The sequence below is a fragment of the Rhinoraja longicauda genome, chromosome 3 (assembly GCF_053455715.1).
Source record: "Rhinoraja longicauda isolate Sanriku21f chromosome 3, sRhiLon1.1, whole genome shotgun sequence".
NCBI classification, from domain to species: Eukaryota; Metazoa; Chordata; class Chondrichthyes; order Rajiformes; family Arhynchobatidae; genus Rhinoraja; species Rhinoraja longicauda.
In genome coordinates, this window is record NC_135955.1 from 47,173,557 (window position 1) to 47,245,645 (window position 72,089).

The 72,089-nt window shown below is 42.2% G+C and overlaps 1 pseudogene; it reads left to right on the top strand.

Annotated features, from left to right (window-relative positions):
- Positions 1–49,636: 49,636 nt before the first annotated feature.
- On the top strand, positions 49,637–50,147 carry LOC144592387 (RNA-binding protein 8A pseudogene; annotated as a pseudogene).
- The last annotated feature ends 21,942 nt before the right edge of the window (positions 50,148–72,089 follow it).

Genomic DNA, 72,089 nt, shown 5'->3' on the forward strand with positions numbered 1-72,089 from the left:
TAGAAATAACCAGTCTGAAGAAGGGACACCACCTGAAGAGTCACCTATTCCCTTTCTCCAGAGATGCTGCCTGACCCATTCAGGTACTCCAGCATTTTGTGCCAATCTTTTGTGTAAACCAGCATCTGCATTTCCTTCCTGCACAGCAGGTGATCTAGATAGGCTCTTCCCTTTTGTATCATCAGGGTGGCATGGTGGCATAGCAGCAGAGCTACTGCCTAACATCGCTAGAGACCCGGGTTCGATCCTGACTACAGGTGCTTGTCTGTACAGAGTTTGTACGTTCTCCCTGTGACCTGCATGGGTTTTCTCTGAGATCTTCGACTTCCTCCCACACTCCAAAGATGTACAGGATTGGAGGTTAATTGGCTTGGTATAAATGTATAAATGTAAAACAAATTTGTCCCTAGTGTGTGTAGAGTAGTGTTCATGTGCGGGGATTGCTGGTCAGTGCAGATTCGGTGAACCGAAGGGCCCTCTTTCGATGCTGTATCTCTAAACTAAACTAAACTAAACTAAGGAAATAGCTGATGTGCTGGTGCTAATGGTCTCCAGAGTGACAGAACATTGTTTATGAAGAGGGTGAGAACAGGCTGCACATACAATATTGCACAAAGTCTGAACCAGAATGATGCCCAGCAACAGCTCCCATTTAACCATGGAGCATATAGGGATAGGGACAGTTATGGCTCAAAAAGTGAATGTTAATTAAGTCCATGTTGTAGTTGATATCACTCAAATATTTGCTCTTGATCTGTGTTAAGGGGAGGGTTGTCAATTCTCAGTGCCCACTGAAATTCTTAACAAGCAGTAGCATTTTGCTTATTCATGTAAATAAGTATTAACGAGGAAGTCTATTTCGCCTATCTGACCTCATTCATCAAGAAAGACTGACACTGCAAATGTACCAGATCGGCTGTATATTTTGACAGTGGTACTAGATAACACGGTATTCTGAATTCTTGTGCATAAAGAATAATTAAGTGTATGTTACAATCCTTTAGCACTTTTGAGGGGTTCAAATTACCTTGGAAATTTGAAACCTTGAATGCTTTTATAGTCATCTCACCTTTGTGTGAATGTGATAGCCTTGTAATGCATGATTTAGAGCAAATGGTGCTTGAGTTAAATAATTGATATTGCTGTTTTTATTCTGTTAAAGGTTGATCAGTGCTTTTTTGCATTCCAAGGAGATGCTGCTTCCTTCAACTATCATTGTTAAACATCTGCATTGATAAGACAGGAAATAGAGAGCCGAATGCTGTAGTAGCAAATTTGTTCTTGTTGTATGGGTGATTTACCTTCTCCATTATGCTTTGAAGATGCTCAAGTTCATTCTTCGCATTATACACAGTTCTGCAAACCTGTCCAAAGACATCAGATGTTTGTGTGCAAAATGCATTTCAGAATAGGATAATTTTATATTAATACTAGACCAAGTGGAACCATTGGGCCCAAACCACTCCTCCATTGGTGCAGCACCCCCTCCTCCCCCCTCCCCATCCCCTTCCCATCCCCCCTCCCCCATCCCCCTCCCCTCTCCAACCACTCCATCCCTCCCCATCCACCCCCTCCCTCTCTCTCCCTCCCCCACTCCCCCCTCGGCCCAACCGTGGACCCATTGCCGGGCGGGGAGTGCCCCCGTGGCCGTGGGTGGGCAAGCGGGGACAGGGAAAAAGCAGTGACCTCGGCCCCGTTTCTCCTGCGGGCTGTGCTTGGAGCCGAAGTGTCTCCTGCAGCTCGGCTGCAATCTGCGGTCAGCAGCGGCAGCAGCATGGACCCATTGCCGGGCAGGGAGCGTCTCCCGGGGCCATGGGTGGGCGAGAGTGGATAGGCAGAAGGCACTGACCTCAGCCCCATTTCTCCTGCGGACCGGGCATGGAGCCGAAGCCTCTCCTGCTGCTCGACTGCAATCGGCGGGGAGCGGCGGGGAACGGCGGGGACGGTCATCTTGTGGATTCTCTGCCTCTGCCACGTGCCGCACCATGGGAGGAAGGTCAGGCGCGGGGCACGCGGGGTGCGCCGGGTCGGGCGCCAGTCCTCCCGCTGGTCCTCTGGGGGGGGGGGGGGAGCGTATTTATTAAAGTTTATGAAGTAAATTGTTTTTAAAAAGTAACAAAAGTGGGTTTATTCAGACCACGGCGGAATGGTGAGTAAGGTGGGCCGTGGCAAGACATTAAATGATGAGGGGAGGAATATGAATCAAGGAATGCCCATTGAACAGCTCCAACAGTCTTTGACAGGTAGATAAGCTACAAATATCAAAGATTTGATATCAAATATCAAAGACTGTAGTGTTTCTGTGTGTTTCTGACATTTGAAAACTATTTCAAATGTCAAACTAATATCAAATACATAAATAATTAAAAATTAAGTCACTTAAAAATATTTTAAACTATTAATACAAACTCAATTAATTCAAAATGATAGAAATTATCTTAAGGTTGAATGTCTCCCTGTGGCAATCCTCTCTATTCAGATAAAAGGTCTCAAACCTGCAGCCTGTTCACACCTCACTGCTGGGTTCCCTGTGGTCTCATGTAGAATTACAGCTGGGAATTGCCAATTGGGTTCATCCAGCAATGTTGGTACTTCCACGTTCAAACAGGAATCTTATATCTCCTGATATGTGCTGCATGTGTATGTGGGGAAGGGGGGAAATGAGGCGTTGGGTGAGTTTGCACTGGAAAATGATACAAGGCTTCATAGCAGAAGTGACAGCATTTCTCAGCAAATTCCAGCCCATTAATTTCTGTAGCATGAAACTTTGATTCCATTTATGTTGGCTTCAAATTTGTATTGACCATGTTCACAAAGTATTCCGAATGGCCTTCTGAAGGTGAGAGGTACAATGCCAGCCCCAATTAGGACTTTGGGGCTCATCAGGATGATCTGGGCAGACCTGACCTTCTTGAAAGGGTAGCTCAGTGGTGCAGCAGGTAGAGCAGCTGTCTCACAGCGCCAGAGACTCGGTTCAATCCCGACCTCGGGTGCTGTCTGTGTGGAGTTTGCACATTCTCCCTGTGGCCAAGTAGGTTTCCTCCAGGTGTTCCGGTTTCCACCCACATCCCAAAGATGTGCAGATTTGTAGGTTAATTGGCCTCTTCAAAATTGCCCCTAGTGTGTAGGGAGAGGATGTGAAAGTGAGATAATATAGTATGATGTTTGGTGTTGACTCAGTGAGCTGAAGGGCCTGTTTCCAAGGTTATATCTCTAAAAAAAACTCAGGTCTGCATGTTCATTCATAAATAACCACTCTAAATGTGTGGAGAATAGAGCATCAAGAAATGCTGCTGATGGGCCTCAGTGGTTTTATGGAGTCAGGAGAAACTGATCAACGGGCCCAGCAAAATCTTACAAAAAATCCTACCCACAATGGGCCTGCTCATCGTGTGGCCAGATGACAGCTTCAAGAATGTCTGATAAACAGCTCACCCCAAAATCAGTTTGGATATCTTTCCGGTGCCTTTGCAGCGCAGTGCATCCGTTGATGAAAATGGTCCTTATTGGGCCATTTTACTTCTGTAACATGGCTCCAATGTGGCACCCAGTTCCTCAGTTGAGTTATTTCCTTAGCGGCTCCCTGATAAAACAACCTGCTCTTTCACATTTTAATGCTGCCTGTCAAAAGTCTTAACTGCCTAACAAAGTCTGTTTGAACATTTGCTTTCATTTAATGTTCTTTTTCAAATCCTCTGAGATTTATTTTGTTTCAACAAATATCTGTTAAAGTCACTCCTAGTCATTAATTACAATTCAGAGAAAAATTGAATAAGATCCCTTCCTGTCAAAAGTTTTTTTTTGTTGGAAAATGTACCTCCTAGGGAGAGAGGTCTCTGTTTCCATTCTATCCATTCGAATAACTCCCCATACAAAATAACATGCAGGATTTGCAATTTCAAAATCAAATAATATACAGGATATCAGATTACTGAATCAAGGAAGTTATAAATTCACCTGGTGTGTGAGGAATGGTAATAGATAACAGCCAGTGTTAAATCTTCATATCAATCACAACAGCATCAAAGATCAGACATATGGTCAATCGATACCACAAAGGGTCAGACACATATACCCCACCAGGGATCTAACACACACTCACCTCCAGTATTACCCAAGATCAAATACACATTTCAACAGAGCACAGATCAAGCTTCAACTCAATGTTTCTTCAGCATCTTGAAAGAAGTAAGTTGAAAATCTAATTTTAAAGTTAAAGTAAAAATTATAAATAAAATATCCACATACATTTAAATCATCATTTAAGTTAGCAACATAGGCATGAAAGTAGATTGTTTAACCCCTTGAGCCTGTTTCATTGTTTAATTAGATTATGATTGATCTGTACCATTAGTCCCTTTACATGTCTTTGATCCCCTGACATCATAACATAATAAAAATCTATTATTTTCTATCCTCAAAATTTTAATTGAACCAGCACAGTTATTAAAGGGCAACCTTTCAGATTCCTGACATACTTTGCATAAAAAAACGATTCTGAGTTTCACTTCTAAATGGCCTCATTCTAATTTTTAACATTTTACCTTCGCATCCTAGTTTCTCCCATTGGGAAAAAAACTTAATTATTGCGTCAAATCCTTCTCTAATTTTAAACAACTCAAATTGGATCACCACCCATCCCACCACCTCACCCCAGCTCTGAAGTGCAGCACAATGTTGCAGACAATAGAGGTGGTGCCTCGTCCAAATCCTGACCTCCAGCGCTGCATATGTGAGTTAGCACATTCCGTCGGCTGTGACATGTCTGTTCCCTAGGTGCCTTGGATTCCTCCCACATCACAAAAAGGTGTAGATGATAACTGTGTGATAGAATCTGGGGGGAGTTTAACGGGAATATGGGGAAAATAAATTGGGATTAGTTTAAATGGCCACTGGATATTCAGAGAAGACCTAGTGGGCTGAAAGGCATGTTTCGTTGCTTTGCTCTATGACCTTAATATAGGATAAGTATATCCAACATGACTCATAACTCATAACTATTTGAAACCCAGTGTAAATCTTGTGAATTAGGACTAGACTGCATTCCAAAGTAAATTTGTTTCCTGAGGCGCAAAGGTCAGAACTGTACTAAACAGGCATGGTCTTGACCAAAATTCCATACAATTGAAGGGAAATTTCCTCCCTTTGTATTTTAACTCCCTTCCTGGTCACTTTTTCATATCTACACACTAATCTTTAGTGATTTGTTCACATTCAAATCATCCCATTGCTCCTGCACAAAATTCTTGTTACTTTAAAAATATTCTGACTTTCCTTTCTTTATACTCTTATCTATATCACCCTCTATTCCTCATTCCAGAAAGCTATCTGCAGTTTTTGATATATAGTTTTCTATTATGTCAATCAACTCATGGGCAGATACAATGAATAACTCGAGTTCCAATATGTACCAAAATAAAAGAGGGCCAATGGCACACCATGGTATAGTTATGCCAGCTCTGCTAATCAGTCATGATCAATCTTCTGCTTCAACTATATGCTACCACATTATTCTCATTGCCTTTGATTCTCCTGGTATCCAAATGCCTTGCAATACCTGTCTTGTATTGAATCAGAAAATGAGCATCAATAGTTCGCTGCACGAAAATTTCAAAAATACAAGCTACTGCAGTGATTATATTTCCTCTCATTACAGTACAACATTTCTCCTTATTACAGCGGCTTTCTGCATGTTACCCTGAATGATCCCATAGAAAGCAACTGGACAGGATGAAGTCCTCAGCCGTGACCTCGGAATCTAGATGCACCAGCTAGCAGAAGTATTGTGCTCTTTAACCTCTCCCACTCCAACCTGTTGTTCCAAACCTGCTTCAAAAAGACCATAATCATCCCAGTGCTAAAGCAAAATAAGGTAGCCTCTTTTAATGACTGGCCTCCTTTAATGACTGCCCACTGGCTCTGGCATCCACCATCATGAAGTACTTTGAGATGCTGGTCGTAGTGCACACCAACTCTAGTTCTCCATTCAGCTTTGATCCACTGTAATTTGCCTAATGCTGTAACAGGTCTGCAGCATCTACATGACTCAGCCCGAGAACATCGGGATAACCAGGAGATATATGTCAGACTCCTTTTTATTGACTACAGTTCCACCTTCAATACCATAATTCCAACCAAACTCATCTCCAAACTCCTGGATCTAGGATTCAGCACTCCCCTCTGCAACTAGAACTTTGACCTGCTGAACTATAGACAGCAATCAGGAAGTTGTAGGCGACAAAACATCCACCACGATAATTCACTGACACTCCACAAGCCTGCTTTCTCAACCACTTATTATACTGCATATACAGCCAGATTTTGCTCGAACTCCATTTAGAAATTTACAGATGACACAGTGGATGAATCTGGAACAATAACAAGACAGAGTACAGGAAGGAGAAAGAGAATTTAATAACCTGATGTCAAAACAACAACCTCACAAAGTGGGGTGGAGTTTATGCCCAATGGTGCAGAAGTGGTTGAGAGCTTAAAGCTCCAATGTGTAAATATCACCAACAATTGTTCTAGTCAAACCACATTGACACTAGTCTGAGAAAGCACACCAACTCCTTTATTTCCGCTGTTTTCTCAGAATGATTCTTAACAATTTCTACAGATGCAACATAGAATGCATCAATGCAACACAATTTTGCCCTTGGTTGTCAAGTGCTGACAGAGCAAGCAGGCCACATTTCTGATTATAAAAAAATATTGAATGTTGCACCTCGTCAAAAGTTATTTTGCAAAATTGGATTAACAAATGTCTAACATTTTTTAACTTTTAAACAGTTCAAAGAAACAGAAAATAAACAGTTCAAAGCCATTGTAAGCTGTGGAGAACCCGTTTATACATTCTCATCACAGCTTACTTTCCCATCGAGCCGTGTATCTTCAGCACACTTGGATGCATTACCCCAGGTCTCATTGCCTAACTCATTGTAACGGATTAAAAATGGATAAGGAGCAAGCATTGATTCTTGCAATACTCCACTACTTACATCAGACATGTGAAAATTTATTTAATCAAAAATTCTGAGTCTCAGTTTTACATTATTCATTCCTCAATCAATTTGAATAGGTTTCTCCGAAAGCCGTAAGTCCTAATTTTGCAAAGTAACTTTTTTATGAGATACATCATTTAATATTTTTTACTGTCCAAATAGACAAAGTCTGCTGATTCGTCCCATCTGTCCTACTGTTTAAACCCTCAGACTATTCTAATAGATATATTAAACATGATTTCCCTTTTATACATCTGCCTTCTCTCTGCCCAACCATATTATACTTCTTGAAATGTCCTTGACTATATAGTCCCAATTGCACAATAATCTACATGAGGAAACACAAATTGAATAAAATATTTATCTAGAAATTTTTTGATGCCATGTACTGGTGTTGTAATCATACAAACAGTACATTTTGCACAGAGCTCGTAATCAATATTGCGATATTATGTTCCACTTGTAGCTTTCAAGTTGTGAGGAAATAATCAAGCTTTAAACCTGCAGTAAAATTACATGTCATGTAGAAAGAACATACAAATTAGGAGCATTAGAAGATCAAGATACCCCTCGAGCCGGTTCCACAATTTCATAAGTTTATCACCAATTTTTACTGTTGCTAAGATGTAATTCGTGGTATTTTCTCGTTCTTTGATGAATACCCTTTTACATGCCTGATTCTATGATTCGGAAATTATATGTTGCAAGGCAAAGTTTAATATGTAATGCAAGCATTGCCTGCACTGAATGTGTGCTGATAGATATCTCACCTATTGCGAATGAGCTGAGCACTCTGGAAGCACATATGCAGAACCAAGCCAAAATAGTAGAAGAGTGCCCACTTTGGGAATAGTACTTTGAGAACCCAGTAATATGGGGGTGTTTTTAACTTATCTTACAATGGCAAGGAGCAGCCCCTTTAAGAACAGTTGGATGCTTGATGTTCAATTGGAGCGAACCTTTCATTAATTTATTTACCAGTCAGGTTACTCAGTGCCGGTCTTCCCTCTTCCCCAGACTACACCCAGTGGATGCCAGATGAAATGAACTCTCCATTCCTTCTCTTTGCCTGAATTGTCTAGGATCCGGTTATGCAAAGAAACACTGGCTAGGACAAAGAGCTGGGACTCAGCTGAGACTCCTTCAGAGTACCTTAACAGGTGGAATGAAAATTGTCAATGGTAAAAAAATACTGAGTATTGTAGAATGTGTCTTCTTATGTGTTCTTTGTCCAGTTTAAGAAGCTCACCCCTCACTGAGCAATATTTGAAGAAAATTTTCAGTCTCTCTTGAGGCTTACCTTCTTGATTCTGATCACACTTGCAAGCTCCTCAAATGTATTGACAATGTGCAATTTTATTAATGCTGCCTTAAACATTTGTGTTAATCATTTAATTTGTAGCTTAAAATTTGCTTAACATGTAACTATTGATTTAGCTCTTCCATTCTAACATGGTTCAACATTGTGAACTGATAGCAAATTGAGATTGCTTCAGATTGAGCCCAGGTGTGGCCTTCACCCTTTGTTTGTCAATGTTAACAAAGATTGCACTGTTTGTAACCATTTTCCTGTACAGCATAATATTAATCTTCAACACATACACTATTTCCTTTTTGATTAACTGCAAGCATATGGGGTTAACTATCTCAGACTATAAAATCAAGTGAATGAATTCAATAAAAAAAGTTTACAGAAGAAACCCAGGTAACTGGCAGTGCCATAAAAATGGAATGGAGATGAGCTCATGCTTTTTTTGTTCAGCTGAAATGATCTATTGTACAAATGTCCTCTCCCTGCATGGTACCACCTGCTATTAAACTGACAGAAGAAATACCACCTGTAGACAATGAGTAATGTCTATTTCATGCCTTGCCTAAAACACTTGAAGACGGCGTATGGATTAGTTTAGTAACAGCAGTCTTCAAATTTTCAGGCAGAGCGTCTTCTTAAATTATATACCTTATACAACCTGGAAGGCCATTATGGCTCATCATTTCTTTCTCGCTGGAACGTTTTAAATGCAGATTAGTCACAGATCACAAATTCCAAGTTTTTATTGGTGAATGATACTCCTTAAAGTTACAGAGATTCTCCTGGGTATACAATTATTTTATACATCTGCTGCTGCTTTACCAATGTGTTTGATGTTTTCCATTTGCAGACCAGATATTTGTTTCATGTCTTAATAGCAAAAAGAGACTGAATAATTTGCGAGTAATACAAAACCAGTCACTTCCCTTATTTAGTAATAGAGGGCTGGCAATCTTATTAGGACAATTATCCTTGGAGTCATATGCATGAATGACAATTGGGATATAACCAATTTGTTTCTTATGGGGAATGTCTATGATATTTAAATAGGAAAGTCAGATGGAAATTGGGATGATTTAGAGATATTTTCTTTTCTAGGGATAACTGAATGCAAGATTTGGAAACATGAGAGACAACCAGCATACATAATGAGCATATAAACTTGTGGAATTGATAGCAATGACAATGACTAAATTTAAACAATGATAAATTGATCAGTCTATTTTTGATCCCTCATTTTTTTCAATATCTTATGTCTTTAAAGTTGTCCTAAATCCTTCCCTAAGAACTCCCTCCCTAATACCACCTGCAATCACATTTTATAATTCGTCTTCATACACTCAAAGCACTATTAGTTCAACTGTTCCGTGGTGACCACTATTAAATCTTTGCTGCTTAGTGTTCACATTCTGTTCACTTCATGTTCATAGTCTTAGCCCATTGGCTTTACATTGTGCCTTTAGATGTTTATTATTTTGAAAAAAGCTAAATAAATGCAATGGAACTGCAGATGCTGGTTTTGAAGATAGACACAAAATGCTGGAGTAACTCAGCAGGACAGGCAGCATTTCTGGAGAGAAGGTATCTCTGGAGAGAAAGAAAGGAACCAACATCTGCAGTTCCTTCCTACACATTTTGTCTGCTGCACTGCAAAATCTCCTCAAGGTATGTCAACTTTGAAGAAGTTTTCCTTCTCTCTCCGACGAGAGTTCAGCAGAAACATTTTACCCATTCCTTCTCTCCAGAGATGCTGCCTGTCCTGCTGAGTTACTCCAGCATTTTGTGTCTATCTTCTGTTTAAATGCAAGTTGTTTTGTAAATTACAAATATTAGCACTTGTGAATGTATCTTGATTATGTGCAGTTCAACACATAATTTGCCTTTTCATGATTCTGTACAAAAGACCTCCACATCCAACAAGCTAATTCCAGCACAATTTTTTTTTTAAATTGATGATCTAAGAAAGTAGTGCTCTGTATTTCAATTTTGCCTATTCCATTTCAAAGTTTTTAAGTTGTATGAGAATCTGCCCTGAAATCTGATTCCGCTCCCAGTTGACCAGGTTTACTTTTATTACTGGAGAATTTAGGTTCACTTCCATTTGGTACAAAATGGACAAACAGATTTCTCCATCCCAGCTGAATGCATTCTGACGTGCTCTCAAATAGGTAAATGTATCTCAACTTCAACACCCCTTCATTCAGCAATAATTACATCAGAGATTATAATTATTAATAAGCAACATATTGTGTATGTTAAATGTATCTTGAATTAAGTTGAACAATTAACTGGTATTGTACCAAGGCATGTCTGGTACTTATATTTACATCTAACTATATCTAGGCTATATCTAGATACAATCTTAATATACCATTAGGTCCCCATTTCCCATTCAAATTACTAACATCAAATTAAATTATCATAGGCCATTGAAAAAGTGATTAATTCTTCCAAATATTTCAGCCCTCCCTTTTATCTCATTAATGGAGGGCAAAATGTTTAATTCATGTTAGAGTGAAGGGCAAGGCCGGTGGAAGTAAGGAAGCTTAGATGATGAGAGAAATTGAGGCTTTAGTCAGGAAAAGTAAGGAGGCATGGAACAGCTGGGATCAACTGTATCCTTGAAAGCATTTCTGGAACTGAGGACAACATTTGAAAACAAAATAAGGAGGACAAAAAATGGGCAGGAGATAGCTCTGAGATAATATTAAGGAAAATCCAAAGAGATTTTATAAGTACATTAAAGGAAAGAGAGTAACTAGAGAGAGATTAGAACCCATCAGAAACCAAAGCAGTCACAAGAGATGTGCAAGATCCTCAATGAGTATTTCTCCTCTGGTTTTACTGTGGAGAAAGACATGAAGACATGATTAGGGAGCTTGGAACAGTGAATGAATAAGTCTTGAGGACAATCCATAGTGTGGTCAAAGAGGTTCTGGATGTCCTAAAGCATATGAAGGTAGATAAATCTCTTGGGCCATGATGGACAAACAGATTTGAACAGAATCTTTCAATTTCTAACGCAATTTGAGCTCCCTTTGCCAATTTTTACCCTGAGCGGAAACTTCTCCTTTTAAAATCTTTGTTGCAAGTTATTTTTCACAACATTAGTTGGATTCAAAAGCTTGGGCTCTCTGTTACATAGCATAAAAGCATTCTCAGAACATGTGTCATTTGCAGAATATATCAGCATGTAGGCTGCAATTTATTAAAATATTTAAGCTGGAGAATCAAGGAGGGTTGAAGAATGGGATTTGGAGTCTTAGAATCTACTGTATATGACCTTAGAATTTCTTTCCTCTTTTTCTAAAATATGTGGAAAGAAACCATGGAGCTGAATTCACACACAAGTTGTGCGAGAGCAGGTTAAGCATCAATAAACTAATGTCACCTCAGGTCTGAATTCATAGTGGCTGTAAATGGCAGGTTGTATGAACAGTGGGTCAATGGGAAGAGGAGACTGAATATTTTAAGTGCATTATTTGTCAACCATTTCTTTTTGTTATGTACATTCTTCTGAAGCTGCATTAACTTTAAAATGTATTTATATACAAACTTTTGAGCATTTAATGTAGTAATTTATATCTTGCTTATGAAATGTGCACTTACTAACTGTGGAAGTTGGTGATTTTGTTAACATTTCCCTAAAGTTTTGACTTCCATAATTCTTACATATCCTGGAAATGCTCGTCAGTAATTGACATTCACACAATTTCATGAAACATTTTATGAAGCAGGAAATTTATGATCAATAAATTTAAGGAAGGAAATTAAAGACATAATTAAATGGCAATTGTAAAAAATTGTGATAAAAGTATGCAGGGGACTGGAAAGGTTTGAGGACGTAGGAATGTAATGCTTACCAATATCCCTCTTAATCCTACCGGAACCAGAAACACTTTTCCATTCTTTGTTCTCAGATTGTGGCACAAAGTTACTACCCATCCTCATTTGCCCTGAAAAGATAGCGGTGGGTCCGTCGTTGCTTTAAGCCTTTGCAGTTGTTGTCATATCAGATCGTACAATCACTACCAAGTGCTCCCAAATCCCTGGAGTTCCCAACAATACATATTGGCAAATCATCCATATTTTGTACAAAATCGCTGAAGTACCGGAGGTAATTTTGAAGGAAATATCTGCTATTTAAGCTTAATATGTTTGAAAAACATTACATCATTGTTCATTACATATTTGTAGTTGTTTGATTTCTTTAAACATATTAACCAACTTCCACAGTTAACCAGAAAAGTAAGGAAATGCTGATCTGAAAATATGTATCTCATTGCACTAAAAGTGCAGCGAAGCATAAGTTCATCTCAACTAAGCTAAGAGTTGTCCTTTCAATCTGAAGCAGTGGTAGTGTTTATAAATTAGTGGAGAACAATGTTACTGCCAAAGAAAGTAGATCTGCTTTTCAGCTAGCCAGCGGCAACATGCCTCTCAGCTAAATCTCTCAATTTCGATAGCTTATTTCATGTTATTACTTGCATTTGTAATCTGTTGTTGCTTAATGTAAATTCAATATATTAAGCAAAGTCTAATCCATCAATCTAATTTATGGCAAGTGCTCTTCCAAAAAATGTTTAATAATGTTATTTTGCCAAGGAAATTCCAGCAGGGGTAATCAAACGTTTTGAAAAGCTTAAAAATATTTGTAAGGAGTGTAGCAACAAAATATAGACCATGTGATTCTTAGATACCATTTTAATTATTACTTCCTCTGATTTTTTGCATTCTAAATTGTCTAGTTTGCTCTGATGAATCATCTCCCAAAAGACCAGATTAGTTCCATTAGTCCTACTCTCCAACTGATCTGACTGCTTGCTATTCAAATTGACCAACTGGTTGATAGTGAGAACTTCCAAAGAAATAGATAGGCTTGTCTTGCAATAGGATACAAAGTGCTGGAGTAAGGTCAACAGGTCAGGCAGCGTCTCTGGAGAACATGGATAGGTGACGTTTTGGGTTGAGACGCTTCTCTTGCAAAAGATCCTTTTGTCTTGCAAAATCTTGCCTATCTGACAGATACGATGAAATGTTGATTACCTACGAAGAAGGTGGTCACTGTATCTTAGGATTGAGGACAACTTGCTTTTACTCCAGCTCTAAGGTTACTGAAGTTAAAATGGAAACTGCAGACTCATTCCCACTTGAGGTCTGAAGGGGCTGATGGGGTAGGTAGGTGGTTGGGTAGTTTGTGAGGTGGTGCTTATGTACAGCTGCTGTGTGCACTCAATGACATGCCCCAAAGTTCTCAATACCATCCAAAATGTTCCTTCTCCATTTTGAGCAATCAGGGACCACTACTTTGCCACAAATCAGGAACACGTCCTTGAATCTTGTTCTCTATCTGCCTGATCATTTTCTTTGATAGCTGAATTTGGAATAGAATATAATTTTCAGGAACATGATGTTGGACATGTGAGTGGCAGGGCCTGCATTATGGTGGTAACTGAAGGCTCAATGCTGGAGAGATATATCTGGGAAGGAAACTTATCTTGTTTCCCATATACTTCTGCGAATTGGAGGATTGGGGGAAATATCTTTGGTTGAATTTTCTGATGTCTTGAGATCCTTCTATAGAAAGTCCAGGTCTCAGAAGTAAATATAAGAGAACAAGGATCACTCCTGCCCAGGAGATGATAAATATTGTACATGATATGTATTCTTACTATCTAATCATCTTTTTCCACATCTGACCAAACACTTTGCTATCAAATGAAAGGCAGTGGTGAGTTTCATGATCATAGTCATGGAGATATGGCTCCTGAGATCTGGGAATGGAATGTTTCAATTTTAGGGTGGAATTTTCAGTTATGAGAAGAGGCCGGATAGTCTGGTTTTCGTTTCCATGGAGCAATGGTACTGATAGAGGTGTCCAAATTTTGAAAGGCATAGATAGTATAGATGGGAGAATTTTCTCCATAACAGGGATGTTTACAACCAGAGGGCATGGGTGTAAAGTAAAGAGTTAGAGGTTTAGAAGGGATCTGATGAAGATTTATTTTCATCCGGAGAGTGTTTGCAATTGGAATGCACTACTACACCAGGTGGTGCAAACAGGTACTCTCACAAAATCTACAAACTACATGGCCAAGCGCTTGATTGATTGAAAGATACAGCATGGAAACAGATCCTGAATTTAAAGACGGTATTCTACAAACTCTTCCAATTGTTGGAATCAAAGGGTTTGGTGAGGTTATTCAAGTCAATTTTATTTGTATAGCACATTTAAAAACAACCCACGTTGACCAAAGTGCTGTACATCTGATTAGGTTCCAATGGAAAAAAGAATGAAACATACAGTAGCACGCAAACAGTTCACAGCGCCTCCTCAATGAGCCTCAAACGCTAGGGAGTAGAAATAGGTTTTGAGCCTGGACTTAAAGGAGTCGATGGAGGGGGCAGTTCTGATGGGGAGAGGGATGCTGTTCCACAGTCTAGGAGCTGCAACCGCAAAAGCGCGGTCACCCCTGAGCTTAAGCCTAGACCGCGGGATAGTGAGTAGCCCCAAGTCGGCCGACCTGAGGGACCTGGAGTTAGAGAGGGGGGTTAGAAGATTTTTGATGTAGGGGGGGGGAGTGTCCATTTAGGGCTTTATACGTGAATAGGAGGAGCTTGAAGTTGATTCTGTACCGTACAGGGAGCCAGTGGAGAGAGGCCAGAATCGGGGTGATGTGGTCCCTTTTACGGGTACCCGTCAGGAGTCTCGCTGCGGCGTTTTGGACCAGTTGCAGGCAGGACAGGGATGATTGGCTGATCCCAGTGTATAGGGAGTTGCAGTAGTCTAGGCGGGAGGAAATGAAAGCGTGAATGATTTTTTTCTGTGTCGTCGAATTGGAGGAAAGGTTTGATTATAGCTATGGTTCGAAGTTGGAAGAAGCTGGCTTTTACCACATCGTTGACTTGCTTATCAAATTTTAATGCAGAGTCAAATATCATGCCGAGGTTTTTGACATGCGGTTTGACTAGGCAGGATAGACTTCCAAGACTGCCTGTTATCAATTTGATGGAGTCGGGGGGGCTGAATAGGATGACCTCAGACTTGCTCTCATTTAATTGGAGGAAGTTCTGTGCCATCCAACATTTTATGTCCTCAAGGCAGTGTAAGAGGCTGTTTAAATTTGACTGGTTGTTGGGTTTCAGGGGGAGGTAAAGCTGAGTGTCATCGGCATAGCAGTGGAAAGAAATGCCGTGCCTTTGAATGACTTGGCCAAGGGGGAGCATGTATAGAGAGAAGAGAATGGGGCCTAGGATGGAGCCTTGTGGAACTCCGCAGGAGAGGCTAGCTGGAGCAGAGGAATAACTGCCTATGTTGATGGCGAAACTCCTATCTTTGAGGTACGAAGCGAACCAGCTCAGGGCAGTGCCATCAATGCCAACCGCGTACCGGAGACGGTCAATAAGGATGGTGTGGTCCACTGTATCGAACGCTGCGCTGAAGGCATGCACATTGCCTGGGGCTGTCCCCAACATTTTTCTTGTGGAGTGGTTGTGAGTTGAGTTGGAGTTGTCATGAGATAAAGATCTTGTTAACTGTGCCTCTACATAAACAAATTTCACACTGCCTTTCAGCCTCAATTGTGAGGATTCTGGTGGTGATTTTCCCTCAGCATCAGAGAGACCCTTGTGCAGTTATTACCTCCTGACTTGCCACCTTTAGCAAAGATGGTCATGATCACTTTATCTCTGATGTCCGCTGAATAACCTCTTCTTCCCATAGTGGATGGTGAGATTTGTGACTGAGACACTTCACCTGAGGATTTAGGATTTCAGAAGGGATGGCAATTTGGTCTAAGGCCATGTTATTTTGAATTGGTGATGGTCCATTTCAGCTACTTGTTAGTGAGGGAAAGCAGCTAGGCTGTTGTTGATGGTTTACTTTTGGATGGAATCCAGGTGGACAGGTCAAGGACAGAGATACAGTTGATGAGGTCTTTAATGTGTTGCTCCTAGTGGATATTAGCAGTTCTTGATGGATTCACCCCCATTCTTGTCTCTGACTGGAGTGAGCCTGTTGGTGTTTGGACCATGGAGGACATTTACCGTACTTAGGAGTCCACTCAGCACGATGACCTTAAGTGGCTAACGGTGAGCATGTATCCATAACATTATATTTTCAACCAGCACATTAACGGGTTATCATATTTTATTCAATGATGATGAATGTTGGACCAACATGAAGAGAATTTTCACATTGGTCCACACATTCACTATGATTCAACACAAGGTCATTACCATTGATGTATCAATGACTATGCCAAACTTGTTGAAAGAGCAACAATATAATAGCTTTGGGTTTTGCAATGAATCAAGAGAAAAATGAGATGACAATTCAACATGAGTAACAACACAACAGAACATAATCATTAGTAGGATCCAGCTGTTTTTGGAAGTATTGATATCCCTACAATAGGAGTGGCTCTCTCAAATAAAGTAACAAATTCCAGTTCGAAATAAATGATCAGTTATTTTTTTTTCTGAATACCATTTAACATCATCCTTGAACCACCCACAACTATTTTCACCAGCACCCATCCTTTCACCAATTTTGTGGGCGGCCCAGTGACGTAGCAGTAAAGTCGCTGCCTTATAGCGCCAGAGACCTGGGTTTGATCCTGACAAAAGATGCTGTCTGTACGGAGTTTGTACATTATCTCTGTGACCACGTGGGTTTTTCTCCGGGTGCTCTAGTTTCCTCCCACACTCCAAAGGTTAATAGGTTAATTGTCCCTAGTAAATTGACCCTAGCTTCTGTAAATTGTCCCTGATGTGCAGGATAGAACTAATGTATGGGTGATCACTGGTTGGCGTGAACTCAGAGGGCTGAAGGTCTTGTTTCCATGCTGTATCTCTAAACTAAAATAAACTAAAACTGAATAATGCTTCTGAAGTTGAAAACTAGTTTCAAGCATTTCTTCACTATCATATCTTCATGCAATCATCGAAAATGAATTTGCCTGATAAAATAGAACCTTTGTTCTTTGCCTTAAAGTAACATTGACAACTTCATGTCCTTAAGTTAATAACTTAGCTGGGATCTAGTTTGAATGGGAGTTGAAGTCACTGCAATGTTAACAATGTCTGGGCCTGTCATACAAAATACTATTAGCCCTCTAATGCTACAGAGGTTAATTTTTTTCTGGATTGGTATGCTCGGCATAAAACAAAACAAAATGAAACCACACCTATCATCCAGCCCAAATGTCGGGCCATTGCAGACCAACTGTCAAGAACGTCTTCAACCTATTACTTTTGTTGAATGAGGTTTCCACTTGCTTCAGAAAAGCATCTATCGTATAGTTGCCTAAGAAGACTATGGTGAACTGCCGCAATGACAACCATTGAGTAACACTTCCAACCAGTGTAATGAAGTTCTTCAGGAGATGATTATGTCAGGAATCAACTCTTGCCTCAGAGATGTCTTGGATCTCCTTCAATATGCCTATCATCACAACAAGTCAATAGTAGATGCTATTCCTGGCTCTCCACTCTACTCTAGACCATCTGGATAACACTTACATCAAGCTGCTGTTCATCAACCACAGCTTGGTGTTCAATACTATCATCACCTCTAAACTTACTACCAAGCACCAAAACTTGACCACTCTATCTCCCTTTGAAACTGGATCCTTGACTTGCTTGCTGGCAGACTTCAATCAGTGTGGATCAGTAACAACATCTCCATCTCACTGCCAACCAAAACACAGATGCACCTCAATGCTGTGTGCCTAGCCTCCTGCGCTACTCTCTTTACTCCCATGACTGTATAGATGAGTGCAACTCTAATGCCGTATACAAAATCGCTGATGGCATCATCGCTGTTGACTGAATGAGAAGACTATGGACCAGTTTTCATTAGTAGGTCAGCTGCGGTGAACATAGCAGCTTCCAATTCCTGAGCGTTAACATTATGCATGATCAGTCCTGGAAGTCTCAGCACATAGATGTAATCACAAAGAAAGCATGCCAGTGCCTCTACTTAGAAGGTTAAGAAGATTTGACATGTTACCATATGTTTTAACAAACTACTACAGATGCACTTCAGAAAGTATCCTATCGGGTTGCATCATGGCCAGGTGTGGCAATTCCAATGCACGGAAATATAAGAAACCATAGAGTGGTGGGCACAGCATGGTCCATCACATCAGTGTACCCTTCCATTAAAAGTATCAAAATGAGGCATTGCCTCAAGAAGGAGGCATCTATTATCCCCACCATCTGGGCCCTGCCCTCTTCTCACTGCGAACATTGGGCAGAAAGTACAGAAGCCTGAAGTTCCACACCACCAGGTTCAGGAACAGCTACATTCCTACAACTATCAAGTTCTTAAGCCAACCTGTACAACCCAAATCCCACCTCAACAAGTGAATGCTTCTGACAACCACCTGCATTACCATGGCCATGTTTCTAATTATATATTTTCACTAATGTCTTGTTTGCAATCATTTTCATTTTGATGCCTTGTATAATTTGTATTTAATTTGTGTTTTTGTGCTTTGTATGAGTCTACGTGCGCCTGATGAAGCTGAAAGTTTATTTTTCATTGTACCTGTACCTCACCATACTTATGTATCGGACAAGACTCGATTTGACTTGATTTCTCCTGATCGTTCACAAATTGAATAATGTAATGAAATGAACCAAAAGTAAAATATTGTAGATGCTGAAATCTGAAATAAAAATAGAAGACGCTGGAAATGTTCAGCAAGTCAGGCAGTATCTGTGGAGAAAGAAGCCGAGTTAATGGCTGATCATCTTTCAATAGAATGCTGCATTTCTAGCATTTTCCATTTCTATCTATGAGTAAAATGAGGAAGTGTAATAAATCTAATAACCCTTGGTGCAATTTAATATTCACCAAATTTTGTTTACCTCTCTATAATTTGTAAAAATTATGATGATTAAAAGAGAATTAATCACATACATTATACTTAGGAAAGAGATAAAATCAGTTTTTGCACAATCATGGTTCAATGGCATTAAACACAGATGTATTGTGTATCTTAGTAAAGACTACTTTGTTCAATAATTTGGCAATCAATCCTCAAATAATGTGCTAACCCAAGCCTCTGGCATATTATACACCATTTTGGCATGTCATTAAACCAGACTGAAATGGATAGTATTGATCTAAATATATATTCTGAGCACACTCCTTAAAGTTTATCCTTCCTCCATTACCAATAGAATGTGTCCATTTAGTGTTTTAGCAAAATATTAACAGTTGTCTTCTGTTGCCATTGGCATTATCCCGTTTCTAGTGCAAAACAATAAGAAGCTTTTAAACAATAGCCTATGCCTATAATGGGTTGGACAGTACCTTTTACCAAATCCAAGGCATTTTGTAACCTTACCCAAAATGCACTTCCACGGGCAGCCCCTCTCCAAATAAAATTGCAAAATTTGAAGTTAAGCAATTTACGAAACTGTGACCTTGACTTAAAACAAAACGAACCATAAATAATAGCTCTTGTCCATTCAACCTCAATTGCATAAATTGTTTGGGTTTCAACAAAATCTGTTTTGATGAAACATGGACAATGACAAAAGTTTATTGACTAAATAGAAGGCAAATGGTCTGACTTTTCCATCAAGATGATGTTTCAGAAAGGCAAGGTTAATTTTCAAAAAATATTCTTGTGCTACAAGCATCACAATATGATAAGAATTCTTTTTTTTAAATCACATCCACTGGCCTTTGTAGTATAGCAAGATCCTTTGTAGTATAGATGATCAGCCCAAGTCCACAAATTAAATTATTTGATTATGAACTAGGGTGTCAATTATAGAAACATTAGCATAACATTTATTAAAACAATTGGTGTAATAATAACTCTAAGGAATGATTAATGCAGAATCTCATAAAACTTATGTGGTAAAAGCCTGACAGGAAGTTTGGAAGACTGGTTACAATGCTGAACAACATGAGATGCTTTTATAATGGTACACCAACTGGGGGAGTGGAATTCCTTCTGTTTGGGATAAGTTGAGTTTACTTTTTCACATCAGGAAACCTTGATTTTAGGGGCTTGCCCCATTTTCTGCTTTCTTCCTGGGAGAGTGAAAAATATTCAGCTGTCTCGATGTTGTGAGAATCTATCACTCAATTATGGTGGATGGCAAACTGGGATAGGTTGAAGATATTTCCACTTGGTAGAAAGAAGCCCGATACGTTGGTCCCGACTGTTACCTCAACATATTGCGGCAAAGGGGCTTATGTAAGTTTTTGGTTATAGATGTGGCTAGGGCTTGTAACAATTTCAGTGAAGACGTCCTTCATGAAATGGACACAAGAACAAATGCTTTTCAAGAACATTTACCTGATATTTTACAAAGGGTTTGAAACTGCACTGCAGTAGGACGTATTCTATAAGATAAATCTTATTGGATATTCTATTATTGACAAGATCTTCCCAGGTAAGAATTTACTTCGCTGATTTTATTATAAGAATTCATTTATATCCTCCATGGTGTAAATATCACCTTTTTCTAACAGGTCTGAGTTGGTGAATGGAACTATACAATGGTGGAAAAGACTCAAATATTTACACTCTGTTAACAATGTACCAAGCTAACATTTGGCATTGGTTTCATACAAGAAACTGTATCCTGCGGTCACAAGCTCATTCTATAGGATGTGGCCTGTGGGACAAGGTCTACTGTGATCATCCACTTTACTGGAATTCCAGGCAGCTTACTGAGTATAAAATAGCACCCCAGAGAGTGCCAAGTGTGTTCACCTGTTTTTCTCTCTGTTGACCAGATGTTCCAGTAAATAGATATCTGTCTTATGAAGGCATTACCCAGAAAAGACATGCAGCATCAGCACTGTGAACGGTTGAGGGCAAGAATGTATTAAATCAGTTACCTGCAACAAACAGAAACTGTCAATAGTTTATCAAGCAAAAATATATCGGCTTGAATATTACATGGGGTAATGGAGCGACATAAAATTCTGCTCAAAACAACTTTAATTCATGGTTCTAAAGTTTCATATTTCCTTATCACACAGATAGAGGCCATTCAGTGCATCAAATCTGTACCAGCTCTCAAAGCAATCTCAACTCCCCCACATGTTCCTGTAACCTACTCTCTCACATGTCCATTAGTTCTCCTCTGATCAGATTCTCCTACCAGAGAGGTACATCATGAAGCAATTTACAGTAGTGCATCTTCAGGATGTGGGATAAAACTCAAGCAGCCAGAGTAAATCCCCCTGGTTCCAGGGGGAGCATGGAAATTCCATGCAGGCAACATCTAAGATCATAAGTCATAAGGTCATAAGGTCATGTGATAGGAGCAGAATTAGGTCATTCGGCCCATCAAATCTACTCCGCCATTCAATCATGGCTGGTCTGTATCTCCCTCCTAACCTCATTCTCCTGCCTTCTCCCCATAACCCCTGACATACGTACTAATCAAGAATCTTTCTATCTCTGTCTTAAATCAGTATCAGGACTGAATCCAGGTCATCAAAGCAGCAGCACGACCTGCTCTCCACTGTGCCCATCTTAAGGTGTTGAAAAAAATATGATTAATGTAGCATATCATTTAATGGGCATTGATTCCTTTCAAAATGATGCAAAAGGAAGTTTTGTTCTGACTCTGAAATGGAGAATGGAAACACTTTGGATATTATAGCTGCACTGGTTTCACACCAGCAGCAAAATCTATTCTAATGTGGAGTTCATAGGAGCAGAATTAGGCCATTCGGCCCATCAAGTCTACTCCACCATTCAATAATGGTTGATCTGTCTTTCCCTCTCAATCCCATTCTCCAGCCTTCTCCCCATAACCCCTGACACCCAAAAATTAATTGTCTTTTTTGGGGTGTTATAAGTGCCATAATCACCCAAGCAGCTGACCAACAAAAAAAATCAGGAGGTTGGGGCGGAGAAGTCTAAACAATTCATTAGGAATCCATTACTAATTCAGTAGTAAAGAAAGCAAACTCAATGCTAGCATTTATTTCAAGAGGGCTTGTATACAAAAACAGGGATGTAATGTTGAGGCTCTATAAGGTGCTGGTAAGGCTGCATTTGGAATATTGTGAGCAATTTTGGGCACCATATCTGAGGAAGGAAGTGTTGGCTCTGGAGAGGGTCCAGAGGAGGTTTACAAGAATGATCCCAGGAATGAGTAGGCTAACCTATTATGAGCGTTTGTTGGCACTGGGCCTGTACGCGCTGGAGTTTGGAAGAATGAGGGGGGATCTCATTGAAACATACAGAATAGTGAAAGGCTTGGATAGAGTGGATGTGGAGAGGATGTTTCGATTAGTGGGAGAGTCTAGAACTAGAGGTCATAGCCTCAGAATTAAAGGACGTTCTTTTAGGAAGGAGATGAGGAAACATTTCTTTAGTCAGAGGATGGTGAATCTGTGGAATTCTTTGCCACATCAGGCTGTGGAGGCCGTCAGTGAATATTTTTAAGGCAGAGATAGATAGATTCTTGATTAGTACAGGTGCCAGAGGTTATGGGGAGAAGGCAGGAGAATGGAGTTAGGAGGGAGAGATAGATCAGCCATGATTGAATGGCAGAGTAGTCTTGATGGGCCAAATGGCCTAATTCTACTCCTATTCCTTGTGACCTTATGACCTTATGAGGATACTTTTCACAATGTGTCATGGAACAAAATCTGTGTGTTTCCCAGTGGCATTGCCAATGGAGATCACAGTTACTGAGTCATCGTTAGGAAGTGAGTCACCCCTTAAAGAACACTCTTCATGGCAGCTACAAAATAACAGTGTAATAGATTACCATGGAAGTGAAGGAAAATTAGGGCAGTGAAGGGGCAGATCACTATTCTCTGTGACGACGTTGGGGTTGAATCCACTCTTTTGCTATGAATGCTCCAAGCAACTGCGAAGTACGTGCTTACAAGTGATTTGCGGTATCTTGCATTGAGGTGCATATTACAGGGTTTTGCAATCATTGTCAGTGAAGCCTGTAGACAAATTGGTGCACAGAACATTTGAGCCTTGCTGAACCAGTGGATGCTCTTTAATTCACATACCTTTGCTCTTGCGAAGTTTGTTCCTTATTTCACTGTGGGTGGAAAATGTAGAATGCAGACCACAACTTTAACAACCAATTTCCATCAGTAAATTCGGAACTGGCTGTTCCACACTTGCTGACATCATTAAGTGTCAGGTAAATGCCAGGACTTGTAAAGATGAATCATATCCAAAAGTGCTTGGACCAAATTCCCAGTGGTAATTAATCAACATAGTATACACACCAACATGACCTGACATGGCTTTTTATGCACAAGTCATCCAAAGACACCTGAGCAAATGAATCCTGTATTTGGGGCAAGAATAATTAGAAAGTAATCAAAGACTCTTTGTACACTGCAGGAATCTGTAACACATTGTTTATACTCTAAAACAATAACATTTAATGGCTAGGAAAATTTGTTGTGCACATTCAAAGCTGTAGCGTCAGAATCTTTTGTTGGCTATGAGGTTTCAAAGTGGAGCCAAGCAGAGTAAATTTTGTTTTTCCTGCCTTGGATCTCTGTCTAAAAATATTAGCCGAAGGCTCTGATTTTAATTACATCACCATGGAATACTTTTAAAAATTCTGCCTCTGCTGAAAGCTACCTAAAGTTTCAAATCTTAAGGTAATTATTGTTGCTTCTCCTTTGGAACCATGAATATAACTTGCAACATGCTGCTTTTTTTAATTAGTCCATTAAAATCAAAGGTGAAATTCTTCAAACTAACCAATGTAAGCACCAAATTTGTTCAAAATAAATGTATTGCAATACCATTTCCAGAATAAAATAAAATAGTTTCCATTAATAATTAAGAAAATTAGAAGGTCAACCCTGGTCACTTTGAATTCTTCTTAGCTGCTCTCTGCAGATGATCACTTGCAGGGTTTGAGATAACGTTAATCGTAAATGTCACAACAACAGTGGTTGATATCTGGAATGCACTGCCAGAAGAGATGATGGAATTAAATGCAATCACTACTTTTAAGAGGTACTAGGCCAAGTGGACCCATTGGGCCCAAACCTGCATTGGTGCAGCACCCTCTTGATGTGTCTTGATTGAGTCCCTTTGATGCTGAAGTAAAAATGCAGCATAGAGAAGCGATGCCTTTAATCCCTGTTCAAATATATCACTCCCAGGTCAGTTCAGTGACATGTGGACTACATTTGAATCATTTGAAGAGCCAGCAACTACCACTTGGAAGGGATACTTATTTGATCATGCCTAACTGTCCTTCATCATTTTTAAAGCTTCCTGGGCCATCAATAGTAACAATATATTCATAAATTCTTCAATTACAGTAACAATCTGGAAGCACATTGAATACCACTTGACAATTTTTTACAGGCCAAATTAGAAGGTCTAAGTTGAGAAACCCAGCAAGAACTATCTCTCAACTGCCTGGACTCACTAACCCATCAACTGTACATTAATAAAATAAATAACTACAGTAAATTTTATCGATAGCAAATTCTGCAGCCACGATGTAGCAGCAGTGTGGGAATGAATGTTCAAGATGCTGGGTGGGATACCTGTCGAGTGTATCCCATCCAATTGTTTATTGGTGATTTGTATATTGTTCCAATTGTTCATCAGTAATTTGTTAACCCTGGATAGGTATTTAGACTCTTTCTCTGTAAAGATAGTCATTGCTTGGCACATGTAGCACAAATGGAATTTTCCACCTAATAGCCCCTGTTTGAATGTTTTCCAGGCCTCTCGCATGTAAGCATGAATGACTTTATTTGCTGAAGAAATGTAAATGAAATTGATCATTGTGCAATCATTAACGATCATAGCAACTTCTGACCTTATATGGCAGCAAAGGTTATTGATGAAGCAACAGGAGGTGGTTGGAACATGGACACTGAACTGAAGACCTCCTGCACTTATGTCCTGGGTCTGGACAAAACCTCAACCTTTCCATTATTGTAGCCCTGTTAGCACTGCAAATATATTCAATCTATCCTTAAATAATAGTGGGCCCTGCTATTCCAATGTAACTTTGTTGGAAGGAAAGGATAGAGTCAGTGAAAATATTCCAGTTAGTGAAGTCCCAAAGGAATTTGGAGCCTTATGTTTCTGCACTGTTTATTATCTCTAACAAATATCGAATATTGCTGCACAGCTGTTGCTATTTCTCAGCATATTGGGACACTTCAAAACTATCCCTGCTTTCTAGTATTATGGCCAATCACTTATTCGTTTAAATTATTTTCTGTACATACTAGTGTAAGACATATCAGAATTTACTATCTGGTGAAGGATGGATATCTGATTCCAACAGGCTGTATTTACATCAGTGATGGCGGCTGCCTCCTGTGTCCATGCTGAATGGGCTGAACTGAACTCTAAATGTTATGGAGTTCTTCACACTGCACTGGCTTGTGACTTCCCAATTCTTGTCATGCCATTCAATAAATCCAGTAAAATAATTTGTACTTACTATAAGTTCATATTTTTTGACCATTTAATTTCTGAGACAATTTTCATATGTACTTACAGGGAGATATTTTGCAGCCACTTATCATCTACTAATTTATCCCAAAGTGAACTGAAGCAGTTAAAATGAACAATGAGGACAAGTGAAAAATAAATTCTTCCATTATCAACTTACACATGAGCTCAGTATGCCATAAAGATTTCAGAGCAAAGTACAGATTGGTTGGCAAGTTTCGGTGCAATTAATGATATCCATTGGTTTTGATGTGTCTTATTGTGTTTCATCGTTGAAGTGATGCCAGAATGATCAGTAGGGACTGTCTGCATCTGGTGCTATAGCAGCCGCCATAACCTGCCAGCCCAGTAATCAACAGCCTCTGGCATAAAATATAACTTGGGTTTAATACAATCTGTTCCCACAGTGAAGCAACACTAATTTCCAGTGTTCTTTGTGCTTATTGGGTTCCAAGCACGTTGCAGTTAATGTACCTCTGTTATAGCATTTTGGTACATTCTCTCCTGTATTTATTGTCCTTGTCCAAACTTCCACCCCACGCCCACTAATGCTATTTTATAATCCTGAGATTTTTTAAATGCAATGTAAATTCCAAACAACATAACATGCATGATTACCAATGTTTTGTGTTCATATCCTGTTTGTCAATTTGTAATAGTTAGAGATGATAAAATATGGGTGACCTCTCCAGGACACACAAATGCAATCCATACAAAGAAAAGATATTTAACAGTAATCCCATTGCCTAGCAAGATGTAATAGCATATTTGTCTTGAACTCCGTTTCTGACATTTAATTATATTGAAGCCAATGGAACATGATTTCAGAAATAGAATATCATGGCTATGTTACCATTTTGCATATTTAGCACATGCGACCAAGAACAAAATTTCTATCTCACATTTTCTTATTATGAAAGTAGCTCAATCGGTGTATTGTCTCCAAAGTCGATATATGAGTTAGGAAAAGATATATCACAAAGATTTACTGAGGGCAAGAGAAGAGGACAGCAAATTATTCCACATTTTGTTTGTGAACTCTGAGATTTTAATTTTTGGACTTTTCGGCTTTGTCTCTTCTTGAAGTCTCCATTGGTCAAAGGATGATTATGGTTCACAGCATAATGGTCAGAAAAGGTGTGGAAATATTTAGGGTGGGGATGTCCCAGAAGGAAAGCCAGAGTTAGTGACATAATTATATCCATTGGTTTTGATGTGTCTTTTTGTGTCTTTTTTCATCTATCCTGGCTAGGGTTGCCATTAGTCCGGGTTGTACAAGGCTTCATATATCTGAAAGCAAACTTAGATAGCCAGTATAATTTTGATTTGAGAAGCCAATGTTCCTAAGTAGCTAATAAGGGGGTTTGAGAGTACGACTCCTAGCCCAATCCACAAGTCATAGGAGTATCCAGTGAACAAACCACACAGCCTACAAACAAGGTTTCTGCTAGGTAGGCAAAGTTAAAATTGTCCACTGAGAGAAGAGATAGTATAAGGTCAGTCAATGATTGATAATATTAGATAATGTTGTACACAAACATTATAAAGATTATAATGACACATACATTTCTACAATTAGTTTGCAAACTTTTGTTGTTCAAGTATGGTTTAAAGGTATTTGGCATGTGTTCTATCTGTTGGACAAGAAATTAGATACAATACACCTTATGTCTATGTTTATGATACATAAGGTATGTGATGTGTGGCTCATCTGTCCACAGAGTCAGGTAGATGAACAAAATTGCCCAATCTAGCCCAACATTAGGAATAAATGAAAAAATCTTTGTTATGTACGGTCTTTTACAAAAGGAGATTCACACATCAAGTTGTTTATTTTGTTTTCTTTTCCATTATCAATTGTGATATGTTATCTCCTCTTTGCCTTTCGCCACTACCTGATCTGTCATCGGCTGGATGTTTTCTCTCTCCACAAGGCAATAGAAGTGGTCTCCCTGGTAGTCTGGTCCCTTCAGAGCTGGAAAGAAGATCAAAAGGCACAAGTGCACCAGATGTCACAAGAGTCCTGTAGAGCTCCTTTTCACTCCTTGCTGAGACTGTGCTGGATTCCACTAAGCAGCCAATTGGCCGGGGAAGAATTATATATATTCCCTATTGCATTTCAACACAGCCCAGCGAAGGAGGTCAATTAGGCCTTAACGATATAGAGCAAAACCCAAATAAACATGTCGATGAATGTAAGAAAATACCCCATTAGTCTTGTACATTTGAGTTTGTCAGTGATATTCATTGGGCTTCCTGCTGCTTTCAGGAGCTAGTGGCACTGAGTGATGCAGTTGCACAGGCAAAATAAGCCAATCCAAGCCTCAAAGCTCCTCCACTAAAAGGGCATCACTGTACTAGTGGTATCGGTTGCCTGATTATTTCTCAACTATTTTAAAGTTGCTTGCTTATGCCTTTTTCAACATTGTACATCTGCATGTTTGACAACACTTAATGACCAGTATTTTAATTTATTGTCATGTAATTTACAGAAGTACTAAACTGGGTCCGGGCTGAGGGCTCTCTACAGATAAACACCTCTCTGGATTATTTTGATCTGCTTTGGACATGGGTAAAATCTCATTAAAACAAATCACGAAAAGACTTAGCTTGATGCAATCCACGTCTGACAAAGCCTTACCCTTGGCAACATCCAGAGAGATTGAAGCATGAACAAAGGATATAAAATTTTAAAAAACAAATATGATTAAAAAGTAGAGTTGAAATATTTTAAAGCACTTAAAACAAGTAGAAATAAAAGCATTTGGTTCAAGAATTGTAAATTACTTAAAACACCTTTTTTCCTTCGGTCTTCATCTATGTTCTCTAGAGGAGCACCCTTATGGAACTTTTACCTTAGTGGGACTAACATCAGAACTCCTCTCACACCTGTCCTGACCTTTTTTTGGGGCCATTTGGGCCCTCTAAACAACTATCTACAGATCCCAGGATATGGATGTCTGAGCCAGCAGTTGCAAGTGTCACATCAAAAGCGAAGGCCTTATTCTTCAACATTTTCGTATTCACCAATCAGCTTGTTTACACAAATGACACAAAACATAAGTGCACATTGGAACAGCTGTTTCCTTATATCATGACTGTACAGTGCAGTAATTATAAAAGTGACAAATTTAAGACAAAATACACACACATAGTACAATAAAACCCTGACTGGATTAATTTACAGAAAGAAAACAAGGACAGCATGAAATCAAAAAGTTTAATGGACCAAACTTGGAACGAGTGGTGTGTTGTTTTACAACAATTCATTGCAAATAAATACATTGCCTTGTATTCCTGTGGCTCTGAATCTGATAGGCTTTCCCAATATGATTATTGTGCTGTGCGGCACACAGTAACACTTTGTTATGATGAGAGTGCATTACCATATCATTGCATAATGCAGCCGCACAGCTTCAGCAAATCATTCAAAGTTATTTCTCAATATTGTTTTCAATCTTTCTTTTCTTTATTTGGTGGGTTTATGTCCTAAATAAGAATTTCAATTCATCAAAATAAAAACATATTTCACCACAGCACAAAGCAATGCTTCAGCTGAATGGTTTTATATGTCCTTCTATGCCTTCAGTTTAGTTCTGCTGCTGAGATGTACATGGATAGGACTGGTTTTATTGGGATATGCAGTCAGGTGAGACTAGTGTAGGCAAGTGGTCAATGCCGGCAAGTTGGGCTGAAGTGCCAGTTTCCTTGCTGTATAGCTCTACGACTCTATCTGGAGCAATAAGAATATCACCCATTTTGCCAAAATAATATTATTAATTTTTGTTTAATTGTGTGAACAGATAACTGGTGGGCTAATTAAAGACAATTATCTCACAACCAAATCAAGAGATACCTGATTTACGGACATGAAGAAAAAAACAATGATACCTCATCTGATGGATTATGAACTCCCTTACTAACACTAGCCTAGTTCAGAGGTGGCTCCAACACAGCCAAATACACACACTACAAGAATAAAAATTGATTGATGCCACACATTAACCAAGAAAGTAACAAATGGATTATGGTCTGAAGATGAGAGAGAGAAGAGCATGTATTCAAATTTATTAATACAACTTTCTAATTTAATTTTGCTTATGAAGCAACCAAGCTTTGCAATCTATTCTGGGTAGCACAGTGGCACTGCCTTACAGCACCAGAGGCCTGGGTTCGATCCTGACTGCAGGTGCTGTCTGTATGGAGTTTGTACATTCTCGCTGTGACTGTATGAGTTTTCTCTGGGTGCCCTGCTTTCCTCCCCCACTCCAAAGACTTACAGGTTTGTAGGTTAATTAGCTTTGGTAAAATTGTAAATTGCCCCTATTGTGTAGAATAGTCCTAGTTTATGGAGTGATCGCTGGTCGGCACGGACTCGGTGGGCCAAAGGACTTGTTTCAGCGCTGTATCTCTAAAGTCTAAAGCAGGGACAGATGGATATATGAAGTCCTTTGCTCTTGAAGTCCTTAGCGCACATAGTATTGGGGGTAGAGTATTAACATGGATAGAGAACTGGTTGACCTGCAGGAAGCAAAGAGTAGGAATTAGCGGTCAGTCAGAGAGTTGTAAATCTGTGGAATTCTCTGCCTCAGAAGGCAGTGGAGGCCAATTCTCTGAATGCTTTCAAGAGAGAGCTAGATAGAGCTCTTAAGGATAGCAGAGTCAGGGGGTATGGGGAGAAGGCAGGAACGGGGTACTGATTGCGAATGATCAGCCATGTTCACATTGAATAGTGGTGCTGGCTCGAAGGGCCGAATGGCCTACTCCTGTCTATTGTACATAATATACATTAATGACTTAGACGAAGGGATTAAAAGTACCATTAGCAAATTTGCAGATGATACTAAGCTGGGGGGTAGTGTGAATTGTGAGGAAGATGCAATAAGGCTGCAGGGTGACTTGGACAGGTTGTGTGAGTGGGCGGATACATGGCAGATGCAGTTTAATGTAGATAAGTGTGAGGTTATTCACTTTGGAAGTAAGAATAGAAAGGCAGATTATTATCTGAATGGTGTCAAGTTAGGAGGAGGGGGAGTTCAACGAGATCTGGGTGTCCTAGTGCATCAGTCAATGAAAGGAAGCATGCAGGTACAGCAGGCAGTGAAGAAAGCCAATGGAATGTTGGCCTTCGTAACAAGAGGAGTTGAGTATAGGAGCAAAGAGGTCCTTCTACAGTTGTACCGGGCCCTGGTGAGACCGCACCTGGAGTACTGTGTGCAGTTTTGGTCTCCAAATTTGAGGAAGGATATTCTTGCTATGGAGGGCGTGCAGCGTAGGTTCACTAGGTTAATTCCCAGAATGGCGGGACTGTCGTATGTTGAAAGGCTGGAGCGATTGGGCTTGTATACACTGGAATTTAGAAGGATGAGGGGGGATCTTATTGAAACATATAAGATAATTAGGGGATTGGACACATTAGAGGCAGGAAACATGTTCCCAATGTTGGGGGAGTCCAGAACAAGGGGCCACAGTTTAAGAATAAGGGGTAGGCCATTTAGAACGGAGATGAGGAAGAACTTTTTCAGTCAGAGAGTGGTGAAGGTGTGGAATTCTCTGCCTCAGAAGGCAGTGGAGGCCAGTTCGTTGGATGCTTTCAAGAGAGAGCTGGATAGAGCTCTTAAGGATAGCGGAGTGAGGGGGTATGGGGAGAAGGCAGGAACGGGGTACTGATTGAGAGTGATCAGCCATGATCGCATTGAATGGCGGTGCTGGCTCGAAGGGCTGAATGGCCTACTCCTGCATCTATTGTCTATTGTCTATTGTCTATTGTCTATTTTCAGAATGGTAGGCAGTGGCTAATGAGGTGCCACAAGGCTCGGGACTGGGACCCCAATTATTTACAATATATATTAATGATTTAGACGAGGGAATTAAATGTGACATCTCCAAGTTTGCGGATGACACAAAGCTGGGTGGCAGTGTGAGCTGCGATGAAGATGCTATGAGGCTGCAGGGTGACTTGGATAGGTTGGGTGAGTGGGAAGATGCATGGCAGATGAAGTATTATGTGGATAAATGTGAGGTTATCCACTTTGGTGGCAAGAACAGGAAGATAGATTATTATCTGAATGGTGTCAGATTAGGAAAAGGGGAGCTGCAACGAGACCTGAGTGTGCTTGTACATCAGTCACTGAAAGTAAGCATGCAGGTACAGCAGGCAGTGAAGAAAGCTAATGGCATGTTGGCCTTCATTGCAAGAGGATTTGAGTTTAGGAGCAAGGAGATTCTACTGCAGTTGTACAGGGCCCTGGTGAGACCACACCTGGAGTATTGTGTGCAATTTAGTGCAGCGTAGGTTCTCCAGGTTAAGTCCCGGGATGGCAGGACTGACATATGATGAAAGAATGGGTCGACTGGGCTTGCATTCACTGGAATTTAGAAGGATGAGAGGGGATCTTATAGAAACATATAAAATTCTTAATGGATTGCAGGCTAGATGCAGGAAAAATGTTCCCAATGTTGGGGGAGTCCAGAACCAGGGTTCACTGTTTAAGAATAAGGGGTAGGCCATTTAGGACTGAGATGAGGAAAAACTTCTTCACCCAGAGAGTTGTGAATATGTGGAATTCTCTGCCATAGAAAGCAGTGGAGGCCAATTCACTGGATGTTTTCAAGAGAGAGTTAGATTTAGCTCTTAGGGCTAAAGGAATCAAGGGATATGGGGAAAAAGCAGGAACGGGGTACTGATTTTAGATGATCAGCCATGATCATATTGAATGGCGGTGCTGGTTCAAAGGGTCGAATGGCCTACTCCTGCACCTATTTTTCTATGTTTCTATGTAATTTGGATAATTTATATGCATAGACCCTTAAGCCTCTTCGAATCTTACAGCATATTGCTTTTGAATATTCTGAATGAGCCTTGTTCTCTGTTTTTTTATATCCATTTTTCTGCACTGAAAGTAGACACAAAATGCTGGAGTAACTCAGCGGGTCAGGCAGCATCTCGGGAGAGAAGGAATGGGTGATGTTTCGGGTCGAGACCCTTCTTCTGACATATGTCCGGGGTTGGGGCAGGACAAAGATAGAATGTAGTCGGAGACAGTAAGACTAGTGGGAGAACTGGAAAGGGAGAGGGGATAGAGAGAGAAAGCAAGGGCTATCTGAAGTTAGAAATTAATATGAGGTGCTGTTCCTCCAATTTGCACTGCGCCTCACTCTGACAATGGAATGGGAGGGGGAGTTGAAGTGTTGAGCCACCGGGAGATCAAGTAGGTTAAGACGGACTGAGCTTTCCCTCTCTATCCTCTTCCCCTTCCCAGTTCTCCCACTAAACTGCACATGCTGGTTTAAATCGAAGGAAGACACAAAATGCTGGAGTAACTCAGCGAGTCAGGCAGCATCTCTGGAGAGAAGGAATGAGTGACGTTTCGTGTCGAGACCTCCCGTCGGAAGGGTCTCCACCCGAAACGTCACCCATTCCTTCTCTCCCAAGATGCTGCCTGACCCCCTGAGTTACTCCAGCATTTTGTGTCTACCTACAGACACTGTAGGCCCTGGTGCAACCCAACGAAGGTTGCGTAGCAACCTGCCTCCCGGCCCGGGCGGCCGCCATTGGTGGAGCGGGAGCACATGGCCGCTGGCTGGGTGAAGTCACGTGGGGCCCGGGTGGTGATGTCACCTTGTCCCGTATTTAGGGCCCCTTCATAACATATGCTACCGGCCCCGCACGAGCATAATCCGGCACTGGATAGCACACAGCAAAAGCTTTTCACTGCACCTTGGTGCACGTGACGATAAACTAAACTGTAACTGTAACTGCTAAAGGCAATTTTCTCCCCAAACATTTTAATCCCATTAGATTTTTGAAACATAAAGTTGAAACCAAACACTTAGCCACTTTAGTGCTGAGAAAGATAATTGCTAATTCCTTGATCATTTGAAATAGAGTAAAATCACAATTGCCAAAACGCAGACAAAGAGAGTGAGGCATAAAGTAATAGTGTGAATGAGAGAAAAGGGTGATATTTCTTCAATGTAATTTATTTTTTTGCTGTAAGAAGGATACATTTTGAAAGCTAAATGAATCTTTGAAGGAAACTGGGAATTCAAGAAGGGAGACAGAGCTAATGAGGGAATTGAGAATTGTTTCTATATTTATTCAAGGTCAGCATTTATTGCCCATTCCTCAGTGCCTTCGAGAAGATGGTTATGAACTGCCTTTACAAACCCCTGGTGTCCACTGGCAGCAGAGTACGTCACTTGGTTGCGAAGTTTCCCTAGGAATGGGAGCAGTAAAGCTTCCATATCTAGAGATGCTGCCTGACCCGCTGTGTGTTTCCAGCTCATTTTGCTTATATCCGATTTATAACATTTGTAGATTTGATCTTTCCAAAACACCAGTTATTGTGATGTGCCTTGGGACAACTAGGGAACACAGTTACTATCTGAATACAAGCTCTACTCCATCTGATTCTGCCACCAGGACTCAAGAAACACCTGTAACATCCAGAGGCAATACAGTGAAATCAGAAGGTTAAACTTAGTGTTAAAGGTCCAGATTAGAAGGAAAGATTAGCCGCTTTTTCATCCATTTGTAACATTGGCATGAAGACATAAATGTTAGGATGTAGCGGAAGCACATCCGAGAAACTACTATAACATAATTTATATATTGTTATAATATATAACAATATATTGTGTTCAACAGCAGAACACAAGCTCAAGCTGAAACACAGCAAAAACAGATGTTTTACTACACCTTAAAATGATCAGATGGATTGCTGGATAGAGAACTGGACATAACAATCATGGAATAATGGAAGCAACAATTAGTTACTGCAGGAGAGGAATTCATCATTTTGAATGGATGATCTAAATGGATTAATTGCCCTTACCTACTGGTCATTATCTAGGAAAGTTTTGGAATCCATGTGTAGAGGATTGTGCTGTTAGCACCAAAGATAGACACAAAATGCTGGAGTAACTCAGCGGTCAGGCAGCATCTCTGGAGAAAAGGAAAAGGTAACGTTTCATGTCGAGACACTTCATCAGACTTTTCCTGCTGAATTGTTCTCGGATTTTGTGTCTATCTTCACTGTAAGCCAGCATTTGCTGTTCCTTCCTACACATTTTGTACAGTTAGCATTTCAGTGCTTCAAAGCAAAGCCCCAAGGAACAACACCAGACACCAATTTGTAGATTTTATCTAGAGTTATAGAATCATACAGCACGGAAACAGGCCCTTCGGCCCAATTTTCCCATGCCAACCAACATGCCCCATCTATGCTAGGCCCATCTGCCTGCATTTGGCCCATATCCCTCTAAACATCCTATGATGCGCCTGTCAAAATGTCTCTTAAACATTGTAATAGCACCTGCCTCAAATACCTTCTCCGACACCTACTACCCTGTGTAAAAAGTTACCCCTCAGGCTCCTATTAAATCTTCCTTGCCTCACCTTAAAACTGTGTCCTCTGGTTCTCAATTCCCCTACTCTGGGCAAAAGACTTTGTATACCTTATTAAGATCAGCCCGCATCCTCCTCCGCTCCAAGGAATAAAGTTCTAGCCTGCTCAACCTCTCCCTCAGGGAAGCCCTGCTCAGGGCCTCGAATATTGGCAAGATCATTGTAAATCTTCTCTGCACCATTTTGCAAAGTCTTTCCTCGAAAATGGTGACCAAAACTGAACGCAATACTCTAAATGTGGCCTCAGCAACGTCTTGTACAATTGCAACATGACCTCCCAACTTCTATACTCATAGGTATTCTTGTTTAAATTCTGAAGATTTTGATGTTGGATTGTTGGGAAAATAGGCAATATAATTCTTTTCAGTTGAGTGTTTTATAAACAAAACATGCACGATGACAAAACATGAGATTATATTGTATACACAATTACACGAGGATAATTCTAGCACAATTCTGAAAATACCAGACCTGTCCGTGCCTTTAATGTTTTCTCTTCTCTCATCTATCGTACACCAGCTGTCACTGTTACATGGCGCAATTGCAACCAATGAAGATGTCAACACTGCATTAAAATCACTTTCAATCGAGAACAAAGAAGTTCATAACAATAGTGAAGATTACCAATAGATAGATATTTTGAAATAATAGATATAACATTATGCAGCCTATTACAGGAAGAATGTAGAGGCTTTGGAGTGGGCGCAGAAGAGGTTTACCAGAAAGTCTGTGTAGGAAAGAACTGCAGATGCTGGTTTAAATCAAAGGTAGACTCAAAATGCTGGACAGGCAGCATTCTCTGGAGAGAAGGAATGGGTGATGTTTTGGGTCGAGACCCTTCTTCAGACCTTCTGAAGAAGGGTCTCGACCCGAAACGTCACCCATTCCTTTTCTCCAGAGATTTTACCAGAAAGTTGCTTGGATTAGGGGATATTAGTTAGATGGAGACAAACTTGGATTGTTTTCTCTGAGACGCCGGAGGTAAGGGAAAACCTGATCAAAGTATATAAAATTACCCTAAACAAGAAGAATATTCTACTAAATTATACTCGAGAATCCCTGGATTTTATAAAAGATTGTGTATGTTACATGCATACTTATTAGTGATATTATAATCACATTCTTCATGTTTCTTTTCATTTTAAGTTTGCCAGAGAACAATTCTGTTGTATCAATCTGAAAATAAAGTGAATGCTGGAAATACAATCTTTGTAATTAGCAAAAGCTCAAAATTCCACATCAAAATTTTAAAAGAAGTAAAAAAAAACACAAATCAATTGTGCATTGTGTAATCACCAGTCAGAATTTAATGCTGTGTTTAGACACTAGGAAGTAATCATTAAGTTCAAATTACACTTCTTATAAGTCAGCTCGTAAAATTTAGTTAGGTCTTTATCTGAATTCTTAATCAAAGTGGCAGCAAAGATCTGCATTGGATTTGAAAATACACCATTGATAATAACATGCAGAAGAGATGGAAGCATTTCTAGAGAGCTTATGACTTAGTCCCTTAATCAATCTTTACATATCAGTTCTGGTCAATAGATTCCATTGTCTTCCACAGAAATTAAACAAAGACCAACTTATCCACTTGCTGGTGTGGTGCCAGAGTACTGGCATCACAAATCAAAAAAGAAGGGCCAAGATAAACAAAACAACTAAATAACTGTCAACCTATCATCAATGGTGTGAAATTTAAGAGTAGGCAATTTAAGATTAAATTAATCATCACTTGGGGGAAATCTGTTTTAATAAATGAAAGGCAGCATTCATTTGTGAGGAGAAATTATCTTTGACTATATAAGTTCCATTAACAAAAGTATAAGGGGACTGATGAAAGTTGATATTCTCTGTGTGAACTTTCAAAAGCCAGTCACACATACAGTAGTAGCACATAGCAGGCATATTAGCTAAATTAAAGTCCAAGGAATTGAAGGAATAGGTATGGAGTGCAAACAGAAGAAAAAACAATCAAGTAATCCTTCATAAATTATTGGATGGGGCCAACTGGAGCATTGTTTCCAATCCTGGATAACATTCTTCAAAAGATTGCAAAGCTATTTGGAATGTTAATGCTGTGGGTGCAAGAGTTAATTTACATAGTGTGAGTACCTATATTTGGTTATTTCAGTATTGAGTTATGGTTTGGGGCTTTTGTACAGAAATGTTCAAAATCATGAAGAGCTGAGATAGATAAATGGAAAGAAGCAAAAGTGTTGGACTTTAAGGCAAATGGCAAATAAACCAGAAGAGACACGAGGATAAATCATTAAAGCAGTGAGTTCGTAAGGTGTGGAATGCATTGTCTGGAAGGATAGTGGAAGCAAAATCAATAAACACTCAAGAAAAACACTTGAAAGGGCTGTGAAGTAGGAATGGGAGTGAACCACCTGGACAACTAATGGTCTAATGGCTTCCTTCCCAAGCTAAGACACGTTGTAGCTTTTTTTCCAATTGGAATACTTACTTAATAAAGTTGTTATCTACTTCTTGCACAGTCACAACCTTTGTTGAGCCTTTAAAGCATTATTCTAATGTTATTCTAATGTTATAAACACCGTCCTTGGCTTTACACGCAGATCAAGTTTCTTCCTTCAATCCATCTCCAATTTAGCAGGTTTTTGGAGTTGTGTGACATAAGCTACGGGAAGCAAGGCCTCCAGTCTAAATTCCATCACTAAACCAAAATGTTATAAACCTGAAACATTAACTCTCGGTCTCTTGACAAAGATGATACCTAATCTGCAGAGCAATTCCAATATTTCTAGTTTTTTATTTCAGACTTCTTCATGGGTATGGAATGATTGCTTCGTTGCTGATAACAGGCTAAGTTAAATATAGAAGTTAACAAATCAAAGCTCCATTTAGACAATAGACAATGGACAATAGACAATAGGTGCAGGAGTAGTCCATTCGGCCCTTCGAGCCAGCACCACCATTCAATGTGATCATGGCTGATCATTCTCAATCACTACCCCGTTCCTGCCTTCTCCCCATACACCCTGACTCCGCTATCCTTAAGGGCTCTATCTAGCTCTCTCTTGAATGCATTCAGAGAATAGGCCTCCACTGCCTTCTGAAGCAGAATTCCACAGATTTACAACTCTGACTGAAAAGGTTTTTCCTCATCTCCGTTCTAAATGGCCCACCCCTTATTCTTAAACTGTGGCCCTTGGTTCTGGACTCAGCCAACATTGGGAACATGTTTCATGCCTCTAACGTGTCCAACCCCTTAATAATCTTATATGTTTCAATAAGATCCCCTCTCATCCTTCTAAATTCCAGTGTATACAAGCCTAGTCGCTCCAGTCTTTCAACATATGACAGTCCCGCCATTCCGGGAATTAACCTAGTAAACCTACACTGCACGCCCTCAATAGCAAGAATATCCTTCCTCAAATTTGGAGACCAAAACTGCACACAGTACTCCAGGTGCGGTCTCACTAGGATCCTGTACAACTGCAGAAAGACCTCTTTGCTCGTATACTCAACTCCTCTATTTATGAAGGCCAACATTCCATTGGCTTTCATCACTGCCAGATGCACCTGCATGCTTCCTTTCAGTGGCTGATGCACTAGGACACCCAGATCTCATTGTACGTCCCCTTTTCCTAACTTGACACCATTCAGATAATAATCTGCCTTACTATTCTTACCACCAAAGTGGATAACCTCACACTTATCCACATTAAACTGCATCTGCCATGCATCCGCCAACTCACACAACCTGTCCAAGTCACCCTGCAACCTCATAGCATCTTGCTCACAGTTCACACTGCCACCCAGCTTTGTATCATCTGCAAATTTGCTAATGGTACTTTTAATCCCTTCATCCGTCATTAATGTATATTGTAAATAGCTGCTGAAAGGGACCCATTATTCCCCACTCTTTGCTTTCTGTCTGCCAACCAATTTTCTATCCATGTCAGTACCCTACCCCAATACCATGTGCTTTAATTTTGCCCACTAATCTCCTATGTGGGACCTTGTCGAAGTCTTTCTGAAAGTCAAGGTGCACCACATCTACCGGCTCTCCCCTGTCAATTTTCCTAGTTACATCCTCAAAAAATTCCAGAAGATCAGTCAAGCATGATTTCCCCTTCGTAAATCCATGCTGACTCGGAACGATCCTGTTACAGCTATCCAAATGCTCCGTAATTTCGACTTTTGTAATTGACTTCAGCATCTTCCCCACCACTGATGTCAGACTAACGGGTCTATAATTTCCCGTTTTCTCTCTCCCTCCTTTCTCAAAAAGTGGGATAACATTAGCTACCCGACAATCCACAGGAACTGATCCTGAATCTAGAGCCACCTCCTTGTACCCTAGGATGCACACCATCAGGCCCTGGGGATTTATCAGCCTTCAGTCCCATCAGTCTACCCAACACCATTTCCTGCCTAATGTGAATTTCCTTCAGTTCCTCTGTCACCCTAGGATCTCTGGCCACTAGAACATCTGGGAGATTGTTTGTATCTTGCTTAGTGAAGACAGATCCAAAGTACCGGTTCAACTCGTCTGCCATTTCCTTGTTCCCCATAATAAATTCCCCTGCTTCTGTCTTCAAGGGACCCACATTTGCCTTGACTATTTTTTTCCTCTTCACATACCTAAAAAAGCTTTTACTATCCTCCTTTATATTATTGGCTAGCTTACCCTCGCACCTCAGCTTTTCTCCCCGTATTGCCTTTTTAATTATCTTCTGTTGCTCTTTAAAAGAAGCACAATCCTCTGGCTTCCCACTCTTCTTTGCTATGTTATACTTCTTCCCTTTTATTTTTATGCTGTCCTTGACTTCCCTTGTCAGCCACAGATGCCTCTTACTCCCCTTAGAATCTTTCCTCCTCTTTGGGATAAATTGATCCTGCAACTTCTGCATTATTCCCAGGAATACCTGCCATTGCTGTTCCACCGTCTTCCCTGCTAGGGCCTCCTTCCAGTTAAATCTGGCCAGCACCTGCCTCTTGCCTCTGTAATCCCCTTTGCTATACTGTAATACTGACACTTCCGATTTTCCCTTCTCACTCTCAATTGGTAGAGTAAAACTTATCATATTATGATCACTGCATCCTAATTGCTTTTTTACCTTGAGTTCCCTTATCAGATCAGGTTCATTACACAACACTGAATCCAGAAGTGCCTTCTCCCTGGTAGGCTCCACTACAAGCTGTTCTAAGAATCCATCTCGGAGGCACTCCACCAACTCCCTTTCTTGGGGTCCAGTACCAACCTGATTTTCCCAATCTACCTGCATGTTTAAATCTCCCACAACCACCGTAGCATTACATTTGCGACATGCCAATTTTAGCTCTTGATTCAACTTGCACCCTATGTCGAGGCTACTGTTTGGGGGCCTGTAGATAACTCCCATTAGGGTCTTTTTACCCTTACAATTCCTCATTTCTATCCATACTGATTCTACATCTCCTGATTCTATGTCACCCCTTGCAAGGGAGGGAATATCATTCCTCACCAACAGAGCAACCCCACCCCCTCTGCCCACCTGTCTGTCTTTTCTATACGTTGTGTACCCCTGAATATTCAGTTCCCAGCCCTGGTCCTCTTGTAGCCATGTCTCTGTAATTCCCACAACATCATACTTGCCAATGTCTAACTGAGCCTCAAGCACATCCACTTTATTTTTTATACTTCGCGCATTTAAATACAACACTTTAACTTCGGTATTCACCTCCCATCTCACACCGGCCCTGACCTTATTCTCTTATCCCATCTAGAACTTTCCTTCCCATTTATTCGAGTGTCCTTTGCAATTTCTCCTGTATTCACTTCCCCTTTAACTCCGTCTTCATATTCCCAATTTGTCAACCCCTCTCCCCCACTACTTAGTTTAAAGCCACAGGTGTAGCATTAGCAAACCTGCCTGCCAGAATGTTGGTCACCCTGCTGTTAAGGTGTAACCCGTCCCTTTTGTACAGGTCACCCCTACCCCAGAAGAGATCCCAGTGGTCTAGAAATCTAAATCCCTGCTCCCTGCACCAGCCCCTCAGCCATACATTCATATCCCCGATCTCTCTGTTCCTGCCCTCACTAGCACGAGGTACAGGTAGCAATCCAGAGATAACCACCCTCGACGTCCTACTTCTCAGTCTTCTTCCTAACTCTCTAAACTGACGCTGCAGTATCTCCTTCCTCTTCCTCCCGACGTCGTTCATGCCCACGTGCAGAACTACTTCCGGTTATCGCCTTCCCTCGCTAAGATGTTTTGAAGCCAGTCCATGATGTCTTGAACCCTGGCACCAGGGAGGCAACAGACCATCCTCAAGTCAGGCCTGCCGCCACAGAATCTACTGTCCGTACCTCGGACAACGGAGTCACCCACTACTATGGCTCTTCCTGACTTCGGTCTCCCCGGTCGAGTCTCCTTGCCTGGATTAGAGCCACCAACCTGTCCACCATTCGGACTGGCAGTGTCTTCTGCCCCAACAGCTCCCAAGAGGGTGTACCTGTTTGCAATAGGCACAGCCTCCGGGGTCTCCTGTAGTCCACGTTCACTCCCCGTTGAAACAGTCTCCCACCTTCGCTCGACCTGGAACCTTGGCGTGACAGCCTCACAGTAGGTCCTGTCCAGGAAACTCTCACATTCCCGGATGGCCCTGAGGTCATCCAGCTGCTTATCCAACTCCACCACACAGCTATTCAGCAGCTGCACCTGGACACAGTTCTTGCAGGTGTAGCTCCCAGAAGCTCCAGCTGAGTCCCTACCTTCCCACATCCTGCAGGAAACACACAGCACCAACTTGTCCACCATTACTTTAGTGTCAAAAAACAAATCAGGCTAAAAAACAAGTGTATCCTCCTCGCCGAAGACTTGCAGCCAAAGACTCACACTTTTCTCACAGGGCACTTCCCTCAACAGGGCCACACCCTTTGTGCAAGCCTTGTTTATATCAGTCACTAAATTGACTAATTGACCAATTTACCAGACTTCTAATTTAATTGATCAGCCAATCCCCACACTATCCTGCCTTCCTCTGATTAGCTGGGAGGTATGCGCTTCACTGAATGACTGCTAGCGTCCCTTTGGCGCTCTTTTTTAAACGAACTTTTACCTGCAATTCACACTTACTTACTTTCAGCCAACGGTCGTCCTTGCTGCTGCTGCTGCTCTCCCGACCTTTACTGAATGACTGTTAGCGTTCCTTTGGCGCTCTTTTTTAAATGGACTTTTACCTGCAATTCACACTTACTTACTTTCAGGGTAACACATCACAGTGTTATAATGCAAGGGTTAAAACAAACTTCTCAGTTAAAATAAAGTTGTCTGCTTTAAGCACTCATCGAGTAAGGCTCACTTAGAAAAACAATTAGGTGCTTCGGAAAAATAATTTCGCTCACTCGGAAGAACTAGTCAATGATGAGGTCTCAGATCATGCAACCTGGAAGACATATAGTAGTGAGACAAGACAATCCATTCTTTCCAGAGACATTCAAGATTTAGCTTGACTTAATAACTTTGTTTCTATACCTAGTTTAAGAAAACAGAGTGACGTGTTTGTAGATTAGGGAGGGAGCACAGGGTTATTGAATATATAAGTACATACTGTGAATGAGCTCCCAGGATTTCACCTCGGACAGGAATCTGGAACAGTTCCAGGACTCTCAAGTGCTTTAGGCCAGGCCGCTGTTAAAGGAGTTGCCAGCATGCGGTAGAAAAATGCGAGCCTTAATTGTTTTGTTGCTGTTTTATTGTTGTTTTAAATACAATTTTAATTTTAATTTTAATTTTATGTTCTTGAAGTGTTCTTTCTCCAACATTATGGTTGTTCATAGGTCACATTTTTGTTTCTATATTGTTTGATAATTTATTATATTTACCATTAGTAAAGTATAGCAATACTAGTAATAGAACTTATTCATTTTCACAGAGAAAATAATGTTGCAAACATTTTTAGATCTGGTATAGCCCCTGTTGGAAAGTTGTTCAAGCAAAGTGCCTTTGCCTTTGCCCTCAAGTTGTGAATATCATCCCATCAGACAATAGATTGCTATTCTTTTTTTTTCTTAGCAGCACCTTTTCCTTTCTTGTAGAATGACTTGGTCTTAGGCCAAGTTCTGCACAAAAGATTCTACAAGAATTTTGCAAAACACAATAGAAAGATCTTTCATTCCCTCGGTCTGCACTTGATACAAAGCAACACTGAACAAGGCAAGATTATTGCACCTCACCAAACAACTGTCATGACTCATGAGTCAACTCCTTGTCTTTCTATTATAACTTTAATTCCAGGTAATAATAACAATGGACTACGTAATATTTATTTTTAGTGAAAATTGCCTTCCTTATCAAACTAAAGATCTGCACTTCAGAGTAACATTTTCAGTTATTTGAATTTATTGGTAGCAATTTTAGCTGCTACAAAAAGGGAATAGGAAGTGCATTGGGCATGATTTATATCTGATGAATTGTTTCTTCATGACGTATAGACTGCTGGTGAAGGAATGCTGATGTGACTGAAATTAAATCCTACCTGCTTGTATCATCAGCAGCAACAAAAAATCTTTATATACATCCCATGAGCAGTCTAAATCAATAACACTTTTTAGTACCCTTCAGGCAACTCCATGAAGAATTTTAAGGAGGAAACTTGCAAACCAAGGAAAAGTCACTTCGACAAATCAAAATGAGAAATTATATAGTTTTTAAAAATTGCTTTTTATTTGACGGGAACTCAGAAAGGAAAATGCTAGCAGGAGATTTCCAATATATTGGATCGATTTCAAGTTTTATTTGGTCCATTATCGTTAAAATAATATAAATTATGCAGCAGGATTGTCAAACTGCAGGCATCAGATTGAATGGTCATGTGGTTCATTAGTAGAGACATTTGCTATTTTCAAAAGCAGACATGAAACAATTGAACATTTCGCCATTTGAATAACATGAAATTCCCTAGACAACCTCCTGCAAACATGTATTTCACAACTGTTCAACCTGCCAAAAGTATTCATGCAATATGTGAAGTTAGTTTACGCACCCCAGGGTAGTAAAGATATTATTAATTTATACATTGCATGCTAATTGTAGTATTTTACGAAGTAGCTGGCTTTAATTTGCCAAATTAGCAGGCCTCTGGCACAGCCTTGGGTTTACTGAATAAACATTATAATTTGTTGCTGGCTCTGTTTCAATCCTTGTGCGAAGGACACTTTTGTTGCTTACCTTTGACCAAGATAGTTTCTGCCATATTTCCTGCCACCATTTTATTCACAGGGTCAACCTAGGGCAGATTTGTTAAACTATTCAAAAGCCAGGGCCCACTCCAAGGAATTAAGTTTCTGAATTACTTTGAGAACCTGATGTTTCACTTCCATTTCAATGACTTTCCACTAACTGCATGAAAAATAAAGTTGATGGCCTTTCCGGTGTTCTCCCACGTAACTCTGGGGTGAAGGCCCCAAAGATTAGGCAAGGACACTGCAATACCATCCTCTGGCTTCGTTTTACAGCCCTCGATGCCAGCACAGTGATGCAGCTGGTAAAGCTGCTGACTCACAACACCAAAGACCCAGTTTCAATTCTGCCTGTGTGGAGTTTTCCCTGTGCCTGCATGGCTTTCTTCCAGGAACTCCAGTTTCCTCCCACATCTGAAAGACATGCAGATTTGTAGATAATTGGCCTCTATAAATTGTCCTTACTGTGTAGGGAGTGGATGAAAAAGCAAGATAGCATAGAACCAGTGTGAACAGATAATTGCTGTGGACTTGGGCCAAAGGGCCTTTTTCCATGCTGCACCATTAAACCAAACTGAACATCACAAGATTTGTAAGGACAGAGTATCAGAAGATCAGATTTCTAATCACTGGACTGCAGAATTAGCGCTGGTGAAATTAGGCTGTGAAATAGATTAATAACTTAATGTGTCGCTTACTGCCATGACAAAAAATAATCACAGATTCATTTCCCTTATTCATTTTATTATTTTGCAAAGAGAACAACTGATGTTATCATGGCAATACCCCAACTAAGCAAAAGTATAGCAGATTACAACACAGCAGCAAGCAGATCTTTGAAATATAGATAGAAGAATTGTAAGTACCTGCCAAACATATCACTCCTACAATGAAACCCAAAAGCATCACCTGAGGAGATTCCCATTTTGTGTGGTTTGTTCATAATTACTGGGATTGTTGGCCTGAAGAATCTTGGGGAATTTGCACTAAACCACGTGAAGGACCATTCTGCTTTCCTTCTACTCGGTACCTTTCCTTTTGTCCATCATGGGGCATTATGAGCAAACATTCATGCCTCTCTTGCATTTCCACAGGTTATCATGAGTGTCATATACATTCCACCCAAAGAAGACCAAAATGGAATTCACTGGAAGTAAGGATCTGCAGATGCTGGTTGACACATAAGGACACAAAGTGCTTGAGTAACTCAGTGGGTCAGGCAGGAAAATGGATTTGCTGTCAATTGAGAGTTGCCACTCATGACAGCCTTGATCTTACTTTCTTGATCCAAGAAGAAGCTTATTTTAGTAATGTGTCCAATGAATCTTTGTGGATATTGTAACTATTGCTGTAAAATAAAGACTTGCCTTTAAATTATTTTTTTTAACTTTTAAAATGGTGCAGCAGTAGAGTTGCTGCCTTACAGAACCAGAGACCCGGGTTCGATCCAGACTACAGGTGCCCTCTGTACGGATTTTATACGTTCTCCCTGTGATCCCGTGGATTTTCCCCAGGTACGCCGGTTTCCTCCTACACTCCAAAGACGTGCAGGTTTGTAGGTTAATTGGCTTCGGTAAAGATTGTAAATTGTCCTTAGTGTGTAGGATAGTGCTACTATAAGAGGTGATTGCTGATGTGCGCGGACTCAGTGGGCCAAAGGGTCTGTTTCCATGCTCTATCTCTAAACTAAATCTCTATAATGGAAGTAGAATAGCTCCATTTGGAAAGAAAGCATTATGACATTGCTCTTTGAAGCAGAAGGCTAATAGTAAGTTGAATTTTGCAAGCACTCCTAAAACTCCCTTGCAAGTTTCATTGTTTGGAAGTTATTATATCTTCAGTTTGGGAAGGATATTCATCCTACCACACATACAGTACAGTATATTCAGAGCTTCCATTGCACTGTGCTTGCATGAATGGAGCAGAGCAACTCAAATTTTAGGCTCATATTTCATTTCCCCATTCATCACTTGTTTTGACAATCAAAGCAATCACTCTGTCACAATGCAAATATAAAAGCCAACACAAAATAAATTTCCAAAACAAATTCAGAAATCAAAGCATGCCAAATTGCAATGAAATGTCAACAAGTCATTGCCAAAACATGCATTGCTTTGATCTGTGGGTTGAATTTGTTTCTGGGGAAGATGGTATATTTAATTGAAGATGTCCTTCCAAAAATACAGCCATTTCACAAACAGGGCGGCACGGTGGCGCAGCGGTAGAGTTGCTGCCTTACAGCGAATGCAGCACCGGAGACTCAGGTTCGATCCTGACTACGGGTGCTGTACTGTAAGGAGTTTGTACGTTCTCCCCGTGACCTGCGTGGGTTTCCTCTGAGATCTTCGGTTTCCTCCCACACTCCAAAGACGTACAGGTATGTAGGTTAATTGGCTGGGTAAATGTAAAAATTGTCCCTAGTGTGTGTAGGATAGTGTTAATGCGCGGGGATCGCTGGGCGGCGCGGACTTGGTGGGCCGAAAAGGCCTGTTTCCGCGCTGTATCTGAAATATAAAAATATATAAAAATAGATCCCAACTGTGATTCAGGTAGATGAATGTTTGTGGGTAGACCTGAAACATCACCCATTCCTTCTCTCCAGAGATGCTGCCTGTCCCGCCGAGTTACTCCAGCATTTTGTGTCTATCTTCGGTTTAAACCAGCAACTACAGTTCCTTCCTACACTGGCAGTCTATATAACCTGCACTGCATATGTAGGCTCCTTGGTATAAAAATAATAATATTGCATTGTTCTCTGAAAGTTCCCGCAAAAATGAAACTGCACAGTTAGAGGCATCTGAACATAGGAATTATACCCCACAATCCAAAATATTCAACAAATGTGCATTTCGGAGTGTAATTTTGAGATCTCTGTTCATTAATCTATGGAATAATTGTACCTAGCAAATATTTTATAATTAAATATTTATTGCATATATTAGGAATACTTTCATCTGTTTCTGCCTCTATTTCTCTGAATCATTTTATTCTAACTCTTTCTGGATAGATGATTCAAAAAGGGATAATGCTTCAGATAATTATTATCCTACCATTGTAACACTTTAAACAATGGAAAATGGGCCCACTATTAGCAATATAAAAAGTACTCAAGTGTGCCTCTGATATTCCCTTACTTCATTACAACAAGCATTGACAAGAAGATCAGGCATTAAAAATATTGAATGAGTGGCACACATTTCCATTGCACTCTGCAAAGAATGTTCGCAGGTAGCCCCAAGATCACATTTCCACAAAGCCTAAATCCAGCCTATGATAATATATTTGTTTTTTGATATGCTGCCAATAATAACTGAGAAAACCTTCAGAAAACGAGGTAATATCATGAGCAAAACACAAAGGTGAAGAACAGTCTAATCAGTCTGAAGAAGGGTCCTGACCTGAAATGCCACTTGTCCATTCCCTCCTTAGATGCTGCCTGACCTGCTGTGTTCCTCTAACACTTTGTGTGCAGCAGTAACTTTGGGTCTAATTGTTGAACAAAATTATTAATAAAATAATGAATCTTACCAGTGGAAAAAAATCAAAGGAAACACTTCAGTGGCATTTTTAATTAGTTGATTAAGATCCCAGACCATAAGTATTGAATTCAGACAAATTATATGAGCTAGGAACCAGAAACATTATGTCGAGGGTGCTGGTCATTCTTGCCGTGCACATAACTGTGGCTTATGTAGGTTAATCTATCAAAATGAAAGCATTATCAAATATTTACCTTGTGATAGATCCTTTCATTCAGTTTCAGAATGTGAGAGGTTAAAAAATTCCACACGTGGGAAAATGTTGCCCTGTCTCCACATTGATGCAATGATTTTTCAATCAGTGCTATCGCATTTGTTTGAAGGAAGGACTGAACAATTAAATTAAATAGAAACCTGCTGTGTGAATTTGATCTGGCGTGTGTCTCATTGGCAGTTTTTCAATTTAATAGACGATTATTTAATATTTTCCCTTGACATCAGTTTGTTCAAAGGGATAACTCACCCAGCCCCTTTAAAATCAATCATTGCATTAGGGATTTTCAAAAAGGCAGAGGTCTGGGATTTTCAAAGTTGCCCTGTGCAAATCTCTGGCATGTATCTAAACTAAATACTTTTTGTGAGACAATAAAAAGAATAAATATCAGTTCAAATCAGACAAGAAAATGTTCCGGACATCAATGTTTCAAACAATTATTTTCTATTAAAAGGAGGAGGACACTGAACTTAACTCACATTGTTAAAATAATGATGGCACAGCTATGATTCACAGATCAATAAATCAATCTGATCATTAAAATTGTAATCGTCTAAATACATGGGGAGGGATTGTGGGTAGGGTGGGAGAAAGCGCGTAGGAAGATTTCAGAGAACGAACAGCTGAGGACATGCTTAGAAATGTTTTACTGCTATTTTTAATCAATATCAAGGCCAAAAAGAACATTTTCAAGTGCTTTTTGGTAAGCTACAAAAATGGGCTGAAAAGGGGAAAACATATATGTCCAGAGATGAGCAGTTAAAATAAAGCTTATGGGAGGCACAGTCAGGGCCGGATTAAGCTAGTCCGGGACCTGTAGCTACAGTTGTCAACTTCCTCACTCCCAAATACGGGACAAGGTGACGTCACCGCCCGGCGCCCCATCTGACCTCACCCAGCCAGCGGTCATGTGCTCCCGCTCCACTAATGGCGGCCGCCCAGGCCGGGAGGCGGGTTGCTACGCAACCTCCGTTAGGCGGTGCCCAGGCCTACACTGTCCGGAGGTTAGGGTTGCCAATTGTCCCGTATTAGCCGGGACGTCCCGTATTTTGGGCTCAATTGGCTTGGCCCATACGGGACCGTCCTTGTCCTGTATGAGGCCCAGGGGGCGCTGTAGGCCCGGACACTGTTGGCCCAGACAGTGCAGGTAGGAAAAACCTGCAGATGCTGGTTAAAAACTGTGCCTACCTTCCGGAGGTCAGAAAAGTGTAGGTCCGGGCACCGCCTAACGGAGATTGCGGAGCAACCCGCCTCCCGGCCCGGGGCGGCCGCCATTGGTGGAGTAGGAGCACGTGGCCGCTAACTGGGTGAGGTCACATAGGGCACGGGGCAGTGATGTAACGTTATCCCGTATTTGGGAGTGCTATAGTTGGCACCCCTACACAAGGTAGACCCAAAATGCTGGAGTAACTCAGCAGGTCAGGCAGCATCTCGGGAGAGAAGGAATGGGTGAATGGGTGACCCTTCCGTAGGGTCTCGACCCGAAACGTCACCCATCTTCTGCTGGACCTCCATGAGGCGGGCTGCGAGGACTTCGCCATGGACGACAAGGACGACAAAAATATCCACAAACTGAAGGAGGTGAAGAAGAGGAAGGGGCGAGGATTTGGCTCCAAGGAAGGCGCTCGATCCAGGCTGCGAGAAGACTATGACTCCAGGGAGCAAGACAGCGACGAGCCAGGCCCTCAACGCTCAGTGGAGGGGTGGATCCTGTTTGTGACCAGGGTCCACGAGGAAGGACATCCGAGAAGGACATCAACGACAAGTTTGCCGAGTACGGTGAGATCAAGAACCTGCATCTCAACCTGGACCGGTGCACCGGCTACCTCAAGGGCTACGCTCTGGTGGCGTACGAGACCTACAAGGAGGCGCAGGCAGCCATGGAGGGTTTGAACAGGTCGGTGCTTGCCGGGAAACCCATCAGCGTGGATTGGAGCTTCGTCAGGGGCCCCCTAGGAGCAAGAGGCGGAGTGACCGCAGGAGAAGCCGGAGCTGGCCGGACCGGAAGCGTCACTGAGCCGGGACGGAGTGCGGAGCGACCGGTGGGACGGAGCGGCCCGCACAGCGCCGGAGACCGAGACGTGCCACAGATGGCCGCGCCCAAACTGAGCCGTGCGTTACAGAGGCCGTTTAATCTCAGTTGGGACTGTCGTGGGGCTGGGGAGAGGGTGGGGAGGGAAGGGTAAGGTTGGCTTGTGCAAAACAACACTGAGAAATAAAGTATATTTTGTTAAAAAAAATCTTCAGTCTGAAGAAGCATTTGGTGCGGGGCCCTCGTAAATGCGGGGCCTGTAGCATATGCTACTTTTGCTACTAAGTTAATCTGGCACTGGGCACGGCGGCGCAGTGGTAGAGTTTCTGCCCTACTAGAGACCCGGGTTCAATCCCGACTACGGGTGCTGTTTGTACGGAGTTTGTACGTTGTCCCTGTGATTGCATGGGTTTTCGCCAAGATCTTCGGTTTCCTCCCACACTCCAAAGACGTACAGGTTTGTAGGTTAATTGGCTTGGTATAAATGTAAATTGTCCCTAGTGTGTGTGGGGTAGTGTTAATGTGTGGGGATCGCTGGTCGGTGCAGGCTCGGTGGGCCGAAGGCCCTGTTTCCGCTCTGTAGCTCTAAAACAAAAAATTAATTAAAATAAAGTTTAATATGTGAAAAGAAACAAAAGGCATAATCGTAAGGTCAATGATATATTTCTATTGTGCCTCACTACAGAGAACACAAAGGATTTGGAGGACATTGGACTATCCAGCAGAAGCAGCTAGGACTTTGGTACTCAAACCATCCCATTATAATCATAGGTGCAATGATTGAAACAAAGCATCTACAATCAGCAGCATTGCTCATTTGAATGAAGCAGTTTTGGAGGTTATGTTGTGGTTCAGGGAGATGAATTGTAACACTTTCCAAACAATTGCTAATAAGTACCATGTTCATTCCCACTGACCCCTGCAATTCTTATTGAGGGTTGGTCAGAAAGGCTCAGAAGGTCCTCCTTCATGAAGAGGGGAATTACCAGTCAGGACCCACCAGACCACCGTGTAGGAAGGAACTGCAGATGCTGGTTTACACTGAAGATAGACACAAAATGCTGGAGTAACTCAGCAGGACAGGCAGCATCTCTGGATAGGAATGGGTGATGTTTCGGGTAGAGACCCTTCTTCAGACTGGAGAAGGGTCTCGATCTGAAACGTCACCCATTGCATCTATCCAGAGATGCTGCCTGTCATGCTGATTTACTCCAACATTTTGTGTCTATCCACCAGACCACCCACAGCTCTCTGGGAAACAATGATCTGCTGGCTTCAGTCAGCACCAGGAGGTCAACTGAGGTTCTCTAGGAGGAGTTTGGGGGATCAGGGCTAGGCCGCAGGCTTTGGACAATGTGGCTGCTGGGACTGGGAAGGTGGAGGATGAATGCTGTCAGGGAGTGTTCCCAAAGAGGGCAAAGAGAGACAGTGCAAATACAACCTCACTCTGGGAGGGATGGAGCTGTCAACAAGTGTAAGGAATGCAGTTGTTGAGGTGCTGGGGAACAGAGGGGGAGGAGATTGTGATGGATAGGAAAGAGCAAAGACTGAATGAAAATAATGTGTTCAGTTTGCATGTTCAAATAAAGCCATGTCCATATTTCTATACAACCTAGAAGTAGCCTATTTCATTCCACTCAGTCAATGCCAGTTTTCAAAGCAATCCCACTCCCCCACTAATTACCTCTGTAATGTATTCTCCTCCCATATCCATCACTTATATTATTCCTATTTATTCTGCAAACAAAGAGCAAAGAACACAAATTCACAATTATTTTTTTTCAGGCTTAACAAATAAATAATTTTATTCTTGTGAAGTAACAAGAAGTTTTAAGATCATAATAAATGAGGATACATCTGTACCTTGGGATAGAATGCTTAATTGGGGTAGGGAGGATTACGGCATTATTAGGCAGGAGCTATGGAGAGTAAATTGGGAGCAGTTGTTATTGGGTAAGTCCACGTCTGACATGTGGGAGTCATTTAAAGGTCAGCTGCTCAGAGGTCAGGGCCAGCATTTTCCAGTAAGGAGGAAGGAGAAGGATGGCAAAGTAAGAGAACCTTGGATGACCGAAGAGGTTGTAAATTTGGTTAAAAAATAGAAGGAAGCATATGTAAGATTTAGGAAGATTAAATTAGACAGTGCCTTTGAGAAATATAAAACAAGCAAGAAGGAACTCAAGCGGCCTATTAGAAGGAACAAAAGGGGCCTTGAAATGTCTTTGCTGAGTTGGGTTAAGGAAAATCCAAGGCTTTTTATACAAACGTTTTTAAAAAACCAAGGAGAAGGTAGGACTGCTCAAAGATAAAAGAGGAAATTTATGCTTGGTGTCAGAGGATGTAGGTGAAGTACTCTGAGTACTTTGCATTTGTTTTGACCAAGGAGCAGGATATGGAGGGCAATGAAATCAGTACGGGGAATGCCAATATACTAGGGCAGTTTGAAATCAAGAAAGAGGTAGTTTTGGTGTTCTTAAAACACATTACGGTGGATAAATATGCAGGGTCCGATGGGCCCATCCTAAGTTATTGACAGAAGCAACGGAGGTGATTGCAGGGGCCTGGACAAAGATCTTTGTATTTCTTCTAGCCACAGGCATGGTCTGGAGGACGAGAGACCAGCCAATATTGTTCCTTTGTTTAAGAGGGAAGTAGAGATAATCCAGGGAATTATACGCCAGTGAGCCTCGTGTCAGTGGTTGGGAAGCTATGGAGAGTATTCTTTGGGATAGGATTTACTCTCCTTTAGAATGGGTTAATTAGTCAGCATGGCTTTGGCTGCAGCAAATCATGTTTTACAAAGTTAATTGAGTCTTTGATAAGATGACAAAGGTAGTTGATGAGGGAGGGGCAGTAGATGTTGTCTACATGGATTTCAGTATGGCACTTGATAAAGTCCCTCAAGGTAGGCTGATCCAGAAGATTAAAATGCATGGGATCCAGAACTCGTTTACTAATAGAAAATAAATGGTTGTTATAGAAGGTTGTTATTCTGTCTGGAGGTCTGACCAGTGGAGTTCTGCAGAAATTTGTGCTGGGACCTCTGCCGATGGTGATATATATAAACAACTTGGATGTAAATGTAGATCAGTTGGTTAGTAAGTTGACAGACGACACCAAAATCGGTGCAAATGCAGAGAGTAAAGAAGGATGTCAGAGTATACAACAGAATATCAATTCGCTGGAGTTTAATGGAAGCAGATGGAGTTTAATACAAGCGAGTGTGTGGTGTTGTAATTTGGGAGGTCAAATGTAAGGGAAAAGTATACAGTTAATAGCAAGATACTTAACAGCATCACTATACAGAGGGATCTCAGGCACCAAGTCCATAGCTTCCCTGAAAGTGGCAACCCAAGTGGACAGAGTGGAGTGGAATGGAATGGAATACTTTATAGTTACATGTGAATAGGCACAGTGGGTATGCGAGCAAAGAATTTCAACGTATACAAATAGCAGCCACCTACGGCACTGACAAAGTTAGAAAGCACACCAGCTCCTCCTTTTGTTCTCCCCCCCCCCCCCCCCCCCCCCCCCCCTCCCCTTCTATGGTAAGAAGTCATATGGTGTGCTTGCCTTCATAGGTTGGGGCAGTGAGTATGAGTCAGGAGGTCATGATACAGCTTTATAGGACTTTGTTTTGGCCATATTTATTGAACTATTGTTTAGTCAAGTCAAGTCAATTTTATTTGTATAGCACATTTAAAAACAACCCACGTTGACCAAAGTGCTGTACATCTGAATAGGTACTAAGGAAAAAATGAAACATACAGTAGCACACAAACATAACAGCACATACAAAACAGTTCACAGCGCCTCCTCAATGGGCCTCAAACGCTAGGGAGTAGAAATAGGTTTTGAGCTTGGACTTAAAGGAGTCGATGGAGGGGGCAGTTCTGATGGGGAGAGGGATGCTGTTCCACAGTCTAGGAGCTGCAACCGCAAAAGCACGGTCACCCCTGAGCTTAAGCCTAGACCGCGGGATAGTGAGTAGCCCCAAGTCGGCCGATCTGAGGGACCTGGAGTTAGAGAGGTGGGTTAGAAGATTTGTGATGTAGGGGGGGGAATGTCCATTTAGGGCTTTATATGTGAATAGGAGGAGCTTGAAGTTGATTCTGTACCGTACAGGGAACCAGTGGAGAGAGGCCAGAATCGGCGTGATGTGGTCCCTTTTACGGGTACCCGTCAGGAGTCTCGCTGCGGCGTTTTGGACCAGTTGCAGGCGGGACAGGGATGATTGGCTGATCCCAGTGTATAGGGAGTTGCAGTAGTCTAGGCGGGAGGAAATGAAAGCGTGAATGATTTTTTCTGTGTCGTCGAATTGGAGGAAAGGTTTGATTTTAGCTATGGTACGAAGTTGGAAGAAGCTGGCTTTTACCACAGCGTTGACTTGCTTGTCAAACTTTAATGCAGAGTCAAATATCACGCCGAGGTTTTTGACATGCGGTTTGACTAGGCAGGAAAGGCTTCCAAGACTGCCTGTTATCGATTTGATGGAGTCGGGGGGGCCGAATAGGATGACCTCAGACTTGCTCTCGTTTAATTGGAGGAAGTTCTGTGCCATCCAACATTTTATGTCCTCAAGGCAGTGTAAGAGGCTGTTTAAATTTGACTGGTTGTTGGGTTTCAGGGGGAGGTAAAGCTGAGTGTCATCGGCATAGCAGTGGAAAGAAATGCCGTGCCTTTGAATGATTTCGCCAAGGGGGAGCATGTATAGAGAGAAGAGAATGGGGCCTAGGATGGAGCCTTGTGGAACTCCGCAGGAGAGGCTAGCTGGAGAAGAGGAATAACTGCCTATGTTGATGGCGAAACTCCTATCTTTGAGGTAGGAAACGAACCAGCTCAGGGCAGTGCCATCAATGCCAACCGCGTACCGGAGACGGTCAATAAGGATGGTGTGGTCCACTGTATCGAACGCTGTTTAGACTATTTAGAGGACATTGTGTGCAATTCTGGTCACCCTACTGCAAGAAGGATGTGGAGGCTTGCGAAGCGTGCAGCAGAGGTACCAAAATGCTGTGTGGATTAGAAGGTATTACCGATAAGGTGAGGTCAGACAAACTTGAATAGTTTTCTCTGGAATATCAGAGGCTGAGGCAAGACCTGAATATAAAATTATGAGTGGCATAGAGAGCATAGACAGTTAGAACCTTTTTCCCAGGGTGGAATATCAAAATCTAGGGGGGCATAGCTTTGTGGTGAGAGAGACAAAATTTAAAGGAGATGTGCGGGGCAAGTTTTATATGAAATGAATGGTCGATGCTTCCAGGGATGATGGCGGTGTAATTTAAGAGACATTTAGATAAGCACATGATAAGCAGGGATGGAAATATATGGATCATATGCAGGCAGAGGGGATTAGTTTAACTTGACATCATGTTGGGCATGGATATTGTAGGCTGAAGGGCCTGTTTCTGAGCTGTTCTATGTTCTATGAAACGATGGCTATACATTTAACTGGCTTCCATGTTTGTTACTCACATTGATCACAAACGGCATTCTCGCTGGTTCACACCCATTGCTCACTGGACATTGATGTGTACACTCGTGCAAAGGTCATCACTTTGCAGCTGAAAGGCAAAGGATAAAAATCTAGCTGGAAGAAACCCAGGAACCAGAAATCCATACAGCTTCATGTGGTGACAAAACAGAAACCAATAGCAACAAGAAGCATAAAAAAGAGTGTCCCATAGTGTCAAATATCTGGTTAATTCACATTGCAGATGTTTGATATCTGTAAAGCAAAAACTTCACATGTTTACAGTAAATAAACTTACCAGAAACAAAGCATTCAATTGTTCAAATCTATTCCTATCTCGCAGCAAGTTGTTAGGACTTTTGGGAATCAGCGCCCCACCCTTTCAGCTGTTCTTTCCACTGTTGATAGTGTGCCAGTGTCAACCGATCCACCTTTTTAAAGTTAACCGATCCACCTTTTTAAAGTTAATAAACCATTTCTTACATTCTTTCACGCCAAGTGAGACATGTGATATTTTGTTGACCTTTCCTTATCACTTTCACACAAGCTTTGCAATGTTGTACAGAGGTATTGAATGGTTTTGTAAGAGATCAAATAATGTTCTCCTATAATTTTAAGTACTTTAACTGTAAGTGTGGTTTTCTTGCTGATTTTGTCATGAATACCATGGTCTTTCTTCCAACAGAGCCAAGTCAGGCATTAATAATTAACCAGTTAATTTATAGTAAGCTACAGTGTGACAATGTCTCTGATGTACATCACAGTCTAATTTGCAATGAATCGTAATTCATTTGAGAAATGCTGTTAATCACAATTTTAAAGTTACTTTCTTGTTCCCCAATTTCCATGGGTAATAATTATTTATTTTTGTCATGCAAATATTAGCAAATAATGTCATCTGACAGAGACCTCAAATGTTCAGTCCATGTTTTGAGATAAATTGACCAGAGTATACTTTATTCCCTCTCCATCGCAGTTGACAGGAGCAGGGCTGCACCAGAAACACTCAAACATGTTCACATGAGCAATGTTAAATTAGTTACATAATCGATCTTGATTTTTTTTCTTGCTATCTAATTTTGGGTGGAAAATTTGCTTATTAGTTAAGCATTATTAATTTTTTCAATACACCCATTTTGCATAAAGAAAGGCTTCCATGCACCAATGATGGCACTAGGTATTAGGTATAAACCTGCAGACAAATTACATAAAATGGGCATTTTTAAAAAATAAGTTTATTTTCCAGGATCAGGGCATTGCAGGTAAGAGCAGCATTTATTTCTCATCCCCATTTAATCTTAAGAATGAATATCTCTATGGAATTAATTCATTATGTTCTTGGATCATTCCAAGCCACCATCAATGTCATTTAACAAACCCAAGAGAGAGCTGCATTCCTGGATGCATCCATCCAGTGACATAAGCTTTGGAGATGTGAGTCTTGCAAGGAACAAGACACACATCATTTTCTCTATGACAAAGTGTAAATTTGTTTTCTGAGGGTTTAACTAAATATATGAGAATATATAGGTGATTCTCATGTACTGTAAAGATCCAATATTCCATATCTAGTTGTTTGAAATCCTGAAGAATGACACTAGTTCATTAGGTTGTGTTTCCTGCACTCTCTTTAAACTCGCCATGGCCTTGCCCCTCTTGCTCCATTTAAAATGAAGCCGGGAAGGTGCCTGATAATCAGAGTTTTCCTCTACAGTATATGCAATTATTAGCCATCACTTCCTGTCTACCTAGAGGGTGCCCTGCAATGCCACATGATCAACCTTTCTCTCAACCATATCATTTATTTTTGCCATCCATCAAACAGCCGTTCTATTCAACCTGTGTGTAGGAAGGAACTTCAGATGCCGAAGATAGACACAAAATGCTGGAGTAACTCAGCGGGTCAGGCAGCATCTCTGGAGAAAAGGAATAGGCGATGTTTCAGGTTGGAAGCCTTCTGCAGACTGGATTCTATTCAACCTAAATCATTAACTTTGTTTTTTTCTTGACATGTGTTACCGGTCCATGCTTTAATAGTTAACCTCGTGCCTCACTCATGGTGGCAATGTTGTTTTCAAAGTGTCTAAGCTCCTGATCCATGATAGCAGAACCAAGTTCATGTCTGAATTTGGTGGCACTATCTATGAGCTTCTGACATTCCAGGTCCTGAAGTCCATGTTGTAGAGTGAAAGTTGGCTGTGCCTGGTGCCCTGCACATCAGCCACCACACAGACTTAACAAGGCAAAGCCTTGATCATGGTGGCAAGGTAGATCATGATGACAGGACACTGGACTCCGCTGTTCACATTGGTGGGCACATGCATAGGTACAAGGCAATCTAGGCACTCACTCTCACACACTGACCCCCCCCCCAGTGGGTTCAGGCACAGAAATCCTTGCCCTTATGCTCCTTACTCCTCCACCAGGAGCAAATGTAATTCATTAAGTAACAGACACATTGCCTACATTCGTGATTTTACCCATTAGTACTGACTAAGGAGGAATTTATTTAGTCAGAGGGTGGTGAATCTGTTGAATTTATTGCCACAGAAGGCTGGGGAGTCCAAATCAAATGATGTTTTTAAAGTGGAGATTGACAGATTCTTGATTAGTATGGGTGTCAGGGGTTATGGGGAGAAGGCAGAAGAATGGGGTTGAGAGAGAGAGAGATGGGTCAGTCATTCTCCGCCATGCCCCAACATTAGAACCTGCTGCTGCCTCGTGTTCCTGGTGCTGTATGAGGGAAAAGGGGGATGGGGATGCTGTGCACAGCCAACAGGAGCCAAAGGATGGTTGCCGGGGAACAACTATGACTTCCACTAGCTGGAAAACCACACTCCCAACATAAAACCTCCTCTGTCCATTCCTTCCACAGATGCTGCCTGACCCACCCAGTTCCTCCAGCACTTTGGCTTTTACATTTGCCTGTTTCCGTTTTGGCAATCTAATCTCAGTAAATGATGGTATGCAACACCACTACACATCCTGCAACTTGACACCTTAAATATACTCAATGACTGATGGAAAACCTACAGACCACTGGACCTCTGTGCAAAAGATCTTTCTACCTCACTCATCAATGTACGACCTTTATCCTAGGGTAAAGGGACCTCTGTGAGAAATAGAGCATCATAGGAACTGGCCCTTTGACCCTTGATGTCTGTGCCAACTACGATGCCAAACTAAACTAATCCCATTTACATCCACAAGGTTCATATCCCTCTATTCCCTGTTTGTTCATGTGTCTTTCTAAATGCTTCACAAAATGTTGTGAAAGAACATAGAGCAGTGAAGCACCGGAACAACAAAATGTGCCATTGGAGTGCTGTCATTGAAGATAAGGCAAATTGCAGAGGATGGTTTTGATCCATCAAACTCTTGTTTCTGCTCCATCACTCTGCTACCTCGGCATCTCTGAAACCTGTGACCTTTGTCACCAGGAAGCTGTATGAAGAAGCCACTATCTGCAGGTTCCTCTTGAAGTTTAGTTCAGTTTAGTTTAGAGATACAGTGCAGAAACAGGCCCTTCGGCCAAGCGTCCATGCCAACCAGCGATCCCCATACGCTAGCACTATCCTACACGCTAGGGAAAATTTACAATTTTACCAAAGCCAATTAACCTACAAACCTGTACGTCTTTGGAGTGTGGGAGGAAACCGGAGCACTTGGGGGAAGCCCACGTGGTCACAGAGGGAAGATACAAACTCTGTACAGACAGCACCCATAATCAGATCGAACCCGGGACTCTGGCGCTGTGAGGCAACAACTCTACCGCTGCACCACCGTACACCTCGATTCTAACCTTCATCGTTACCAAGTCGACATTTTTGGACTCCCAACTTAACAGCATTTTGCGAGTAGCTTTATCAGAAGGAGAAAATTCACCACCACCAAAGGAAATTAGGGATGGGCAATAACTGCTGGCCTTGTCAGTGATGGTCACATCTTCTAAGGTGAATTTAAAACATAAATCAGCTAATGGAAGAAACTGAGTATTTAGAAAAAGTAGGCAGCTTTTAGAATCCGCCACCTCACAACACATTTAATTCATCAAAGGAATATGCACAATGAATATTTCTAGAATTGCACAGATAATACAGGCTTTAGCAAGTAATTTGTTTAAATTTACCAAGCTATTCATTTCAAAGCTTTGAGCCATGAAGCTTGTTCCGCAACCATGGCTTGTATCTGCATACTGTGAATTACAGCCAAAGTTAGTATGCTTCCTTCAGGCATGTTTTCACTGGTTCCAGATCAAATATGTTACATAAACTGGCAAGGAGAAATGAAGCAAACCAGTCTGGATTGCAATGTTTCTTGACAGTTGTGTCTGGAAGACATATGAGGGCAGAGCTATGAATGCAGTGGAGTAAATACTGCCCTGTACCCAGTGCTCTTGTACAGACTAAAAGGTGCCTGTCTGCATATCAATTAAAAATTAAGCAACATCTATCAACAATTTTTTCCAATATATTGCACTCTTCTGTTTTGATTTTGTGACTAATCAATTTCCAATTTAATAAACTAATAACTAAAAAAATTTAAATCATCAAAACGCTAAAAGTTTTCAAATCTAGTTTGTAACATTTTACTAGTGCCACCACGCTTTACCAGCATGTACCACCACAAACAAAGCACTGCCTGTACCTATTTCTTTACACCGCAGAGCCACTTCACACTTTGATCCTCGATCATGCTTCTTCATCTCAAAACATTCCTGTGAATTTTCAATATGAAAAGAACTGGAGTGGCATATCATTTATACAGCACAAGTTTAACTTGTTACTGAAGAAAGAACGGAAGCTTAATTCGCTCCTTCTGAGCCCGGTCTCTGAGGATCATATCTTGACTCAAATTGCGACCTACTAGGAATTTTCAAGTAACAATATGAATTGACGATGACAGGATTTACCCTTTGCATCAAGCAATACCTCCTCAAAGTGTCCTTTGAGCCATATAAAGCACCGTTCAATCCACCCCCTCACTACTCCATTTCACAAAATGTTCTGCAGTATTCACCAGATTTCCAAGCAAATAACCCAACAATAACATATTATCAGTGTAAAGGATCACTGTAATATCTTCAGAAAAGTATCTCTGAGACAGGCACATGGAAGAGCAGGGAATAGAGGGATGTGGATCATGTGCAGGCAAAGATTAGTTTATCTTGGCATCATGTTCAGCACAGACATTGTGGGCCGAAGGGCCTGTATCTGCACGGTACTGTTCCGAGTTGTGTGTTTTAAAGAGACTTGAAAGCAATCCTTTATGATGCCAGCCAATACATAATAGACGGCAACAGTAAATATGTGATTGCAGGCACAACTTCAATTCATTTTTGTAAAATCTGTAGGATGTAGCATCTAGAACTGCCGTGCAATTGTAATATAAAATCCAAGAATTAGGCACCTGTATCTATAACTTCCAAACTTTTTCCCAATACCATGTAAGGGGCTCATTTAAAAGCATTCCAAAAATGAATTATAACAATATTAGTTAGCTTCCCCTGAACTTTATAAAGCACTGTAATCTTGAACAAAGCTACAACTCCCACACATTCTACAGAAGAATGAAATCCAACCTTTATCTTTCCACTTACTCCAAAGGGCAACGGAGCATTTGATATGCCTGCCATCATACCTAAAATCCATGATATGAGTAGCTCTTAAGAGCTTTCTTTAGATCATAAGAGTTTGATTCAGTGCCAAGCACCAGTAATCAAGTATTGATTCAGTAATTGCTGCTCTCAAGAGTTGTAGCTAAAGTTTGAACACACCCTTATTCCCTCCATGGTTCAGGGCAAAATGTCATTAGTGTTTGTTTAATACAAATTCGTTTTAATTGCTGCTCTCCACAGATGGGGAATGAGAAGTATCCATTGTCGTTCTGTAATTGAATGCTTATACAGTTCCTTGCCTTTTATCTCCATAAAGTGCATTGTCATTATCCCGCTCTGCATTGAAAGAGAATTGTTCGTCTTAAGTAAAACCACATAACCAACAGAGACCTACACACCAACATAATAGTCAATCGCCAACATTACACGAGGATTGGCGTCAATGGTTCTGCGAGTTCATGCAAACATGAACTGTTAGGCTAATTTCCTGTTACACATTAGCCTAACCCCTTTTACCTGAACAGGAGCATGACAACTGTGCACAACACCTTAAAGTTCAGTCACTTCAGTGCCATTAAGATTGAAGTACCGGCTGGTGATCCAACTAATCCCTCCACGGTAACTGCAGGAGGAAGCTGTTGGAGTTTACATATGACCATAAGACACAGGAGCACAATTAGGCCATTCAGCCCATCAAGTTTACTTTGTCACTCAATCATGACTGGTCTACTTTCCACTCTCAACCCCATTCTCCTGCCTTCTCCCCCTAACCTTTAACACCTTTACTAATCAAGAACAAATCAATCTCTGCTTTAAGAATACCGAATGACTTAGCCGTCACAACCATCTGTGGCAATGAATTCTACAGATTCACCACCCTCTGGCTAAAGTAATCAATCCTCATTTTTATTCTGAAGACATGTCCTTTTATTCTGAGGCTGTGCCCTTTGGTTCTAGACTCTCCCATTACTGGAAATATCCTTTCCATGTCCATGCAGAGGCTTCTAACCCCCACATTGGAGTGAAAAAGATCTTTCAGGACTACCGCTCCTCATTCACAAATAATTACCTGCGCTTATAGAGGGCATTCAAGGTGGATGAAGCACATATTTGAATGGAGAAACGTAAATTTGATAACTTTGAAGAGACACATAAATATATAGTACATACATTACACATATCCACATTCACCATTGATTCACCAATGATCGTGTTCCCTCTGCCATCTGCAGCCTTATGTATGCTTCTGAACAAAATGCTTGGGATTGTTTGGAAGGTACGTTTATTGGCTACTTCTGACACACGTTGCTTTCTGCCTGTGGCCTAAATGTGAGAATTTCCACGCAACAGGGAAGGGAACTCTTGTATTAGCTGGGCACAGCAACTAGGACCCAGTTAAGTGTGTGAAGCAGCGTCAGGGCACAAGGCTGGTGGTACCTCAGCAAACTATTGCAGATTATGTGATTTTAGGGAGAAGCATCTATTGAGTACCCTGGAGTTGCAAAGACTTCGACAAGGATCGAATAGGCGAAGATATACATCTTGGCAGCTTATTTAACATACCCCCCCAACAAAGGGTACAGGGTCTAATTCCTATCGACTCCTAGCACCCTGGTTTTGATCTGGCATACTTCTCTAACAGAGTGAAAGCAAGTTCTTGTACGCTCGTAAAATTAAGTCAACTGAAGGCTGATTTGGTTACGAAGAAAATATGTAAGGGTTCACTAATAAGTTGCTAAACAGACAGGCATCAAACTTCTCTAATCTTTTATTCCTTTCTTCCACACATGAAATTTGAAAAATACACCTGAGACTTAATTTTTGATCTAAATTTTTAAATATTGGGCCACAACCCTGTGAGTGCTGGTTGAGGAATCGGCGAAGTTCCAGGGCAGCTGTATAGATGTTGAGCCAAACTCCGGATTTATTTCCTCAAATTGGTTTGGACAACTGATGTAGCCTCATTCATTTGAATGTCTTGAGCAACCTTCATTTAAAAGGCAGGTTTAGGTAAACTTTGGTTACTTTTCTTTATTTTGGCATGCATTTATATTTTTAATTAATTAGCAGCAACTTCAATTTATTTTTAATACATACAGGGGCGGCATAGTGGCACATTGATAGAGTTGCTCCCTTATAGCACCAGAAACCAAGGTTCGATCCAGAGTCTGTACTGAGTTTGTACGTTCGACTGAGACTGTGTGGATTTTCTCTGGGTGCTCCAGTTTCCTGCCACACTCCAAAGATGTACAGGATTGTTGGTTCATTGGCTTTGGTAAAAATTATAAATTGTCCCGAGTGTGTAGGTTAGTGTGAGTGTATAGTGTGATGGCTGGTCGGCGTGGACCAAAGGGCCTGTTTCCACGGTGTAACTCTAAACTAAATTAAACTCATTTATCATTCTTCTATTTACTTTAAGAAAAAGTGATTATTTTCCCAACTTTTGTTAGGCCTTCCGATTGCACAATCTGCCAACTTGCTGCTCAGTAACCATCGCTCCACGCAGACAGATCACTGCCACAATCTGTGGTGCAGCCTTGGGATTAACACAGGGAGGAACAACAGCAAAGTACAGTCCGGGGACGAGCTCAGTCATAATCTCTTCCACCAGAGTAGCAATGCCTCCAGCACACTGCAGAGACCACAACCGGAGTCATGGGCTGCAGGCAGCCGGAGTGCAGGTGAGGGTCGGAGGTGGACCGAGTGCTATCATCTCCAACGTCCCCGCCTACCCTCACAACTTCACTATTCTTGTGAGTCAATAGCATTTTGTTGGTGCATTTTCACCACATGCACTGCAACCGTTTAAACTTACGTCTGACTTGATACCTCGGTATCAAACTTTGACAGTTGTCACCATTATTAAAAACCTTGGTGCATTTTATTACATTAAAGGCAATATATAAATGAAAACAAATATTGTTATCCTGTGATGGGCAATGAAATATCAGCATGTGACATTCATATGCAGAGAAACTATATTCTGCCGTCGGATTTTTTAAATCCCTTTGCTCTACCTGCTGTAGAGTAAACCCTCATCATAACGGACCATAGGGCAGGGAATGCTGTCCATTATTGCCAATTGACCCCTATAACCCAGTGAGGTATTATCATACCTTAGTACAAATGATTGTAGTAGAAACAAGCGACTGCCGTGGTGGTTGATACACGAAAGGACAGAAAGTGCTGGAGTAACTCAGCAGGTCAGGCAGCATCTCTGGAAAACATGGATAGTGTAGCGACCATAGAGAATGGTCCAGGTCGTCGAACCCTCGGATTGGCCAGCGAGGTCACGTGGGAACGCGACCATGGGGATTGGTCCAGGGAACGACATCGCTGATTGGCCAGCGATGTCAGGTGCGCGTTTGGCGCCCGATTTAGCCAGTTCGGCGAAGTCTTCAAGGAAGACAGTAAGTTTATATTGGTTGTCCTGTAACTTGTTGTTTTGACTTTGTATTCGTGTATTGCGGCTGCAATAAACTTCGTCTACAACTAACAAGTTTCGGACTCGCCATATTGGTGACCCCGAACGTGATCTGGACGATCACCGACTGAGAGGAACCCGACGCCTCGTTGACGATGACCGAGCAGGGCACACCGGAGTCAAGCGCGGCAGGCGTTCATCTTCCGTTATTTTGGACGTACGCACCGCAAGCTTGGTTTATCCACGCCGAGGCCCAATTCCATATAAAGAAGGTGTCGGACGATTCCACGAAGTACTTCTACCTCGTCAGCGCTTTATCGCCGGACACAACCAAGCGCGTGATGCGGTTTATCGTAAATTCACCTGCGGAAGACAAGTATGAAACCATGAAGAAGGTATTACTGCGAACCTTCGGGTTAAATAAGCATGGTGGTGCGGCAAAACTTCTGCACCTACCGGAGCTTGGAGACCAACTGCCTTCCGTCCTCATGGCCGAAATGATGGTGCTAGCCGGTGAGCATACGGATTGCCCGATGTTTGAACAGGCATTCCGCGAGAAACTTCCCGAGGATGTCCGACTGCTGCTTACGGATTGTTCTTTTAAGGACCCCGAAGCATATGCAGCGAAAGCGGACGCGCTCATAGCGGGAAAAAACAAGGCAAGTAGTTCAATCAACAAAGTCTCGACATCGGTGACCACGCCACAGCGACGGCAAGATGGCGCCACGTCTCCCGCCAATTCTCCGAAAGCCCGCCAAAAAGATCCGCACAAGCGCGGCTGGTGCTATTATCACCTACGATGGGGTAACGAATCCCGCAACTGTCGTTTGCCTTGTACCTTCGCGGGAAATGCCTCGGCCGATCGTTCATAGGGGCAGTTACGATTGGCCAGAACCGGCGCCTCTATGTCCATGATCGATTCACGGACACAGAATTTTTGGTAGACACCGGAGCCATCGTCAGCATAGTGCCGCCGACCGACCTCGAAACCAGATCGGGTAAGACAGGTCCCACCCTCATCGCGGTTAATGGCAGCCCAATTCGCACTTTCGGTACACGGAAGATGTCCCTTGTGTTAGGCCTCCGCACGTACGAATGGCCATTCATCATAGCCGACGTCAAACAAGCGATCCTGGGCGCAGATTTTCTCTGGGCTTTTTCACTGGTTCCTGATGTCCGCGGTAACGACCTCCGACCCGCTGCTGAAGACGAGCACGTCGCTCCGGCAATCGCCTCCTCGCCCAGCCCTACTGTCCAGGCCGTCGTCGCGGCCCCCGACTCGTATGCTGCGATTCTGGCAGAGTTCCCAGAGCTGCTCGTCCAACGTTTTGACGCACCTTCGGCTAAGCACGGTGTGGTCCATCACATCCGCACCGAAGGCCCTCCCGTTTTCGCTCGGGCCAGGAGACTACCGCCAGACAAACTGGTTGTGGCAAGGGCGGAGTTCAGGAAGATGGAGGAAATGGGAATTGTCCGTCAGTCTGACAGCCCGTGGGCCTCGCCGTTACACATGGTCTCCAAGGCATCTGGGGGGTGGAGGCCATGTGGCGATTATCGGCGTCTCAATGCTGTCACCACGGCTGATCGCTACCCCGTACCGCACCTACAGGACTTTTCATCTGGACTGGAAGGAGCGGTGGTGTTTTCCAAAATCGATTTGGTGCGAGGATACCATCAGATTCCGGTGCGACCGGAGGACATACAAAAAACTGCAACTATTACTCCGTTCGGGTTGTTTGAATGGTTGCGTATGCCTTTCGGTTTAAAGAACGCGGCACAGGCTTTCCAGCGACTGATGGACCGCGTGGGCCGGGGTTTACCTTTTGTGTTTATTTATTTAGACGACATCCTGGTAGCCAGCCCCTCAGTGCAGGAACACCAGGCCCATTTGCGGACCGTGTTCCAGCGGCTCCAAGACCACGGGCTCATTATTCAACCCTCCAAATGTCAATTCGGCCTGCCTGCTCTCGATTTTCTAGGGCACAGAATTACCCCTGCCAGCGCTGCCCCTTTGCCCGAGAAGGTGGAGGCTATCCGGGTTTTCCCCAGGCCCACCACAGTAAAAGGGCTGCAGGAGTTCGTAGGCATGGTTAATTTCTACCATAGATTCGTTCCGGCAGCGGCGCGAGTCCTGCGCCCGCTTTTCCAATGCCTTGCAGGGAATCCTGTAGAGTTGTTGTGGTCCCCGGCCGCAGAGTCGGCTTTTACGGCAGCTAAGGCAGCCTTGGCAGACGCCACCATGTTGGTCCATCCGAGCCCCTCCGCCCCCACGGCCCTGACGGTTGACGCCTCTGACGTGGCGGTGGGCGGGGTTCTGGAGCAGCAGGTTGGTGGCCGTTGGCAGCCTTTAGCGTTTTTCAGCCGGCAACTAAATTCGGCCGAGCTGAAATATAGCGCATTTGACCGAGAGCTTCTAGCTCTCCATTTAGCTGTCCGTCATTTCAGGTATTTCCTCGAGGGCCGCCCATTTGTGGCATTTACGGACCACAAGCCATTAACATTTGCTTTTTTGAAATTGTCTGACCCATGGTCGGCCCGCCAGCAGCGGCACCTGACTGCTATCTCCGAATTTACCACAGATGTCCGTCATATCGCGGGTAAGCTGAATGCCGTTGCTGACGCCCTGTCTAGACCTGCTTTTCCCCCTATTTCGGCGGTGGACTGCGAGGTGGATCCCCAGGAGCTCGCGGAGGCACAGCTCCTGGCGGATAGCGTTTCGACGTACCAGTCCACCACTTCGGGATTGAAGTTGGCCCAGGTAGCTTGTGGGTCGGAGGGCACGAAAGTCTGGTGCGATGTTTCTCTTCCTCGTCCCAGGCCGGTAGTACTGCCCTCCCTTCAGCGCCGGGTTTTCGATGCCATTCATGGGCTGGCGCACCCGTCCATCCGCTCCACCTCTGCCTTGGTGGCAGCGAGGTTTGTCTGGCATGGCCTGCGGAAACAGGTAGCGGGGTGGGCACGTTCCTGCGTGCCCTGTCAGACCGCTAAAGTCCAGCGCCACGTCCAGCCCCCCGTACAGGATTTCGAAGTCCCGGCTTTTCGTTTTTTCCACATCCATGTGGATTTGGTCGGGCCTTTGCCTTCCTCCCGGGGCTACACCCACCTCCTCACGGTGGTGGATCGGTTCACCCGGTGGCCAGAGGCTTTCCCATTGTTTGATATCTCGTCAGCGTCTTGTGCTAGGACTTTGGCCCTTCATTGGGTAGCTCGTTTCGGGGTCCCGGCAGTTATTACAACTGACAGAGGGCCACAGTTTACTTCGTCCCTCTGGGCCACGCTGGCGGAACTGTACGGGTCCAAATTACAACCCACAACTGCATATCACCCCCAGGCAAATGGACTCGTAGAAAGGTTCCACCGCCAACTTAAGGCGTCCCTCAGTGCAAGGCTTGAAGGCCCGGACTGGGTAGACCAACTCCCTTGGGTTCTTTTGGGCATCCGGACGGCTCCTAAGCCAGATCTCGGTGCGTCGTCCGCAGAGCTGGTATATGGCTCGACCCTTCGAGTACCCGGAGATCTGTTTTCGGACCCTTCAGCCCTGCTCCCTACAGTCCCATCAGCGTTAGCATCTCTCCGGGAACGGGTAGGCTCCCTGGCTCCAGTGCCGACTTCACGTCATGGGTGTCCCATGGTACATGAACCGTCTTCCCTGAAGGACTGTGAGTTTGTTTTTTTGCGTAAAGATGCCCATCGCGCCCCGTTGCAGAGGGTCTATCAAGGGCCGTTCCGGGTTTTACGTAAGGGAACGGCTACTTTCACCTTAGACATGGGCGGCAAGAGTGAACTCGTCTCGGTGTCCCGGCTCAAACCTGCCCATTTGGACCCGGATCAACCAGTCCTGGTCGGTCAAACCCCTAGAAGGGGCCGACCTCCGTTGGTTCCGCCCAGTCCACAAACCCCCTTTCCGACAGTTCCTCCGGGACCCCCAGTTTCGGCAGTTCCCCTAGGACCCCCCGTTTCGGCAGTTCCTCCAGGACCCCCCGTTCCGGTAGTTTCTCCAGAACCTCCCGTTCCGGCTGTTCCACCAAGTCCGGAACCTCCGGCTCCTGTGGTTCAGGCTGTCCCTCTCCGTACTCGTTATGGTCGCGAAATCCGGCTCCCTGCTAGGTTCCGCACCTCGGGTTCTGGGGGGGGTCATGTAGCGACCATAGAGAATGGTCCAGGTCGTCGAACCCTCGGATTGGCCAGCGAGGTCACGTGGGAACGCGACCATGGGGATTGGTCCAGGGAACGACATCGCTGATTGGCCAGCGATGTCAGGTGCGCGTTTGGCGCCCGATTTAGCCAGTTCGGCGAAGTCTTCAAGGAAGACAGTAAGTTTATATTGGTTGTCCTGTAACTTGTTGTTTTGACTTTGTATTCGTGTATTGCGGCTGCAATAAACTTCGTCTACAACTAACAAGTTTCGGACTCGCCATAATAGTGACATTTCAGATCGAGACCCTTCTTTAGACTCTCAGCCTGGAACTGGGCCTGCAATCCAGGTGAGTCGATGGACCCGGCCTGCTGGCAGCCGGGAGAAAGACAAGAATCGACGGAGTCATGGGCTGCAGGCGGACGGAGTGCAGGTGAGGGTCGGAGGTGGCAATGTCGGCAACAGACACAGCCTGGAAGTGGCCGAGGAAGCTATGTGAGCCGTCAGTGGCAGCAGAAGGTCCGGCCTACAAGCGGCTCAAGCTGGGAGTGATGCGGGCAGCCGGTGATATAAGCTGCTACACTGTATCTCGGTACACGTGACAACAATAAACCTAAACCTATATCACAAGAACTTTTTCAAGTGAGGTTGCTACAAAGTACGACCTGTCCTGACACTTAGGCAATCCCACTTTAAGAAAATGGCAAAGACAGATCTTTGATGTTTTCATGAAAACAATTAAATGGATTGCAAACCCATTTAAATGAACTGTGGCATGTACACACAGAGCTTATGTTTCTCCACATTAAAAAGTAGCACTAATTTTCATTGGAAATATGAGAATTTAGAAGTCTGAAGTTGGCAGTATCAGATGAACAAATTCTATCTCCATAAGAGCATCTATCAGTAATTTGGCTTGACTGCAACATTGAGCTTCAACCCTGACTAAGTTACATGCGTAGTGATGGAGAGTACAATTAATCCCTTTGGCATATTTCTCAGTTATTTCAATTTAGTAAATGTGTTTACAGAAAAGTCATAGCTCTCATGCAGATTATAAGAGAAATAAAAGTGATTTTTCCTTCCCATGGGAATTTTTAAAAGCTGTCTCTTCATCAAAAAATAGGAGGTTAACTGTTCTAGTACAGTTTCGTAATAAGACCATTTGTTAAGGTTATCATTTCTTACAAGAAAGCTGACAATGGCACAAGAATAGCATTTTTGAGGTTCCTGTACTTTACAAAAGAACTGAACAAATTAAGTTTAAGAACTTCTGCTTTGTTTTAAGTTAACTAAGAACAAAAGAGATTTCAGACGTCGCACTTCTTCTGAAGTTACTGAATGTGTTCTCCCGCTTCCCCAGCATCACATCAGAGTGGTTACACTGCATGGAAGTAGAAGGCTTGAATTTTCTTCCAGAGTTACCTTGCCACCAGACAGAGGAAGACCAAGAAGACCCAGCATTCATAGGCCCACTCTTATCCCAACTACTGCCCATGGTGTGGGATGTGTCGGCATCTGGTGAAACTCTATCTCCAAGAATGAACCAGTTCTTTTTCAGGATAGCAACCTTCAGAAGAAGAAAGTTCTTTATTGGATTGGACTCTGCCACAGCCAGAAAATGGGAAGAGGCAGGTTTTTCAATCTGCCTGTTGGCAATTGGGCTGGGACAGGAAGAGTTGGGCTGCGTTCAGTTTAATTTGAACTGATGGTTAAAAATTTTCATTGGTGAAAACTATTTTAGCAACATTTTCAATAAAACACAAGACTCAGAATGGTGGGCTTTTTACCAGTCCTTTGCTGCCATTATTCTTCTGACCGACTGAGTCCTAAGACATACTACCCTCCATCCCAACTCTCTGACACTCCTTGGTAGAGATATAGTTAGGAATGAACTGCAGATGCTGCTTTACACCGAAGAAAGACACAAAAAGCTGGAGTAACTCAGCAGGACAGGCAGCATCTGTGGAGTGAAGGTTGTCGGGCAGGCGGCGCAGTCCAACGGAGGAGCCCCAAGCCTGCAGGCAGTCGAGACAAGGAGGGAAGTCGAGTGGAGACGAGGAGTCCCTCCACTGACATTCCTCGTCTCGACTGCCTGCAGGCCTGGAGCTCCACCACTGGACTGCGCTGCCTGCCCGACAACCTTCTATCCAGAGATGCTGCCTGACCCGCTGAGTTCTCCAGCTTTTTGTGTCTATCATATCATATCATATCATATCATATCATATATATACAGCCGGAAACAGGCCTTTTCGGCCCACCAAGTCCGTGCCGCCCAGCGATCCCTGCACATTAACACTATCCTACACCCACTAGGGACAATTTTTACATTTACCCAGCCAATTAACCTACATACCTGTACGTCTTTGGAGAGATATTGTTATCAGTTTATAGTATCTTAGTCTCCATTATATGAAGTAAGTCAATGAGGTGATGGATGGCCAACTTACCATTGTCAGAGGGCGGCACAGTGGCACAGCAGTAGAGACGCTGCCTTACAGCACAAGGGACCCGGGTTTTATCCTGGCTATGGGTGCTGTCTGTATGGAGTTTGCATGTTCTCGCTGTGACTGCGTGGGTTTCACCAGGTTCTCTGGTTTCCCCCCACATTCTAAAGCCATGCAGGTTTGTAGGTTAATGGGCTTCTCTAAGTGGTCCCTAGTGTGTAGGGCAGAACTGGAGTATGGGTGTTTGCCGATCGTGTGGACTCAGTGGGCCGAAGGGCCTGTTTCCATGCTGTATCTCTAAACTAAACTAAACTAAACAGAGGAGAGTGAAATGTACCATGGCTTTCGGAACAGAAATATTTGACTGGCCTCCCAAACCATTTGCTCGCATCATTCACTGAATGTTAGATCAAAGAAAAATCTAGGATTTTGTTGGCAACAGTTTAATCCATTGTGACTATGATCCCAGTCTACTTCAACATCCATGCATTTCACTTACCAAAACAAAAAAAGTAGAAACTAATCAGGAGTCAGTATTCCAAATCATTTCGCCCATTGTCACTCAAAGGTAGCTCCAATTCAACATTTAATCTCTGTTTATCTGTAATTCTTTGAATTTCATGTAGCTGCAGCGATACGTCCTTTCCAAAGTTCTCCTGAAGCCACAGAGTGAACGGAAACACTATTGAAAGCATGTTTTCTATCTCACGAAATGGAGATCTTTAGAAAAGCTAATGGTTCTTCTGGTTTCCCCAGCATTAGAAAATAACACAAAATAGGAAAACTAAACAAATTAAGGACTCATTGCTGGTTTATTCTAATTCTCCT